General features: G+C 41.5%; 6 protein-coding genes and 1 long non-coding RNA gene across 9 annotated transcripts in view; 1 reads left to right on the top strand and 6 right to left on the bottom strand.

Moving 5' to 3' along the window:
* Window positions 1–18,343, bottom strand: part of gabbr1a (gamma-aminobutyric acid (GABA) B receptor, 1a) — a 64,852-nt gene extending 46,509 nt beyond the window's left edge. The window contains exons 1-6 of one of the 2 annotated variants that reach the window (XM_044034180.1): window positions 18,014–18,343; window positions 11,174–11,260; window positions 10,903–10,967; window positions 8,094–8,232; window positions 3,203–3,388; window positions 1,386–1,403 (exon numbers count right to left, since the gene is read on the bottom strand). In XM_044034180.1, coding sequence (XP_043890115.1) covers window positions 1,386–1,403; window positions 3,203–3,388; window positions 8,094–8,232; window positions 10,903–10,967; window positions 11,174–11,260; window positions 18,014–18,170 — 652 coding nt within the window. In that variant the 5' untranslated portion in view covers window positions 18,171–18,343. Of the gene's footprint in view, window positions 1–1,385; window positions 1,404–3,202; window positions 3,389–8,093; window positions 8,233–10,902; window positions 10,968–11,173; window positions 11,261–11,645; window positions 12,082–18,013 lie in introns of those variants that run through there. The other variant, XM_044034181.1, reaches the window with a different exon arrangement.
* Window positions 18,344–21,168: 2,825 nt separating this feature from the next.
* sh3bp5la (SH3-binding domain protein 5-like, a) lies at window positions 21,169–30,861 on the bottom strand. The gene is made up of 6 exons (XM_044034682.1): window positions 30,130–30,861; window positions 29,951–30,013; window positions 28,784–28,912; window positions 24,588–24,752; window positions 23,414–23,587; window positions 21,169–22,783 (listed from the first exon to the last, which is right to left on the bottom strand). The coding sequence occupies exons 1-6, from the start codon at window positions 30,367–30,369 to the stop codon at window positions 22,277–22,279; spliced, it is 1,278 nt and encodes a 425-aa protein (XP_043890617.1). The 5' UTR covers window positions 30,370–30,861; the 3' UTR covers window positions 21,169–22,276.
* A 1,458-nt stretch (window positions 30,862–32,319) lies between these two features.
* Window positions 32,320–36,699, bottom strand: mgat1a (alpha-1,3-mannosyl-glycoprotein 2-beta-N-acetylglucosaminyltransferase a). The gene is made up of 3 exons (XM_044033161.1): window positions 36,376–36,699; window positions 33,973–34,866; window positions 32,320–33,554 (listed from the first exon to the last, which is right to left on the bottom strand). Exons 2-3 carry the CDS (start codon window positions 34,603–34,605, stop codon window positions 32,856–32,858), a joined length of 1,332 nt encoding a protein of 443 aa, XP_043889096.1. The 5' UTR covers window positions 34,606–34,866; window positions 36,376–36,699; the 3' UTR covers window positions 32,320–32,855.
* Window positions 36,700–38,142: 1,443 nt separating this feature from the next.
* Window positions 38,143–45,024, bottom strand: rnf183 (ring finger protein 183). Its single transcript, XM_044034000.1, has 3 exons — window positions 44,960–45,024; window positions 41,103–41,371; window positions 38,143–39,742 (listed from the first exon to the last, which is right to left on the bottom strand). The coding sequence occupies exon 3, from the start codon at window positions 39,670–39,672 to the stop codon at window positions 38,725–38,727; it is 948 nt and encodes a 315-aa protein (XP_043889935.1). The 5' UTR covers window positions 39,673–39,742; window positions 41,103–41,371; window positions 44,960–45,024; the 3' UTR covers window positions 38,143–38,724.
* Window positions 44,945–60,844, bottom strand: dhx16 (DEAH (Asp-Glu-Ala-His) box polypeptide 16). Of its 2 annotated transcripts, XM_044033998.1 has the most exons (21): window positions 60,590–60,843; window positions 59,298–59,500; window positions 58,828–59,060; window positions 56,287–56,455; window positions 56,143–56,199; window positions 55,496–55,750; window positions 55,003–55,233; window positions 54,641–54,832; window positions 53,954–54,064; window positions 52,962–53,077; window positions 52,290–52,500; window positions 51,704–51,802; window positions 51,078–51,230; window positions 50,655–50,795; window positions 49,639–49,801; window positions 49,425–49,543; window positions 48,876–48,943; window positions 48,339–48,501; window positions 47,337–47,498; window positions 46,460–46,633; window positions 44,945–45,215 (listed from the first exon to the last, which is right to left on the bottom strand). In XM_044033998.1, the coding sequence occupies exons 2-21, from the start codon at window positions 59,493–59,495 to the stop codon at window positions 45,087–45,089; spliced, it is 3,144 nt and encodes a 1,047-aa protein (XP_043889933.1). In that variant the 5' UTR covers window positions 59,496–59,500; window positions 60,590–60,843; the 3' UTR covers window positions 44,945–45,086. The 2 variants fall into 2 exon arrangements, with proteins under 2 accessions (XP_043889933.1, XP_043889934.1); XM_044033999.1 differs by lacking the exons at window positions 44,945–45,215; window positions 46,460–46,633; window positions 47,337–47,498 and adding an exon at window positions 47,531–48,177 and having other exon boundaries at window positions 60,590–60,844.
* Window positions 60,845–61,925: 1,081 nt separating this feature from the next.
* LOC122774490 (lysosomal thioesterase PPT2-like) lies at window positions 61,926–66,956 on the top strand. Its single transcript, XM_044033830.1, has 8 exons — window positions 61,926–62,643; window positions 63,173–63,326; window positions 64,278–64,373; window positions 64,462–64,569; window positions 64,647–64,730; window positions 64,799–64,883; window positions 66,196–66,250; window positions 66,373–66,956. Exons 1-8 carry the CDS (start codon window positions 62,485–62,487, stop codon window positions 66,514–66,516), a joined length of 885 nt encoding a protein of 294 aa, XP_043889765.1. The 5' UTR covers window positions 61,926–62,484; the 3' UTR covers window positions 66,517–66,956.
* Window positions 63,320–66,404, bottom strand: LOC122774492. The gene is made up of 3 exons (XR_006360994.1): window positions 66,342–66,404; window positions 64,632–64,669; window positions 63,320–63,513 (listed from the first exon to the last, which is right to left on the bottom strand). It is a non-coding gene; the product is annotated as an uncharacterized LOC122774492 (long non-coding RNA).
* Window positions 66,957–71,450: the final 4,494 nt, after the last annotated feature.

Below are 71,450 nucleotides of genomic sequence, written 5' to 3'. Positions count from 1 at the left end.
AAATTACAGAGTACTTTAAAAGCAGTTTCGATATATTGTACTTGTTGTAATGTATCCTACTGTGTGTGTACACACACACACACACACACACACACACAGAGGAGCAGAGTATTAACCTTTCTCCCGCTGAGGAACAGTAAGTAGGAGTGACGGAGAGCGCAGAGCCTGAAGCAGGTCAGTGTTGTTTATTCTTCACATCAGTGTCATGTGGAAACTTTTGTCCTGAATTAAAGACTGTGTGTGTGTCAGTGTATGACAGTGGCATCTGTGTGTGTGTGTGTGTGTGTGTGTGTGTGTGTGTGAGCAACAGCTGCCACAACAACAACTGCATTCATCAAGGATCAGATCTAGTGACTGCACTCCATGTTTCACCCAGTTTTCTCAGGAAGAGCTGATAAAACACATCAGTTCATTTCCTTTTAGAAACAGCAGCAGCAAACAGCAGCAGCAAACAGTAGCAGCAGGAATGCACTGCTCCTGTGCTGCATGTGTGCAAACAGAGGATTATTCACACGTGCACGCTCAGTGTTTAAGGGCACAGACGTGTATATGAGGCTTGAAATGATGATGAATGATGATCTAGGTTTGAAATTGATTTTATATTAGTAATATTAATAGTTGATTTCGCTGCTTGGATTCAAACAGTAAAAACTGATGATAATGTTTCTGCTATAATGACCTGGGAAATGCTTTACTCTCCCTCAGTTACAGTTTAACCACTTGTCACAGCTTCAGGTTACATGTGGAGACACATGCTGCCCTCACTGCTGCCCTCCTGTGGTGGCAACACATATTACAGCTAGAGCACAGCTTTGTGAAATGACTCTTGTGAGAGATCTGAACCTTTTGTTTGGCACATAATGACAGCGGTGTGTGTGTGTGTGTGTGTGTGTGTGTGTGTGTTGCTATTCAGCAGATAAAGAGAACCAGAGTGGCTGTGGCTTCATGATCATGAGCACGACGTCCGACACTGTAGGTCAGATAAAAAGGATTGGACAGAAGATTCTGGTGTTTTTAGCAAACGGTGATCAGAACATCACATGTCAGATGGAGTCTGTGCTCATGCAGGAAGTACTCAACCATCTGTGAAGTCCAATGATTCCGTTACACCGAGAACAGCTGCTTTACAAGGCACTCGTTTATGTGTGTGTCGCGCTGTGGTGACTCCGCCCACATTGAGGAGGTACTATAGTAATGGAAAAAAATGATAACAAACCGAGAAGGGTGGAGCCATGCAGTAGAGTTTATAGTGGAACAGAGAGAAGTGAGGAAAGTGTATCTGACATACAACCACAGACACTACAGCGCCGTGCATGAAGGAAAAAACAAATCTATAATCTATTAATCTATGTCAACATAATAAGAAGAAGAATGAAAAATCCTACCTGTGTAGTTTCTGTCGTCTTTGTCATGTAAATATAAAAAAGAAGGAAAACACGGTTACTTTCTCAACTTGAAACAATTCAGAGATCAATTCAGCATTTGAAAGTAACTTTACTTAAAATAAATAAATACAAATATCAGAAATGTTCTTAGGTTTTGGATAATGCTGTTGCATTGATAATCATCACATTTATTACATTTATGAAATATTACAGTATTGGATAAAAATGACATGGATTTGACAAAAGTATATTTAAAATAATCACTTAATGACAATTATGACCATTTGACCCTAATTATAGGCAATGTTATTCTTTCTAACACGTCAATATTCTTCAATTCCCATTAGAAAGCCAAAGAAATAAATGTGTGTTTACAGTGTATTGTCTCTCTATGAGAAACACAAACAAAAGAAAACATTTGTGTGTGCAGCTTTATATCCAAATATCTCAACTATCAGGATGTAGAGTTATGTACAAGCCACATGGCCCAGGCTTAATTAAACAGTGCAGTGACATGTTCCCTCCACATGAGGGCAGTAACCCATCATGGTAAGTATGTAACGCCTGGCAGGAGAGGCTCCTCACTGTAGTTATTATGTAACCCAATGATATACTGCAGGGAAATGACAAGAATAGACAGAAAAATCTGCCTTTATGAAACATTATTTAACATAGAGCTGCTTAAACACTACTTGACTACAGTCTCTGTATATAGATTTATAAAATATCTGTAATATTTTTAGAATTATAATTATTATAATACAGTAACCTGTAACCTGCTGATGATTCCATCATTCATCCTAATATTAGTCACAGCAGCATCACTGGTTGCCATGACAATTTCTCTGATAACCAGCTCTCATTTCTGTCCTTTGTTTTTTTAAAAATAAAATCTAAATCATCATTTATTGTTGTTCATTCAGACCAACTGTTGTGACTGAACTGTGTCATCACATACGTACATAGTGTAGATTAGAATGTGTGGGATTACATTCACTCTCTTCACCTGTTTGTGTCACTGATAGATTCCTGTGTGGACCTTTCATCGCCTAGCAACAGGTGTTTTATCTGTCATCTTTAAAGTATTACAGGCCATTATTACTTCACCACGGACTGGGAGTGAAGTATTGTTTTCAGTGGCTCAGTGTGTGTGTGTGTGTGTGTGTGCGTGTGTGTGTGTGTGTGTGTGTGTGTGTGTGCGCGTGCGTGTGCGCGTGCGTGCTGAAGAATCTTGACCCTGACGTGGATTTGAACACGGATCTGGAGTCAGACGCTGTTACGACGCTGACAGAGGCTTGTTGTGTGAATGGGGCGGAGTCTGCCGTCTCTTCTGACTCACACGCGCCCCCCTCCGTTGCCGAGTGTAATTGCACTGTCGTAAATAGCGCTCAGTCAGCGTGACACGCCTCCACAGCTCCTCAGCACAACGATGTCATCTGACAAGTTCCATGTTTCCAGGAATATGACTTCATTATTACTTAAGTCACACAGTTGTCACATAAAATAAAGTTAGAACGAGTCAAGTCTGTACGTTTGTGTCGCCCTCACGCCGTAGCTACGGGAAGTTTCCCACTAGTGCGTCATTTAGCAGAAGCAACAGTCACAAGCTCGCTCATGGTGTTGTCCTTGTTTACATGCTGTGTACTGTAAAGCAGAAGGTATGCACATGTGCACTGGGACATGTGACGCGTCCCAGAAAAGCAGAGAAAATGCTGACGTTGTGAAAATGACTCAATCCTCAGTCCATGAATACAACAACAATAATAACTATTATAACAATAACAATAATAATAATAATAATAATACTACATCCTTACAGAGGCAGGTGGGTTTGGGGGCGTCCCACTTGCCCAGCTTGGTGCAGTGGCTGAGGTTTCTGCCCTCCAGGATGAAGCCAGCATTGCAGCTGTAATGCAGCACCGTTCCTTCCACTGGCGGTCCAGGAGGCTTCGCAGTCACCCGGCCGTTCTCCAGTGACGTCCACACTCTGGGACACAGCAGCACTGGAAAATAAGAGGACGAGACACAGAGAGAGAGTTACACACAGACACGTTGTGGAGAATGGACTTTCAAAAGTTCATAGGCGGATGAAGGAGGAGTAATGCCAGAGCAACAAACTCAGCATGCAATAAAGTCAACTGTTCCCGATACCAACTACATTGTTTCCTTCCAGATGAACTTTGACTTTAACATCATCGTAGAGACATTTAATGACGATGGACAAAACGTGTCACCGTGGTGTTACAAACATCTGCAGAGAAACGACATGTTGATGCTCCAGGTTTATGTGCAACTGTGGGCAGGGGAATTCAAGAGGGTTAGGGAGAACCTTGATGATGAGCCGTGGTCTGCATGTCCTGCATGTCCTGCATGTCCTGTATGTCCTGCATGTCCTGCATGTCCCTGCCTGTATGTCCTGCATGTCCCATCCTGTATGTATGTCATGCATGTCCTGCATGTCCTGTATGTCCCCCCATGTCCCATGTCCTACATGTCCTCCTACATGTCCTGCATGTCCTGCATGTCCTGCATGTCCTGTATGTCCTGCATGTCCTGCATGTCCTGCATGCATGTCCTGCATGTCCTGCATGCATGTCCTACATGTCCTGCATGTCCACATGTCCTGCATGTCCTGCATGTCCTACATGTCCTGTATGTCCTGCATGTCCTGCATGTGCATGTATCCTGCATGTCCCTGCATGTCCTGCATGTCCTGCATGTCCTACATGTCCTGCATGTCCCATGTATGTCCTGCATGTCCTACATGACCTGTATGTCCTGCATGTCCTGCATGTCCTGTCCTGTATGTCCTACATGTCCTGTATGTCCTGCATGTCCTGTATGTCCCATGTCCTGCATGTCCTGTATGTCCTGCATGTCCTACATGTCCTGCATGTCCTGCATGTCCTGTATGTCCTGCATGTCCTACATGTCCTACATGTCCTGTATGTCCTGCATGTCCTGCATGTCCTGCATGTCCTGCATGTCCTGCATGTCCTGCCATAGCTACCACGACAGACGTTTGACTGTGAATCAGATAGCCAGTGCTGGAAGCATCTCCCATGATGGAGTACAGAACATTCTGCACAATGGCATGTTGAAGGTGGGCGATCAAAAGCCCACCAGGCAGATCCAGCTGGTTTTCTTGAACAAGAAACCCAGGATGAGCGTTGCGTCCACCACTTCGAGACAGAGACAAAAAGACAGCCGTCCATGCAGTGAGAATATCTGCTATTGAGGACTTTTCTGACTTTGAAAACTTCTATACCAAGGGCATACATGCACTGGAACACTCATGGAAGAAGTATGGAGAGGCAGGGGAGACAATGATGGAATAAGATTAAAGAAGTGGCAGCAGTGGTGCAGAAGGTAGAGCACAAGGTCAGCAGTTAGATACATGAAAACATGTCACTTGTATGTGAACAGTAAAACAAGTGTCACATACTTTTAAGTCGTCATGTAGAGAATAAATATTTACAATGTCAGCAAATAACAGACTCTTTTCAAATCCAGCAGCCATGGAGCTTCTATTTGAATCCAATTCTATTATTAACCACTCAAACTCCACCTGGAGACAATTTATTTATATAGATATAGATATAGATATATATATCCCACTTATAGAATTTGTGAGCAGTGCAACTGATTTTGATGTTGAATATGAGCCAGGGAGGAAGTTTTGGTGATTTAAATGATCCAAAAACTAAGTGGCCGTTGCAGAATTGGCGAGTGTTTTATATAGTTTATTCATTCAATATTACTGTTGTAGAGCACCAGCTCACAACATACAGTAAGACAAAAACAGGGGGAGTGTTCTCTGATGAACACGGCTGCTCTGAAAACACCCCCATCAGCACTTGGTACTTTCCTCCTGATGAAATGAACCATAGACTGTATGAAATGAACACATGAGCAAAAAATCCAATATTCTTATGTTGAAGGTTGAAATGGATGTAACCATTGGTTAATAATAAATGTAAGTAATATCAGAATATTATAGAAAACTAATATCACTTAATCAAGACTATTAATAATAAATACAGTAGAACAAATAATACTGCTGCTAGTGATAATAATAAGGATCCTGCAGCCTGCAAGATGATTTATGATTTATTTAAATCTACACATCATCAGGTAACAGGTTTATTGTACTGACTTTGACACATAATCAAATCAGAGCAGGGAGGTCACTATTCCACTCACAGAATGTCTGAACACGTTCGTTAGAGTTTCTGAAAACTCAAATTGATGAATGTCTTATTTTGTCCACAAACTCAAAATAATACATTTTAACAATTTCTTTGTTGCAGCAAAAGCCCGAAAATATTCACATTTTAGAAAATGACAATTGAGAAAAAACACACACAGATCTAATCAATCATCAAAATATGAATTTAGTATTTAGCAATTATTATGTTAAACTAAGCAGACACACAGGGAGGGAATGCTACAAGGAAAAACAGGACACAAGTCAAACAACGGCCCAGTCCTAACGTCCCCCAGTGTTGAAGACTTTAAGTCTCACACACTTTGATTAATGACATCATCGTATCACTGTCTGAGTGCAATGGTTCAAAATGTCATCATTCTGTCATAAACACTTTACTTTGGTGACGATAAAATATGTTGCCTGATTGTTTGATTTCTTTTTTCACTTTTTTAATTAGTTTTATGTTAAATTAGCGTTGACTTAAAGCTGCAGTATGTAATTGTTGTTGATATTATTAGTACCAGCAGCAATTCTTATGCAGTTACAGACTTTGACTCATGAAAACACTCACGATACTGTCCACCTTGCACCGTGAGGCGGCCCGTGGCCTTTTTTAAAGGATCTGTGCTAGAACAACGTAACACACACAGACAAGTCAAATATGAAGACAGACCAGACAAGTCGCACAAGGACAGACGACCTACAAATGAGTTTCTTATACTATCATTTCTTACCCTACATTGAAGATATTAATGTTGCAAAATGTGCTTCTTCTATTTTGTTCCTGGTAAACGGCAGAGCCCTTGAATATAATTGTGTTAAGCTGGCGAGCTTGTTGAATCTTCGTGCCACCGTAGGAGCAAAGATAACTCCAATCTGCAGCTTTCACTCTTATATAAGACAGAGAAAACAAAAATCCCTGCTTGCAGAAACGTCAGGGAAATCTAAATTCCACCGCTGTTAAATAGGAACTGAGAGAACCGAGATATACGAGGGATTTCATTCGATCATTGGCCTTATTCTCAGTATTTGCAGAGGCAGTGCAGACGTGAGTCCAATAAGAACATTTAGGTTTAAAAATATACGCAGTTTAACCACAAACACATCATACACATCATTTCTTAAATGCTAAAAATAATAGTCGTACATATTAAACTGAGATAACATCCAGTTAGTGAACCCAAAGCAAACACACTCTCTATTACTTGATGCCTAGTGTTTGCTCACTGTGTGAACGGCTGGGTTTCTCTTCTCTCTCCATAATATTGTAAAGGGTTTTTTTGACTAAATGAATTGAATTGAATTGAAAATCACTTGTCGATGAATACTTTTCAAATGCATCTAAAACAGAAGAGACTCCTCCTCTCCTCCTCGCTCAGCATGGTATAGTTGCACATAACCACTCAGTTATACTAGTAAAATGAAAGATAACATAAAATGAAGACATGATTCTATTTAAAATCCCTGTAAACAGTATCAATAGGATGTAGTTATATTTTCATATGCACAGAGGTCTGAAGCAAAGATTCATTTTTCATGCGTCGAGTTATAAATAGTTCCACATCAACACTTTTGTTTTGAGATTCTGTAAAACACCATCAACAATATTGTTATGGTAATATCACAATATAGTGATATCATTTTCATATCACCCACCTACAGAACAGTAGGTGGGTGATATGAGTTTCTCCTCAGTCTGATTTAACAACAGCCTACAGATCATAATCACCAGCTTTAACTTAACCCCAGTTGTCTGTGGACCATGATAAGATGCACCAGTGGAATTAGGAATAAAACAATAAACTTCCAGCACTAACCATCACAGCTTTACTTTTCACCCTCTCCACTCTCATAGCGTCGTAGAGACTTCCATTCAATGACAATGAGCATAAAAGATAAAATGTGGTTAGAGAGCAGCTGGTGAATATAGCAGAGCATTTAGCAGCCAGAGATTTCCCTCAGGATTCGGCAGGAAAACCAGAAATAGAATAAAACGGCAGATTATTCACTCAGTGTCCAGAAAGAGTCCAACTGAGTAATAATATTCCTGCAGCTTTATTGCTACATATGTAAATATGATGCTGCCCTAAAATATCTGCTGGTGCAGGGTTTAACACGATGGAAACGTTTGGAGTGAATGATCTGCATATTTGATTGTGACTTTGATCCAGGTTTGGGACTAGCACTAGGGAGGAGTCAATTTAAACTGGGTTTCCATCACGATTGGGTCTGGAATGGTGAAGCCTTTGGTCTGGCTGCGTTTCGACTTTACTTGGTAGGCGGGGTGTGGGCGGGGCCTGATATATGTATGGCGTGATGACATCGAAACTTAAGGTTGCGTCACGTTCCTTTAGTGTAGAACTGCACAGAATAAAAATGACTATGAAAAAGTGAGAGTATTTCACAGTTAGCGCTCCGTGGAAGGCTGGAGCAGATCTGTCTGGGAAGATTTTACTGACAGGAAGAGAGAGAAACAGGATGAAAGTGGGAGGACTTACAGCATCTGCTGTGATGCGTTATGTTCGTCCATGTGCCGTTGGGTAAGCACTTCCTGACCTTGGGCCCGACGATCACGCGGTTTCCTCTGCAAATGTACTCAATCTCATAATCCACAGGAAGGATCTGCACACTGCGGATCTATAAGAGAAACATGGAAGAGGAGACGATAATTAAAGAGTGACCGACGCCGTCTCATAGCACTTGATATCATTCACACGAGGAGCCTCTTCATTCTTTCTCCATATGACAGTAAGACTGAATTGATGGAAAGTCACTGTCACATTGTAAATGACACCTTCTCTCTGCTTGGGAGGTAGATAATAAATATGATGAATGTTTCCCTTGTCTCTTTTACAGCATGTGATACATTTAGAGGCTCAGTAGCAAAGGTTTGGGCAGTTTGTTCCTCCTTGAATCAGACAGACAGACAGACAGACAGACAGACGACTTTATTGATCCCTTTGGGAGGTTCCCTCGGGGAAATGAACAGTATCAGCAGTGGTTTCTCTTCTAATCTGAGCATTGCTATGGTGTCCACCTTGTTGCTGGAGGACAACCTTTGGAGCAGAAGCAGCAGTAAACCAGTTGTTTCCAGTGGTGAAACAAAGCTCTGTTTCATGACTCCAGTGCGTTTGAAAATCACCTGATGTTGAAACTGAAACCTTTGGCTTGGTGATGTGAGAATACGCCTCTAACTTGGTTCTTTGTCGGCTGTTAAATAAAAAAACAATGACCTTATTGTTGTGTAAATGTTGATACACCTCACAAATGTTCAGACTCATCACAGCTTCACCATCGGCAAATACTAATTTCATTCTTTTTTTACTTTTATTTTATTGTTGTGTTCACATTAATTGAATTAAATTTAACACAAATCCTGATTGAATCTTGTCCAAACCAGAATTGCTGTTAGTTTGACTGTAGTAGTGTACTAGGTACTTTAACACTTACTGTGGAGAAAGCAGAGGAACATGCAGGTTCTGCTTCAGTCACATGTCACAAAGCATCATGGGCCATATGAATAAGATGGATGTGGATGAGTAGAATGAATCATCTTACTTCTAGTAAGGATGGTAAGATGATGGTTGAGACATGTCAGCTGTGCCAGGTGAAGAGGAAAAATAGGTGAATGGTAAAGATGTTGTGCATCAATTCCCAAACTTCTGAATCTTATAAGCCATTGTAAACTGTGACAGTCCATTGTATTTAATAAACAGGTGGAACATCAGAGGATTAGGGGCGGAATTTTGGAATAAATGATTTAATTTAACCAGAATTTTGATTTCATTGTTTCATGGTCCATTTACAAATGAGAGGAAAAGAGGGGGATATCTGTGATTGATCCTCCATTCACTGAGAACAATGAGGATTTACATCATAGAGCAAGTTTACTTTTACTTTACTAGTTTTGCTACTCACTCATTCAAACTCGTTCCTTTATACATCAAATAGCCATCAGGAGCAGTTTGGAGTTCAGTGTCTTCCCTTTTATATCCTTCTGGTCTACCTCGTGAACCACACCCAGCCAGCAATCCCACTGACCTGCCACTTCATCAGCCTGCACGGGGCAGATGTTACTCAAACCTGCCACTTCATCAGTCTGCACGGGGCAGATGTTAGTCATCATCTAACCACTTTATCCTCCACCAGAGGGTCGCGGGGGGTGCTGTGCCAATCTCAGCTACATCGGGCGATAGGCGGGGTACACCCTGGACAGTTGGCCAGTCCATCGCAGGGCCACACACACACACAGATAGAGACAAACAACCATTCACTCTCACACTCACTCCTACGGTCAATTTAGAGTGTCCAATTTACCTAATCCCCACATTGTGGGAGGAAGCCGGAGTACCCGGAGAGAACCCACACACACACGGGGAGAACATGCAAACTCCATGCAGAAAGGCCCTTGTTCCAACCGGGGCTCGAACCCGGGTCTTCTCGCTGCAAGGCGAGAGTGCTAACCACTACACCACCGTGTGGCCCTGCACGGGGCAGATGTTACTCAAACCAGCTGAATTTATTTAACTGCAGATCCACAACTTTTCATCTCTGACCGAAAATCTGTGTAAAATGATGCAGAAGACATCTGGATAAATAAGATTGTATTTATCAACAGATGCAAGAAAAATAAAGACTTAAAAAAAAAAACATTTCCACTGTCAAGAATAAACATTTGTGCAAAATCTATATTAAGCAGCCAACAAATATGGCATCATATTTATCCTATGACCTCATTAGGAGAAACATCCTTCTCTGCAGCTTTGATTGGTAACACGTCCAGATGTTGTTTCCCACAAATGAAAACAAATCAAGTCTGAAAAGACAAGATGAGATAAAGTTGAAGATACCATCGACTTCAGTGTAATCCTTGTGTCCTCAGTCAGAACCACATTTTCACTGAGAGTGAGCGTATGTGTCTCAGACTGGATCTCAGCACAGGTGCTGAGCCGGGACTACACACAAGACTACTGATTATGATTATCAGTCTGTACTGATTATGATTATCAGTCTGTACTGATTATGATTATCAGTCTGTACTGATTATGATTATCAGTCTGTACTGATTATGATTATCAGTCTGTACTGATTATGATTATCAGTCTGTACTGATTAAGATTATGATTATCAGTCTGTACTGATTATGATTATCAGTCTGTATTGATTAAGATTATCCGGACATGATACAAACACACTGATCTATCACTGGAATGTATTTTTATAGATGAATAGAGTTTGCAGCAGCAACAACAACAACAACAACAACAACAACAACAACAACAACAACAACAACAGTGTTCTCTGTACCTGTTCTTGTGTCAGCCCTCTGTAACGGATCCCGCCTTCCCTGGGAGGCCGGATGATGGCACAGCCTAAAAACAATAAAAGAGGAGGAGGAGGATGAAGAGCAGATAAAGAAAGCTGTGTGTACAGATCAGGTACACTAACGAGATATATTTCAATTTAACCAACATTTTCCATACTACACAAGTTACATCACTTCATTTAGCGATCTCTGCAGTCTTACTTCACTCCATTATCATTATCATGAACACACACACACACACACACACATTACCTCCAGCTGATGAATTATGTATGGTGACGACGAGAGACGGAAGAGCACAGAGGATCATCAGAAACAAGAGCTGTGCCATCTCTGGATCTGGAAGAGACGGAAGTGAGTGAACGTGTGACAGAGAAAATATCTTTACAGTATTAATACTTCACTGTCAGTCCTCAGTTACTGACGTCAACTTCAAGTGTCCAACTACTTTTTGTCAAAAAACACACACATTTGTCAACCAGTGTAAGACACAGAAAGGAAGTGTCCACAGTTTGTCCACACTCTTCTTCTCTTTGTATTTCCACGTCACACCACAACAGTGTGTTTGTGTTTCAGAGACGTCACATCATGACGTCATCAGTGCAGCACTCACATCAACTGAGACCAAACACGTGATTTTTGCTCTTTTAAACACAAAAGTACAAACAAGTGAGAGATTGAAAAACTCAGAAGCATTAAATGAATTAAAGGTCACTTTTTTAACCTCATGTTTCTGGTCCTATAACGCAGTGTCGTCACAGACATCAGGAGCAACGTGGGCTTCATTTCCCTTCACCAAGCGCGAGCTAGCCGTTAGCACCATGCTAGCTCATCCTGCTAAAGCTAAAACTGCTAAAACAACATTAGTTCATAAACCAGCGCCACCTGTCGACGTTCAACAGCCTGCGTTTGTTAATTCTACCCCAAAAAGCAGCCATGACAGAAGCTGTGTGTGTTTAAATGAGTCCGTCTGCGGCGCCGGTCCTCGGTCCCCGGTCCCCGGTCCTCTGTCCCCGGGCTCCGTGTTTACCTGCGGGACGATTCACTCACCCCGTGTGGGTTGGGCGAATCCAAAACAGTGAAAACTAGGGGGGTGTTCTGTGATGAACACGGCTGCTTTGAAAACACCCCCATGAGCACTTGGTACTTTCCTCCTGATGAAACGAACCATAGACTGTATGAAATGAATACAGGTTAAAATGGATGTAACCATTGGTTAATAATAAAAGGGTCAGTTTATCTCATACTATTGTTCTCTGTTTAAGTAATATCACTTAATCAAGACTATTCTAACATGCCACACTACAAAATAAGTCATTAAAGTGTGTATGAGTCGTGCTGATATCGTAACCGATCAATATCGGTATCGTATCGGAAGTGAAAAAGTTGTATCGGGACATCCCTACACATTTGGGCATATCATGTTTGATTCGGGGAAGTGCAGATTCTCTCCAGGTAGAGCTGATCCTGGTTTTATATTTTGGGCTGATGGAGGCACTAGATAGAAGTTGAACCGGTGACCCTCCAGTTACAAGCCAAGTTCCCTTTCCACTTGGCCACGGGCTGTCAATAACGGGCTGACCTACTTCACAAAAAGTACAAATTTGTGCATAATGTCGTGACTAATCTACAGTCACATCTGTAGGAGCTAATATCATTTTCAGTTGTTTTACATCAATGTACAGTAAATGAATTCATGTTATTACAGTGTACAGTAATCTTATACATGTTATTATATCTCTCGTCTTTGTCTGATGTACTGTACATGACCACATGAATAGTATTCCAACATCACACTTTCATAAGCATCTTCAAACCAGGAGCTCCATTCTTGCATTAGCATCTCATTACAGACCCAGACTGTCTTTTAAATGTCCTCGAGCCACATTAGAGGTCAAACATCTCACTTACTCATCCTCTGCTCCACACAAGGGACGGGCTGGCGCCAATCAGGACGCCAGTCCATCACAGGGTCATAAAGAGACCCACGCTCAGACTCTATGGTCAATTTAGAGTGTCCAATATACCTGATCCTCATATTGCATGTAACCAGAGAGAACACGCACACGGAGAACAATCAAGGCCTTGATTGTGAACCAGTGCACCCACCGCGTGGCCCGCCAAACATCTCCTATACAAAATAATTATGAATAATTCAAATACAATAAAAATAAACGTGGTCTCATTATTTAGAGAACATTTCTGGAACCATGTTTGTAAAGACGCTCAAATCCACATGTTGGAGAACCAAGAATGTATGAGTTAGGTTCACACACACACACACACACACACACACACACAGCTGCATGAAATCTGGTTGTGTTTTACTGGACTTCACAGTTAAAAATATTTGATTCACAAAGTCATTTTCCTTCAGTATAATCAATAAAACATCAAAGCAACACTAGCTTGGTTTTTTTTTCAACAATGCACATTCTTGATGGTCAACGCTGAACTACTTCCTGTGTTTACTTACTATCAGTGTCAGTTCTAGTTACCTTGACCTGTTTATAGTTAGTTAATTAGTTTTGTAATTATTATTTTTGATGGATTTATTTTTGTGTAATACTGTGAGAGTAAATGTAGATGTTGCTGGTGTGTGATGGATCTCAGACAATGTCCCTTAAATGTTACTAATATGATTTATAAATAGAACTTGTCTCCTCACAGAACAGCAGATAGAATTTGTATAGAAATAAAACATTATTTCTACAAAAAATATACATGCAGTCAACTCTATAATTATAAAGATCATTTTGGAACAAACACTGGTTTGACCAGGTCAAATAAACCTGGTTAAGCTTCTTAACTCTTCTCACTGGAGTCAATGTAAAACCTAGGCTTTTTCTCTGACTCTTAGCACACTTGGAAACTCACCAGACCAGGTACCTGGTACTGTGCTAGTGGAAACACAACTTAACTGAGCCATGCCGAGGCGAGGCGAGGCGAGGCGAGTAGAGCCGGTGGAAACACGTGATAATGTCACGTGTTTCCACGCCACTCCCTCTGCAGCTGTTCTTCATCTGTAACAGTTGTAGCTTTAAATGATGCTAATTTAACTCCAATCCATGTGAACAGACTTCATCTGACGGTGTGTCTCTGGCAGGATTCATGAGAAAGAGACGGGTTGTCCCAACTAGTCACAAGTCAGAAGCTCCTTCACACACACACACACAGGTTTGAGCAGCTATTCTTATAAGGACTCGAGTCTTGAGTTCCATTGTCTTGTCCAGCATAAACAAAATGTTACCCCCAACCATAACTCATTAACTAATTAACTAACCTTAACCACAATTCAACTCATATCCCTAACCTTAATCAGTTCCTCTGAAATTAGGTTCTGCCTCATTAGGACCAGGTTTTGGTCTCAGAGAAAACTACTGGTGTTTGCCAGAAATGGACCTAAAGAGGTAACAAATACAAGAAGACATTCACACTGAGCGCATCAACGATACACACACTACAAAAATACAACAATAAATACACGCTCACACATAACAAAGCAGTAAGGTGTGTGTGTGTGTGTGGTTATATTTATTACCTTTTCAGACCTTTACTGGCAAAAACATTGACCTTGTCAGGACCAGTAATCCTCATGGAGACCAAAACCTGGTTCAATGAAACAGAACCCTATTTCTGAGGGACAGATTATTTTCATTGTGGTTACAATAACTGGTCATGGTTAAGAACAAAGTTCTGTTTAGTTTGTCCAAATGAACGGAAGTCAATGCATCGTCCTCAGAAGAATAGCTGCACAAACCTGAGTGTGTGTGTGTGTGTGTGTGTGTGTGTGGATGGGGGAGGGAACAGATGGCAGCAAGGTTTGCTTGTGGAGTCCAGACAAACTCTGCTGGAGACTTCATTATCCAGAGTATTTTTACAGTTCATGGACACAGTGTGTGTGTGTGTGTGTGTGTGTGTGTGTGTGTGTGTGTGTGTGTGTGTGAGGAAATGTTCATGAATCCTCTCAAACTGCACATTAGCTCGTGCATTTACTTCAGATGTTCCAGAGAAACAGTTTTGATTTTCAACTCACAAGCGCCCCTACAGTTTCCTAGAGTCATTACCGTGACACGTGATGTGAGGAGTCATTCACTCCTCACATCAAATCTAAATCTAAATCTACAATAAATCTAAAAAATCTAAATGAATCAACACAACGTTACAGAAAACAATGATGTCATCCAAAAGGTGGAGTCATTTTTCAGGAATATTCCTTATCTCACGCAGTTGGATTCATTTTGTCACATAAAATAAACAATGACAACAAGTCAAAACATGCCATTTCACCACAGACACAGTGGTCAGGGTTCCAGAAGTGATGGCTCATCAGGTCCATGCTATAATGTACACATATATATCTATATATACAGTATATATATATCTATATCTATATATATGTATATATATATATATATCTATATATATATATCTATATATAGATATGTATATATATACAGTATATACACACATATGTGTGTATATACTGTATATATATATACATATCTATATATAGATATATATATGTACATAATATATATATATTATGTACATATGTGTATATACTGTATATATATATATATATATATACATATATTGTTGACCATACACAATTTTAATTAAAAAAAAATTGAATTATGGTATCTCAGTGGTAACGTATGGTATATAATAACGTATAGTATATAACGTATAGTATATAATAACGTAATGATCACTTATTGTGATAGTGACAGTGAACTCTTAAAGCTTGAAACCGGCATTGGTGCCATTAATTTTTGTTATGAGCTTTGCCAGTCCACATTTTGTGTGTGTGTGTGTGTGTGTGTGTGTGTGTGCGTATGCGTGTGTGCACATGTACGCGTGTGTGTGTGCGTGCGTGTGTGTGTGGCAGACAGCAGGAGTCATTAATATTAGTGACCACACAGTGAGCTGGATAAAAGCAAACTCTCAGTGAGTGAATACAGCATGCATGAGAGGCAGAACAACCAGCTCACTCACTCACTCACTCACTCACTCACTCACTCACTCACTCACTCACTCACTCAGTGGCCCATCAGTGGTGTGGAGCACACACAGAGACAGAGAGGGCCAGAGCTGATTAAAGTGTCAGTGCTGCACACAGTGATATCTGTTAGCCCACAGGACAGAAACTACTGTAATTGTTTGAACAGTGGTTCTCAATAACAGGTCTAGGGACCCTGAGGGTTCTATGAAGAGGTCCCAGGGGGTCCCCAGAGAAAAAAAAACAAAACAAAAGCTGTTACAGTTTATAATACGATCATGTGATGGAACACGAGTTTCGATGTGCGTATCATTCGCATTATAAAACAACAACACTGAGCGAGCTAATAACAATGTAGCCACATAACGTTCTGGATTATTAAAAGACCGCGTCCAGCATGAAAATGAGGAGGATTTTTAAACCCTGCATGTGACTTCAAATGAACACTAACGTAACGTAGATTAAAGTGTCCATGTCCACTCTCATGTCCACTGGCCACTCTCTCTCCGCTGCTAAAGAATCCACGCGTATGTTGTGTAGAAACTCTGGAGAAAATGTGTGCGTTCACGCTGCGTCTTCTTCTTCCGTAGAGATTTAGTTCTTCTGCGATGTGTTTTTGTTTGTCCATCTTCAGCCAACATTGAAAACAGGGGAGCAGTAACAGTGAGGAGTCGCCCCATGTGTTTCCTCTGTGAGCAGCTGATTGGCCTAAAATTGGTATCACCACGCCCAAACTAGGAATGGATTCACAGCGATCAAATACAACTTTTATGGTTTTAAGACCCACAACACTGTGATTTGAAACACTGAGTGGCTTCTTTGAAATTTCAACTTGCAGTAAACTACTCTGTAAATATCTAGCTGGTTTGATCACGGTCACTTGCATTCATCTCGACAACCTACCCAAGGCCTTATCGTAACCTTAACAATTACCGGTTCATGTCTAACCATAACCTGAACTTAACCTTGACCATTACCAGTTCATGTCTAACCATAACCTGAACCTAACCTTGACCATTACCAGTTCATGTCTAACCATAACCTGAACCTAACCTTGACCATTACCAGTTCATGTCTAACCATAACCTGAACCTAAACTTAACCATTACCAGTTCATGTCTAACCATAACCTGAACCAAACCTTAACAATTACCATTTAATGTCTAACATAACCTGAACCTAAACTTAACCATTACCAGTTCATGTCTAACCATAACCTGAACCAAACCTTAACCATTACCAGTTCATGTCTAACCATAACTTCAACCTAAACTTAACCATTACCGGTTCATGTCTAACCATAACCTGAACCTAACCATAATTCACATCTTAGTCCTAAACTAAACCAGTTCCTTGGAAATGAGGTTCTGCCTCATTAGGACAAGGATTTGGTCTCCATGAGGACTACTGGTCCTGACAAGGCCAGAAAAGGTCCTAACAAATACAAGAACACACACACATTTTTGTACAGCTATCTCATGGAGGATTTATCATGTAATCTTAACTTGTAATCTTAACATGTAATCCTAATTTAACCACAGTGCAAATCTTATTTCTAACTGCACCAGTTCCTAAGAAACGAGGTACTGCCTCACTGGTCCTGGTCTTAGTCTCCATGAGGACTACTGGTCCTGGCAAGGTCAATGTTTATGTCAGTACAGGTCCTAAAGAGGAAACAAATACAGGACACGCACACGCGCGCCACCTAGCGACTTTATGATGCCGGAAACGGCAAAGAAAAGGGCGCTGATTTGCGTCCATTTCACAATCACAAGCAGCGCACATTAGAGATGAAACGGACGCTGGAGACATAGTTACTGTTGTGATGTGATGGCGCGAGGAAGGCCGAGCTCAGCCGGGACACACACACACACACAGTAACAAAATGTCACCTGCACCGTGTTAATGACATAACATGTATATTGTATGTAAAGCAGCAGACACAGGGATTGTGGCCCGTGCACAGAACAGAATACACGGCCTGCGCGTGCAGACTGTGACATATGGCTGTAAATGATGTACAAGGAAAATGGAGGCATTTGTGAACAGATATAGGTGATAATCTGTGATAATCTGTGATAACTACTTACTCTTAGTTTCGTGTTGTGTCACGAGATGACAGCTGTTCCTCAGGGCTGGAGCTTCCAGGGAAAAACCCTCCGTGGGATTATTTGGTCCAAATGAATATCTTATGTGCAACGATTCTTTTTTATATATGGCTACAAATGTGCACGCTGCTCCGCGCATGTTAGAGAAGGCGAGACATGATTCTTCTTAATCCTCCTTGTGTTAAAGGTAACAAATGACACAACATCCATAGATGAAAACAGAAATATCCATGCACTATATACAAACGCGTCCTCCACAAGCGACAGAACAGCGATGCACCGCACTCCCCTCCGTTTCTCTCCTCCCCCCTCTCTCTACAATCCTCAGCTAATTCACGACGTCACGATGGAGACGTGCCGTGCGTAACAGCCCCGCCCTCTTCCTCTCCAACATGAAACACGCTCGGAGTAAACACAAGGAGTAAAGATCTGATGTTCTGAATATTTGTTATCAATAAAGTTTGTTTAAAAAAACAAAAACACGCTCGGGTCTAAACCCACAGCAAAAAGATCATGAATCTGAAGTGGATTCACGCACTGGTGACACGTGGGTGCTGAGACAGGAAGAGGAGGAGACACGCGAGCGCAGGTGCACATATGGCGCTGCTGCTGCTGATGCTGCTGCTGCTGTTGCTGCTGCTATTAGCAGGACATTGTCAAGCCCCTTTGTAAAGCTCTTGGAGCTTAAGTCACACCCCCACAGATGAAGTGATGCAGCCATCATGCCTGTACTTACTGTACAAGCCTGTGGGGGGCAGTGCAACGATCTCAGGTTGCTGCAGTTGGTCAGGTCTAGGTTCAGCAACGTTATGATGTCAGCTGAATATACTGAATGACCACATTATTCCATCAACGGATTTGTATTGCCCTGATGGCACGAGCGAGAGGCGGTCCAACCAAATATTAGAGTGCGAGAGGCGGTCCAACCAAATATAGAGTGGTCCAACCAAATATTAGAGTGCGAGAGGCGGTCCGCAAATATTAGGCGAGTGTCCAACCAAATATTAGAGTCAAATAGTGGTCCAACCAAATATTAGAGTGCGAGGCGGTCCAACCAAATATTAGCGTAGAGGCGGTCCAACCAAATATTAGCGTGCGAGAGGCGGTCCAACCAAATATTAGAGTGCGTGACCCTTTTTTTCTTGGCCAGACAGTGTATATATTACATGTTGTTTAAAATACACATGGACTTGACAAAATTGTATTTAAAAAGACACTTAGAAGTGAATTTGACCACATTTATAAGAAGATAAGAATCGTTTTGAACACGCGTAAATATCCTCCATTTAACATGAGAAAGCCAGATAAACCAGGTATCATCTGAAATGAAAGGTAATAACTGTATTTGAAGCGTGTAATACAGATCATAAACATAAAAAGATTTCTTTATTTTAGACTGTATTTACAGTCAACACCTGAAAAGAGTCCAGAGAAACGACCTGTGTGCACCTTTACGTCATGTTATCTCAGTGGAAAGTCTCTTGTATATTAGGATATAGCCCAACATTGCATACTGATTTGATTTATATCATAATGTATGTCAATTCGATAACTTCTTGGTAATAATATTTCATTCAAACAATGGAATAAAGGCTGCTGAGATGATGGTTTTATTGATATAATGTATGAAAAATGAGTGACAATCTAACTCAGAAATGCTTTTATCAGACCGGAGATCAGTGAGGGTGGAAGTGTTTAAGAGAAGGTTCAAGTTCAGTTTTGAAGCATGGTTGTATGAGGCACTGTGACCCCACACACACACACACACACACAGTCCATAATAGAAGTCTCAAACTTGTATCCTCCCCAATTTAATATGAACTTAAGTGTTTTCATATTTATATTCATTTTACATCATCCATGTTTCTCATGCAAACGACAGTATATATTGTTCCATATAAAAACACCTTCATTTTTAAACTCTGCCAAACACTGTCATGAATATTGTTACTGCAATAATTCATGAGTGAATCATTGCAATCATTGAATCACGCCCCCCCCCCGTGCCTCACACAGCCACACCTCAAAAAACAAGTCAACCTGTCCCTTTAAAATGTTTTAAAACAACTTCAGAACATCTGTACAACAAACCAGTGAAATATTACAATCAGCAACATGTAGAACTGTACACTTCAATATCTTCAAGCTTTGTAGTAATTACATACATAATATAATACAGTTCATTTGTTTGTCAGGGTTAGTGCAGCATCGTGACAGAGATCACAGCTCTTCAAGTGTCATCCACAAACAGTGCTCGCGTGACTGAGATCATTTTTAAAAGCACACATTTGCCCTTTCATTGGTTACATGGTTTAAATGGGTAACTTTCTCACTTCAACTTACAGAAGAGAAGACAAACCAGCACATGGACTAACAGCCAAATGATTCTACTTATACAAATGTAAACAATATGCAAATCATACAAATCTCACATCAAAACACTTACGACATAAACATCATTAAACATCGGCCGAGTGTCATCATCTTTGTGTCGCTGTCACACATGTCAGTTAAATACATCACTACTGGAACTGGAACTGTGGAAACAGTCAGACTTCAGTCTTCAGAGTCAGACTTCAGTCTTCAGAGTCAGACTTGTCAGACTTCAGTCTTCAGAGTCAGACTTGTCAGACTTCAGTCTTCAGAGTCAGACTTCAGTCTTCAGAGTCAGACTTGTCAGACTTCAGTCTTCAGAGTCAGACTTGTCAGACTTCAGTCTTTAGAGTCAGACTTCAGTCTTTAAAGTCAGACTTCAGTCTTCAGAGTCAGACTTCAGTCTTCAGAGTCAGACTTCTTCAGAGTCAGACTTCAGTCTTCAGAGTCAGACTTCAGTCTTCAGGAGTCAGAGACTTCAGTCTTTAGGAGTCTTCAGAGTCAGACTTTAGTCTTTAGAGTCAGACTTTAGTCTTCAGAGTCAGACTTAGTCTTTAGAGTTTAGAGTCAGACTTAGTCTTCAGTCAGACTTCAGCTTTAGGAGTCAGACTTCAGTCTTCAGTCTTTAGAGTCAGACTTTAGTCTTAGAGTCAGACTTAGTCTTCAGAGTCTCTTTTTAGTCTTCAGAGTAGACTTGTCAGACTTAGTCTTCAGAGTCAGACTTAGTCAAGTCAGACTTAGTCTTCAGAGCAGACTCCAGACTTAGTCTTCAGAGTCAGACTTTAGTCTTCAGAGTCAGACTTCAGTCTTCAGAGTCAGACTTGTCAGACTTCAGTCTTCAGAGTCAGACTTTAGTCTTCAGAGTCAGACTTGTCAGACTTCAGTCTTCAGAGTCAGACTTCAGTCTTCATATTCAGACTTTAGTCTTTAAAGTCAGACTTTGTTCTCTGTTTCCGGACACATTCCCTCATGCTAGAAATAAAACTGCTAAAAGATAAATATATGAAATGTGGCTTCAAACATGCGTTCATGTTTCTGTACGTACTGAGTGAGTGAGTGAGTGAGTGAGTGAGTGAGGCTGGAGAAGAGCATGTATGAAGACTGTAGCTGCATCCATTTGTAGTTGGAATTTCAGAGGTCATAGGTCACTCCATACACACGGCTGTCAGAGCAAACCTCACCTTGACATGACCCGAGACACATTAGCAAAGCGGGCTTCTCAGCGCGACCGTGGTGACGTCACTCCGACTTCCAGGTTTGTAAATGGAATGCAGCGTGTTGAGCGTGTGCTGTGACCGTCTCACCAGCGTAACTGGGTCATGGCTCATACGTGATGTTTTCATCTTTCTGTGTTCCTTCATGCTCCAGGAACACATTTACCCAGAATCCCTTGGTGGGAGTGGATATGCATTGGGCCCAGTTTATTTTCAGAAGAACCATCATCATATGACACTCTGCCAGCATAATGACATCAAACCAACACCTCTCACTGTAGTTTTACAGTCGAGGTTGAATATGAAAAACAAAACTCTTATATTTTAGACAATTTAACAGCTGTCTGTCTGTCTGTCTGTCGCTCTCTTACTTCTATCAGAGATGAAGTGAAAGTCATTGGTGGAGTGGGAAGACGAATGAGATGCAGCATGCGTGAAGCATAGACAAGCAGCCTGTGTACAGACAGACAGACAGACAGTGTGAACCAGGCCTTAAACACACCCTGGACAGATGTAATGACTGTAGTTTGTAACACTGTTCTAACGAGGCAGCGTCAGTCGTTATAAGTGTGCTTATTTACAGGGTTAGGGTTAACTGACTGTACTGTGGTTAACTGTTCTGTACCCGTGTGTTAGAGCAGTGACGTGTGCGTCCACCTCACAAGCTGAAGCTCCGGTGGTGCTGCTTGTAGAAGTGCTGCTGCCGCTCTCTGGCGCTCAGCTCCATCAGCTTCTCTCGTCTCTCCATCACGACACCGCTCTCTCGCTCCCCCTCATCGCCCGTCACGCTCCCTACATCGCTGAGGTCCCCGAGGTGCTCAACGGAGTCATATTTTTCCAAGTCGGAGGCGATGGTCTGCAGGCTGATGACTGACAGGGAATCTGAGCCCGCTCGCTCCCGTTCCTTGTATTTCTCCAGGTCAATGGCTGCGTTCATCCCACCACCGCAGGCGCCATCTGCTTCATGGACATTCATGTCGGACTCGGCCCCTACGGGTGGACTCCGCCCACCGCACACAGTGAGGCGCCCTCCGTCGACGTGGTCCCGCCCCCTCTGAGCGTGGATCTGCTCACTGATCTGCTCCAGGTTCCTCAGTGCGATGGAGTAACGCGTCTTGACTTTGGCGACGTGCTGCTCCAGCAGCAGCACTTTGGTCTTGTGCTCCTGTCACACAGAGGGCACAGTAACTCTCACCGTCCATTTTCTACATTGATTTTATGTCTGAAGAGAAACAAATGAACTCAGTGACCTCTGCTAAATCTCCACCACTCACAATCTAGCACAGCTGTTTTGCAGACTCAGTGCATTTATGACGATCACACATAAGTGCAGAATACATGAGCATCCTTGAGCGTCGACAGTCCTGTTATCTGTCACAGTAAACTGAAGCATTTGTCATTTTAACGGGATTCATGACGATCACGTCCTTGGAAGAGATGCGCGAAGAAAAGTCATATTTTCTACAACCAGGAGAAAAACAGACAACGTGCATGTGACATGGGCGTGTGACTAACTTCAATGTTCATACATTGATCATTAAAATGCTAATTATTTAGCATTAATTATAATAAATAGGGGAGTTTCTGTATAGCCACACGAGCAGAAGGAAGAGGAAGAGGAAATTAGCCTGGTTTCACATTCACCTGTAAACAAGACAAGCCCGTTTTGTTTACTTGCAGTCAATGAAAAGTGTTGACTGCAGAGTCTTCTGACCTGCAGTGACTGCTGATTACAAAAGCTGATGATGAAAACTGATGAAAGCAAGTGTTAGGAATGAGCTTAAATGTGTAATACCTCCAGTATGTGGTTGAACTGGGCCTTGAGCTCAAAGTAAGGCTTGGATTTCACAATGACTCTTTTGAGGGACTTTTGCAGCGTCTGAACCCGAGCCTCGGCCTCCTGACAGGCATGTGTGACACGCATGTGCTCCCTCTCACTGCGGAGCCGCTCCTCCTCGGCTTCGTTCACCTGTGAGAACAAACAAAACCACAGTTTATTCATAACAAACAGTAGACGCCAACATTGTCCACTTACAGAGCTGATCACGTCACAGCAGCTGACGTAGGTTTAAAGATTCCCATAAATGATATACGTAATCTACTTAATACTTATATACACACACACACTATACAGTACTAGGCTCTAAATCCTTCTCTCCACTACTGTAATCAAACACCAGAGTGGTACAAGAGTATGCAGCTTTCTTATTCAAAAATAGTTTTATTCATGTATTTAACTTTTATTTAACCAGGAGAAAACTCATTGAGATTAAAAATCTCTTTTTCAAAGGTGACCTGGCCAAGACAGGCAGCAGCACAATGAACGCACAGTTACAGACAAACACACAAAGTTCATCGCACTAAAATAAAGTCAATTCACAAAGATTTCATTTCTGTAACCGGGAAAACAACTATTTAAAACACTGACATCTTAAAGGGTCTCGCTCAATTTTCTTTATATTCAACTTAAAACAATTGAACAAAATTAAATTTTTTTCCTTTCTGCAGTTCTGTATTCCACACACACACGAGGGGACAGCGTTTAAAAAGCCTTTTACCCTGTTCTGTCCACACACACACACGAGGGGACAGCGTTTAAAAAGCCTTTTACCCTGTTCTGTCCACACACACACACACGAGGGACAGCGTTTAAAAGCCTTTTACCCTGTTCTGTCCACACACACACCAAAGCCTTTACCCTGTTCTGTCCACACACACACACGAGGGGACAGCGTTTAAAAAGCCTTTTACCCTGTTCTGTCCACACACACACACGAGGGGACAGCGTTTAAAAAGCCTTTTACCCTGTTCTGTCCACACACACACGAGGGGACAGCGTTTCTTTATGTTTCTAGGTGATTAACATGTTTCATGTTTCAAAGAGTAACATGTTTTTTGTTTGTTTGTGACCCTATGCAACAAATATAACTCCTCGTTATGTTGCCACTGACGGTGTGTCTAATATTTACCTTGCAGGTCGCATGGTTGAGCATCTCCTGCCAGGTGGGATCCAGTGTGTTCTTGCCATCAGCCATCAGGCCCTGCTCTGCTACATAAACCATTTCCCTGGCAGCTGTGTGCATAGAAACGGCTCTCTCGTAGCTCAGAGCTGCCTTCTGTGTCTCCTGCTGTGCCTACAGGGAGGAGACAAAGGTTTAATAGCATACAGAAGCAGAAAGAGACGATTGATAATCTAATATGTGAAACTGTAATTTGAATATCAAGTAGGCACAGAAGGCCACTACAGTAGCGCTGCTCGATTATGGGAAAAATCACAATCACGATTATTTCAAACGATTGTCATGTTCAGTTGATGGATTCACAGCTAACCAAGTGTTGTTGATGACGTAGAGTCAAACGCTGTTGACCAGATGACAAGCCAGACAGGAAGTCAGACACTATTACAACATTAAAAGTCTTATTTTCAGAATAAAAATAATTGAAACACAAGTTTCGATTTATTTGTAAAGGGAAGTGCTGTACAGAAGAATAAATAAAACACACAACAACAAAAAGGCATAACAGGCCACAAGTGGCAATAAGATGCATTTAAAACAACTAAAATAAATTAAAAGACATAAAAACCATAATAGAAACACAACGACACACATAGTTAATATGGACGAGGTCCCCCTCACGTTTGACTTCACAAACAAAAATGTGACTTCCTCTTGATGACGTATTTTTTGACAGATGCGACAAGATTGGTGGAGGTTAAAGCGGTTAGATGATGACTGACGACTGACTGACGACTGACTGACTACTGACGATGATGATGATGATGATGATGATGATAACGATGACTGATGATGACTGACTGATGATGACCTGACTACTGGCGATGATGATGATGATGATGGCGGATGATGATGATAACGATGACTGATGATGACTGACTGATGATGACTGACTACTGATGATGATGATGATGATGATGATGATGATGATGATGATGATGATGATGATGACTGACTGATGATGACTGACTACTGGCGATGATGATGATGATGATGATGATGATAACGATGACTGATGATGACGATGATGACGTGACTACTGATGATGATGATGATGATGATGATGATGATATGATGACTGATGATGACTGACTACTGACGATGATGATGATGATGGCGGATGATGATGATAACGATGACTGATGATGACTGACTGATGACTGACTGATGACTGACTGACTCGATGATGATGATGATGATGACGACGACTGACGACTGATGATGACTGATGATGATGACTGATGATGATGATAGCGATGACTGCGATGACTGATGATGATGATGATGATAACGATGACTGGTGATGACTGATGATGATGATGATGTTGATGACTGATGATGACTGACTGACGACTGACTGACTGATGATGACTGACTACTGACGATGACTGATGATGATGATGACTGATGATGATGAACGATGACTGATGATGACTGATGATGACTGACTGAATGACTGACTGACTGACTGATGATGACTGACTGATGATGACTGACTGATGATGATGACTGACTTGGACTGACTGGCGATGATGATGATGATGATGACGACTGATGATGACTGACTGACTGACTGGATGACTGATGATGACTGACTACTGATGACTGATGATGATGACTGGTGATGATGATAACAATGACTGATGACTGACTGATGACTGACTGATGATGACTGATGATGATGATCATGACTGATGATGATGATGATGATGATGATGATGATGATACTTGATGACTGATGATGACTGATGAGTGATGACTATAACTGATGATGACTGATGATGATGATGATAACGATGATGATGATGATGACTGATGACTGACTGACGATGACTGACTGATGACTGACTGATGTCTGACTGATGATGATGACTGACGATGACTGATGATGATGACTGACGATGACTGATGATGATGACTGACGATGACTGATGATGACTGAAGTCACCGCAGTTTCATGCAGCTGTGCAGTGATGACTCTGCCCACGTTGAGTAGGTACTTTTTTTGTTGTAGAAAACTATAAAGTGGAAAAGGGCCAATTAAGTGCATTACAGTAATCCAGTCGAGAGGTGACAAAGGTGTGGATTACTGTTTTATTTTAGCCGACTGGCTCAAATGAAAAAAGCTTGATTTCACGACAGCCGTGATCCAACTGTCAAATTTAAGATTGGATTCCATTTTAACTCCCAGGTTTGTGATGGACCAAAAAACCAAAAACCATCACTTTATGTCATCAAGACACCTCAGAAAAGGATGGATGGAGTTAGTGAACTTTCTTCTGAGAGGCATGTATAGCTGACCATCATCTGCATAACAGTGGAATGCAGGGGGAGCAGATAGAGAGAGAAGAGGGCCTGTATTTCCACAGCCCTACATTAAATGATGATTAAGAAAAACAAAAACCTACTTTCAAATACCATTTATGTACAATTGTGTTGTCAAATTCCTATGAGACTAATCTCACACAGTTGATGCTCCTACAGAAACCTGGTATCCAGACTGTGTGTAGGCTGATATCCAGGTAACATGGATTACAGTTTACACCTGGCGTTAAAATGAATGTCGCACATGCATACTGAATGTCCTACTGTGATCGGATGCCTCATCACTGCTCAGACTTAGATTAACACTAATGAAAACACAGCGAGGTGGCACTCAAAGACAAGAGTTCAGTTTCTTTACACCAGAAAAACAGTTCACTACATTTTGACTTCTGTAAATGAAGACACTTCATATCAAATCTAGTCAACACAACAAGGAGGACACAGCAGCTTTTCACACTGAACAGATACATTATTATATGACATGGACGATTCCATCTCTTTTCTTTGTGCTGGGTTAGGGTTAGAAAATGTGCTACAAAACCTATGGAGTCATTGTAAAGTTAGATTTGTATTCACCTTTAAACCTGTAGTGTTGTGCTGTAGAGTCAGGAGGAGGATTTCATACAGGTCGAAGCAAAACAACCCATGGACTAGTGGAAGGGTAATGGGATTGTAATGGGAGGGTTGCCAGGGTGTCGCGGTGAAAGGTACCCAAGCCTCATTGCTCCAAATGGTGTGTGTGTGTCACTACTGGTATGTAAAAAGGGTGAAATGCAGAGGTCACCATCATGACTCGTGTTTCAGCCGTTACCTGGTTCATGATGAATGACACAGACAAGGAATAATGGTAGAACAACTCCCAGTGAGTCAGATGTGCTGTATAACATAAGACCATAAGTGCAGCCTTTACAAATGACCTTGTTTCAAAATGAAATTGTGATATTAGAAAATGTATACAAATTATTAACACTCCAATGCGTGAGAGTATTATTAGCAGAGTCAAACAAAATGATATAAAATAAACACTATTTTTTAAACTGTATACATTTCTTCTATAACATGAGAGTAGCATATGAAAAACTGAGCAGCAAAACACTTCAAGAATATCAACAACAGGGATTCACTGAAATGAAACTGAAAATCACAAAACACTTGGCCGATTATACAATTCTGTACCATTGGGTTTTTTTTATCTAATGTTGTTGTTATGGCAGGGACTGTGTGTATTTACCTCACTAAAGTCATTGCACTTATATAGATTATATTCATGCTTCAAAGAATAAATGAATTAAGAATTAAGACAAAAACATTTAGCAGCACTTCTGTTTCCTCCACTCTCCATATCCAACACAGCCTGGACCTTTCATTGTTTTCACTCCGTGGTCCATCTCGGCCTCTTTAGTGCTGCAATTAAGGGAATATGAATGTCGCGGGGAGTTCATAATCTGCACTGTACGCAGCCAAAGAGACTTTCCAGCATTTAATAGACCCTGTTCCACCGTGTGCTCACATACACACAAGGGTGTATAAGGTTGATGGAAATGATAGTACTAGTTAAGTAATAATAATCATGTTTAACTCAAGTATATTGTGTAAATATATCCACAAATCAAATTACAATATATGTTATTACATATTTTTCCAAATGATTCAGCCCTATTGTGGAAAGATAACTGATCTTAAACACAAAACTTTGGAACTCACACACAGTTCAGGCGAACAGAAAACAGGTTTGATGTGATGGCTGATGGCAGACACAACAGACCACGTCACTATTTTCAGGCACTGTGTGTGTGTGTGTGTGTGTGTGTGTGTGTGTTTACCTCTTTTGCAAGACGCCGAGCTTCATAATATGGTCTTGCTTTCTCAATGCAGCTACCGAGCTGGGAGCTGTGAGTATTCAGCTTCCTGGCAGACTCTGTTAGTATCTTCCGGTAGCCTGATCTGGCATCCTGGAGGATTTATGCATAGAAATTACAATGTTAGATTTACCTGCAATTGAATGACTGATAAGACTTTACACAGAGTATTGTTTGAATCTATCAGCACCAATACATTTTTTCCTCTTATCCAAATGTTGTACCCACAATATACTGGAAAAATTTATTGTTATATAGATTAGCCTAATTAATGATTTCTAAGTAATAGAAACTCAACCAATTCATTGATAGTGAAACATATTTTATCATATTCTTGACACTCATCAGTTTTGTTTTGGCAAAATCATAGATTTTTTTTAGTGCCTGGGCTCGGGCTAAAATTGCAATACGGCCGACTGCAATTTTTAAATCACAGGAGGTGCAATACCTCTGAAAGTCAAAGTATGTGTCAAATGACCATTTTACATGAAATATTGTCCTGACCTGTAAACATCTGAAGAAAATGTCTTTGTTTCTCACAGATCACATTCCAATCGCAATTTCGGTCAAAATAATCACAATAAGATATTTATACAAAATTGATTACGCAATTATAGTGAAAAACACATTTTGTGTTCACACTAGCCAGGCAGCAGGCTCTTACATTACATTACATGTCATTTAGCAGAAGCTTTTATCCAAAGCTACTTGCAATGGAATTGAGTACAAACAGCCAGGGGCGGAGTCGAACTTGCGACCATGATGTCTTTTGCACACAGGATACCGGTCTTAACCACTGAACCACTCCACCCCTACTTCCGCCCATATGGACACAACCATACCCTTGATCTGTGTGTGGGTTACCATAGCAACCATGGAAGTGGCCAAAATTATGCTTGCAAGACTAGCACGCAGCAGGCTTCTGCTACTGCTAACAGGAAGTACGCCTCCAGTAACAACCATTGTTTAATTTACAGGAGGCTTTCAGGGTGTGGTCTAAATCTGCTATACTCCAGTCTCTGGCTGATATTTGTTCATTTCTTGACATTTTAAAGATCCAACCACAAACTACAGTGCAATAACAATATATAACGGGATCGAAGTCTCACTAACGCTCTGGGTTTTACTTACATCCAGCTGCAGTTCCAGCTTGTTGATTTCTGCACTGGCTTCATTGAGGTGTTCCAACTCCTCCTGGGAAAAACACATAAAAACAACCGTTTCATGGATATTTTATCAGTAGTGCGTGTGCTTATATACACATTACATAAGCAGTACGTCAAGGTGTTAATAAGTGTATCTTCTCTTACCTGGATGCGGGGGTCCAGTTCCTCCTCGTACGGACTGTGCTGTTGCTCTCCCACGCTTCTTTGCTTTTCACCCTCTCCTTCCCCGCAGATGTCTCTGAGTGCCGGGTCCACTCTTGGCCCATTGCTTTCAGCGGCTTTAACCTTCTCGTCGCTATCCCCATCGGGCATAACCTCTCTCCAATCGCCGGCATCTGACTCCCCGGAGCCCGCGGGGCTCTCACGCAGGTCGCCGAGCTCCATTCCAGGCCGGGCAAGTATCGCTAGCTACAGCGTTGACTAATGCGCCACCACGTAAACACAATAAAACGCTCGCACCTATTGATAACGGTTGGTTGTGACGACGACAACACCACCAGCAACAGCAGCAACAACAACAACAACAACAACAACAACAACAACAATTCGACACTAACAAACCCTGCGATAGCGAGTGTTGAGAAGTTTCCAGTGTGCCATATCAAATCACACCGACACGCGAAACCCACTGACGATAGCCTTGCATGCTAACAGGCTAACACTATCAGCGAGAACGTCGTGGGCGGTTGAATACAAACGCGTGAAAACAGAGACGCAAAGTCAAAGGAGGTCCATCGCGATGTCCGTGTTGTCCCATGTCTCACTGGTCCTTCTTTACTTTAGCTAGACCGCCTAGCTAGTAGCGGTTTCGGTCTCACGTCATCGTCGTCACAAGTGAGGTAAACACACTGAGGACGGAAGACGCGCTGCACTTCTCTGGTTCTCTACGGCTTCCGTAGACAGTGACATTACTACGAGGGATACGTAAGTGATCTTGATGAATTCGAAATACACTTAGAAACGTAATACACTTTATGTCCACGAGAGGCAGGAAGAAGACCTGGTTGTTGTTATACAATACAACATATTATTTAGCATTACTTACAAGTACGAAACAAAACCGTACTTCCTAAATTATAGACGTTAACAATAAATGTAGCTTGTAGCAGTGATTCTGAACAACAATAATAATAATAATATTAAAATAAAATAAAAACTCAAAATATCTATTTTACAGCTGGATATACAACATTATTTTATAATTAAATTACAGGTTAAAAAATGATCTAAAAAGTAAAAGTTAAAGAAGCACAAACTCTATATGAACCTTTTCAAAGAGGAATGTTTTATTTTTTCATGAATGATTATTTTCTATTTATACATATACATATATATATACATATGTCTATTTGGTTCATTATCTTTTTATGATTGCTGTTGGTCTCATGGCAGAGTAGTAACTAGCACTGTTACCTCACAGCATGAAGGTCTGCTTTCTGTGTAGGATTGCAAAATTCCAGTCATTTTCAAAGTTGTAAATTAAAAATTAAAAATAAAATGTTGGAGGTTTGGAACATAAATATAGTTGATAAAAACCTATTGTTGTGTGGTGAGCCACAATCCCACCAGCTAACAGATCCCTGACACTCCAAACCTGCAGGGGGCAACCACATCAGTGGTGGAGCCCCAGGTAACAGGAAGGAAGTGCCTGAGGAATACAGGAAGCATGGTGTGAAATGTTGAGATGTTTGGAGCTGGTTCAGTCATCATGCTTTCTCCTGGAGACACTTCACTGATCAACAACTGAAGACACCACATATAGTATAGTAGTGTAGAACTTTAAGTTTGGAGATTGTGTGTTTATGGATGCATTTGGAAACTTCCTTATATGATTTAGGATGATAGAAATATGAGGATTTGAAGTACTTTGTTACTGGTACATTAATCATAACCTTTGGTACTTTAATGATGAACCTTTTTGAAGGGATTTGAGTTAATTAATCTGAACAAGTCTTCATTTCTCAAATAACATTAACATTATTATTATCATTTATTCTTTATATTAAGAAGTGTGAGCTGAAATGATCTGCTATTAATGGCTTTGTTTTTCTGTTTATCCTAGGTTATTAACCGATTCTGTTACATCCTGTTCATCCTATTCTGCCTGAAATAAAAAACTGAAGATTGAACAGAACTGAGTTGTCCATTGTCGTCCTTCAACAGCTGATCAGCCGTTTCTCAAGTTTGGGCAGAGCTGTGGTCACAAATACACAGTAAAACAGCACATGACACATATTGTAGCATAATCTTGGCTAAAACAATCAGACTTGATGTGAATGCAGTTGAGTATAATATACCTTAGATTATATGAGCTCAGTTACAAATAACACACCATCAGGTTAAACTCTTTTTTTATTCCAAAAATATAGCAACACCAAAATGCTGAAGTTTCCAAAAGCTTCATATAAGAAAACAATGAAGAGTCATTTAAAAAAAATAAAATCAAAAGATTATACAATCAATGATACTGCAGCTGTGACCAGTCAACCACACCACACATGATTTCATCTTTATAACGGATCGTACCAAGACGTTCACATAGGCGATCACAAATTGTAAATAACTTAGTGGCAACAAGTGGGTAACTGCAGTGAATGCATTAATGAATGTCATGTGCACACTTTGCATAATATAAGAATAGACATCTGGTGAATTACAGCAGTTTTGTTAAACAATGTGTTTAGGTGTTTATGTGTCCTACACTGTAAGAAATGTTTGTAAAAATGAAAAAGACCTGAGAAGCATTGGCAGCGATCCCTTCACCAGAAGAGGAAAAAAAGGATCCACCTGAGTATTTGAAGACGTCGCTCTTTGGTCTGAAATGCTCCAGAAATGACTGAAAGGCGAGTGCACAGAGGCGTTGTCCTGGGTTAGCTCCAGGTGATATCATACTGGGTCCATCCTGGAGGAGGAGCCAAGTGGATTCTCCTCCCTTTTGAGATGAAACTGACGACTCCTCTGTATCCCGTTCTTGGGACTCCAGACTTCAAGTCATCCATGATTCCCAGGTTTTTAGCCAGGATTTTGAAACTGTCCTTACTTGAGTATTGAAGTCGAAAGGGTCCAGGTCCTTTGAGCTGACCCTGCTTCACAGCTTCATATGAAACCACAGGTGCACTATAAACTTCCTTTTCAAAGTTTTCTCTGTACGTCTCCTCTTTCAAGTAACTCAGGTCCAGCTTGGTGAAAGGCACATATTCAGCATTCAGTTTAATGTAACGCAGGTACTTGTCATAAAACTGACCCAGACTTACACCCTGGCGACCAAATGTTAAAGTCCGAGAGACTTCCGGGCGAATACAGGCACGGTCGCGGCGCTGCTCTGGATGACGCATCCAGTCATCCCAGAAAGACGGCGGCCATTTTGGCTCAAGCTCCTCCCACAACTCCCTGAGGAGCATCCACCCGAGGCCAGGGAAGAAATCTGTCCGGTAGAGCAGATCTGCCTTCCCTGGATCTACATAGCCGTCTCTGCCATTATCATTCCAAGCTGACACACACCACAGGTTGGGATCAGATTTCAGGAGTGGCAGTAAAGCACTGAAGTACTCAAAGAAGTCTGTCGACACCTACAGGAAGAGATTTCAATTAGTGCCATACAGCAAAAGATTCATATTTTACCAGCAAAATGTTCCCGATAAATAATACAAATAAATAAATAAATGTAGGCAACACAAAATTGCATGATTTTATAATTTGCTTTAACCCTTAGATGCACCTTCAAAAAAGCTACATTAACACACCGAGAGCACCAAAGGTGTCTAAAGTGCAACGTGTGTGCCGTGTCACCTGACTGTTTGTCTCAGACTGCTTAGACATTGTTGGTCCCACATGCATAATGTCCCCCCTGAAATATTGTCTCTGCAAAAAAACTCAATTCCAGTCAAATCTGCAAGACTTTGCATTTAACAGTCACTCGTTTCCCACACGAAGGAAACCATAGGTCCCTTATTAACAGTAATTGGCTGCTATTGCCAGTTTTATTACCTCCAAGTCGTCCTCTACAACCACAACAGAGGAATGAGATAGGGTGTTGAAAACCTGGCTGAGAGCCCAGCGGTAATGCCTGGAGATTTTGTAATAACCCTGAAACTTCTTGTGCTCTGGCTGCACAGCAATGTCCGACAGCTCCGGCTGTTTCAGGTGAATGATTTGATTTCCATAGGAACGAATGACCTCAGCTGTCTCAGCATGTCCACAGTCCTGACTCACAATGATTGGATGACGTTCTGCTGAAGGACGGTACTGCAGGAGTTTGTCTAAGCAGCGCCTCACAGTGACCCTGTTACAGGCAATGACCAGGACAGGGATGACATGCTCGGGGGGGGCTCTGACCTGTGGATGGTTTCTGTTTAATGGCTCCCACAGTGAGTGATGTCTCTGGATCTGGATCAGAATTTGTTTCTGCAGTTCCAGCTCTGCTTCAAATGAGCCTGCCATTCGCAGCACATCTCCCACCACATCATTTGTCGGCTCTGACGCCACTTCCTCGTGCTGTTGGCCAGGAACGTCAGACTGCCCGGGTGGGGGTCTGCCCCACAGCAGAAGTACCAGTATGGCATTCCACGTGACAAACAGGAGCATTCCACACAGAATTAGGGAGCCTTTCCTTCGGATCATGGTCCAGACACTTCAAGAGCACAAAGGGGATCAGGAGGGACGGCTGTGAATAAACACACCTGGCTTTGTCACGGACAAAAGGAACGGGATATGGGAAGAGCAGCCGGAGATTCATCACAAGAACATGATCATAGTGATGGAGTTGCACCTTGTTGGCTCATGGCGCTGTAACTTCAGCAGGAAATATAACAAGGGGAAGGATTCATCCTGGAGATCAGCTGCAATTCTTCAAGATCCTCAGCTTTCAATATCATCTTCCATCTGAAATAATAAAGACAACTGTAGATCATTTTGACAATTAAACTTCTCACTGTGAAAATGTAATGACTTTCTTTCTTTAACGAGGGTTGTGTGGTAGGTAGTGACACATGACATGGGCTGCAACAATGAATCCATTACTAAATTCATTGTCAAATATTGATATTTATTATTCACATTGAGTATTTTTTTATTCATTAAAACATTTAATAATTGGTTTCTTTGCTTCTTATAACAAATAAATCATTAAAACATAATGATTTTGGTTTGTGGACAAAAAAACTCACATATGAACACAGATGAATCGATTATTGACATTGTCACCAGTGAGTTTAAATGCTGTTTGAAATCCTTCGTACAAATGACACAAACGTGACACAAACGTGACACAAACGTGACACAAACGGAAGTTTCCAGTCAGAAAAACAAGTTAAAGTGATGACCATATTCTTAAGCTATCAGAGACTTCATCAGGTGAAGATCTGATTATTGATTATTGGGAGTAGATGTGTCACACAGCCACACTGCTGCTGTGACATCACTCATGGCTCATGAAAAACACAAGAGTGTTTCTTCTTCTTCTTCTTTTTATGATCAACGTCTGTGACGCGCTCATGAAGCAATACTGCCACCTAGTGATGCCCCAACGAGGCTTCATGAAAATGGGCTCACGACTCAAAGCTTCATTCATGAGCGCGTGGGTGACATCTGCTGGCACAGTGGTGCTTGTGCACTGACATGTTTAACACATGTGCACAAAACTACACAATATCACACACACATAGAGCTGCTTTTCTTCCTTCCTTTCATTTATTAAAATATTAAACAAATATTATACACAATATGTCACTCAATATCTCCGGTGACCCATCGCCTAATGTTACTGACATGTCTGAATCAATCAAGTGTGAGAAACAATGTCAGCGTCAACCCCTTTATCTAATATGTGTTTATTATTGTTGTCAGGAATAATGTACTTTAATAAACATTACTGTAAAAGTGTAAACAGAGTAAAACGGGCAGAGCCCAATAAATTATACAGTTATTCAACAGAAATTGAAGTATACTGTCTTCTAATTCTATTTAGATTATTTGTCCAATTCAAAATGATGGTCCAGAGTAATCCTTTCCCAGGGTGCACTGCATGATGTTCACCTGTTGTGTGAGTCTACAGTTTCTATTATTATTATTATTGTTGTTATTATTAATAATAATAATAATAATAATAATAATAATAATAATAACAATAACAAACAAGAGCACTGTCTCTCTGAAGTGTTTACATTTGTTTAATTCATAAAAGTTTTCACTCATTTTAGTTCTATTTAATGACTTCTTGACACATTAGTGCATCATCACAGGACACTGTGTGTGGTTAAAGTTTTAATCACAGTTACAGTTACAGTTACTGTAACTGTAACTGTAACAGTAACAGTAACTGTAAACAAACAACACATTCTACACATGAAACTGATGAATCATCACTCTTCATCATCCATTCACGACACTCACCTGTGGCTGTGCACGAACAGAAACACACGGAGAGTGAAGCTGAGTCTCCACCTCTCACCGTGACAGCGTCACTTCTTCTTCTCCTCCTTCTTCTCCTTCTTCTTCTTCTTCTTCTTCCTCTTCTTCCTCTTCTTCTTCTTCTTCTTCTTCCTCTTCTTCCTCTTCTTCTTCTTCTTCTTCTTCTCCTCTGGACTTTTCTTCCTCGCGTTCCGACAACCGGCGAAATGAAGCGAGACAAACAGAGGAGCAGAGACACGGAGCTGCTCAGAGACTTCCTGCTTCTGAAGTTAACAAAAACCTTTGAGGACACAGCGACGAGAAGAAGAAGAAGAGGAGGAAACTAACACGACGACTTCCTGTGTAGAGGCGGGAAGTCCCGCCCCTAACTGTCACCTTGAGGAATTACGCAACACTCAGCGGTGACGTGTGCGTGTGTGCGTGTGTGTGTGTGTGTGTGTGTGTGTGTGTGTGCGCGTGTGCGCGCGTGTAATATATAATAACATTACATTACATCACATGTCATTTAGCAGACGCTTTTATCCAAAGCGACTTACAGTAAGTGCATTTAAACATTTGGGTACAAATAAGAGCTAGAAGTAAGTAAGAGCTTCAAGTAGAACAAACTATGAAGTGCGATGTACACGTTATTGTTTTTTGTTATTTTGTTTTTGTCGGAAGAAATGTGTTTTTAGTCTGCGGCGGAAGATATGGAGGCTTTCAGCTTATAATATATAATACATAATATATAATATAATACATAATATATAATATAATACATAATATATAATATAATACATAATATATAATATATAATATATAATACATAATATATAATACATAATATATAATATAATACATAATATATAATACATAATATATAATATAATACATAATATATAATATATAATATAATACATAATACATAATATATAATATAATACATAATATATAATACATAATATATAATATATAATATATAATACATAATTCATAATATATAATATAATATATAATACATAATATATAATATATAATATATAATACATAATTCATAATATATAATACATAATACATAATACATAATATATAATATAATACATAATATATAATATATAATACATAATTCATAATATATAATATATAATATAATACATAATATATAATATATAATACATAATATATAATATATAATATATAATACATAATATATAATATATAATATAATACATAATATATAATACATAATATATAATATATAATATATAATATATAATACATAATATATAATACATAATACATAATATATAATATATAATATATAATATAATATATAATATATAATATATAATACATAATATATAATACATAATATATAATATATAATATATAATATAATACATAATACATAATATATAATATAATATATAATATATAATATATAATATATAATACATAATACATAATATATAATACATAATATATAATACTTATAATATATAATACATCTCTCTCTCGCTCTCTCTCTGTCTCTCTCTGTAGAGAGGAGGTGTAGATTTTAGGAGGAGCAGAGTCTTGTCTTTCAACTGTAAGGTCAAGGGTTTGATTCCCAGCCCTGCTCCTCTGAATACCAACACGTACAAGACACTTAAGCCCACGTTTCCCTCGTGTGTGAATGGGTCGTTAAAAGCGCTGCAGGTGGAAGTTTTAAATGTTGTTGACAGTGACGATGAAGGAGTGAGTGCTGGTGAAGCCATGCTGACAAACAGGTTTCTCAGAGAGTCGGCGTAAGAAGACTCTGTGCCGTCTTTTATTTCGTTAAAAGAATACATCATATTTCCAAATAACATGTTTTAAAACGTAGATTACCTCACAAACAACTGCTATGTGTTTTAAAAATACTGAACAAAGGGGGCGGAGTATTTGAGGGTATGATCTTATTTCAAGTGAATTCTTGCACAGAGAGAAAAAAATAAAATACAAATATATAAATCATGTCTGATTATGTACAATGAGCAGGTGAATAAACATAAAGATGACGCCTCAAGCTTCTGAAGCTCTGCTTGGTGCGATCACAAGATAACAAAGACTTAGTGCATTTGAACATTTACAGCTTCTTCTTCGTCATGTATTCACAGTCAGAACAGACATTTTCACAAAAGAACACGACGGTAAATAAAGAAAAGTGGGTTTGTCCTTTGTTTCTTCTTTCATGGGTAACTTCTGTGTGAAGAACAGGTTCCTGTTCTTGTTTTCCTTCATTTCTCCTCGTCACCATCATCAAACATGTGCAGTGCTACAGTTTCTCCCTTCACTTCACTCTTCACCTCTTCAGGGCGGAGTCTCTCCTCTTCAGGGCGGAGTCTGTGAGGTCTGGTTCTCTGCGTGACCCGGCAGGCGGTGAATGGTGATGTTTGGCACGATGACAAAGGCCAGGATGCCGACCAGCATGAGCGCCACAGTGACGGTGATGATGGCCACCACCACAGCATAGTAACAGCGGTCTGAGCGGAACAGCCTGCGCAGGCGACCTCTGACCCTGTTTGGAGGCCGGCCCACGTCCACCACAGTGGCGGGCAGGCTCCTCTGCTCTCCCGCAGCCTGGGCCGCCGCATCAGCAGCCGCCGCCTGGTTGTCGTGAGTCTTGGCGGGCAGGCTGAGGATGTTGGTCTTGGTGGGGCTGACGGGAGGCGGGTGTTTCAGGAGCAGTTTGCCCTTGCTGCGTTTGAAGCGGATGGACAGCGCCCTCTGCATGTCAGCCGGGAGTTTGCCGATGATGTCCTCGTTGTTGCCCAGGCGGGGCAGGTCCTGGCCGTGTGGGATCTCAGTCAGCTCACGGCACACGGGGCAGGACAGGGTCTTGAGCTCGGGCGCGGTCACGTTGATGCGAGCCAGACACTCCAGGCAGAAGGTGTGGCCACACACCAGCAGCTTTGGCGTCTTGAAGACGTTATCATAAGAGCAGAAGCAGATGGCACACTCGGTGTCCTCCACGTCGTCTTCAGGACGCTTCACTCTGCTCCGCTCGCTGTCCCCCTCTCTCCTGTCTCGTGTGCGGGGCTCCTCGCTCCTCCCACGTTGTCGCCACGCTCCATGGTACCTGTCTCTCTCTCTCCTCCTGCCTCTTTCCCCCCTCTGTGAGTCGTTACTCCTCGATCGTCTCACTCTTGTAGCTCTCTCTCTCTTCCACTGCTCGTCCTTACTGCTCCTCTGCTCCAGTTTGGGTTTGACGTTGGGGGCCAGTTTGGCTCCGTGGCTGTGGCCCCCCTCAGGTCTGTGTCCCTCCCTGTTGCTGCTCATGTTGGAGGGATGATGTCAGAGGTTGTAATCCAGTACTCGCTGGAACCAGATTTACAGTTTCCTAAAAGATCTGGGAGGTCGAAAAACACACGGAATAAAAAACAACTCATCGCTCACCTGTTCAAAATGTTGCTGCACGCATTTTACCAACAACTCACCCTCCACTCCTCAACCTCCACCCTCACCCTCCATCCTCCACCCTCCACCCTCACCCTCACCCTCCATCCCTCACCCTCACCCTCACCCTCACCTCCACCCTCACCCCTCCCCTCACCCTCCACCCTCACCCTCCATCCTCCACCCCTCACCCTCACCCTCACCCTCCATCCTCACCCTCCACCCTCACCCTCACCCCTCACCCTCCCACCCTCACCCTCACCCTCCCACCCTCACCTCCACCCTCACCCCTCACCCTCCACCTCCACCCTCAGCCTCCACCTCCACCTTCACCTCCACCCTCACCTCCACCCCTCACCCTCCAGCCTCCAGCCTCCACCCTCTACCCTCACCCCTCACCCCACCCTCCTCACCCTCCATCCCTCACCCCTCACCCTCCACCCCTCCATCCTCCTCCACCCTCACCCTCACCCTCCACCTCTCACCCTCCAGCCTCCACCCTCCACCCTAAAACCACTCGTCTCCAGTAAACTTGCCCTGTGGCTCACAAGGTTAAAGCCACGCCTCCTGAAGTTGCCACTCTCCTTTTTTTTAACCCTTTCATGGTGACACTTTATAAACACATTAAAGCCGTGGATGAGTCACCTGATGCTTTTTGTCTGTGTGTGTGTTGTTTTGATTGTTAGGGTCCATGAGTGTACGTTCGTACCTCGCGGACGCTCCCTGAGACGAGCTGATCAGCATGAGGCTGAAGGTCAGGGTGCACACACTTGCCTTCATGTTCTTTTTAAATCTTTAAAACACGTCTTTTCTTCTTGACGTTCCACTCGGCGTGAGCGGTGCATCGTGTGTGTTTGTGTTTATCCACTGGTATGTGCCTCTGTTTGGACGGGTTAGTGGAGGAAAAACAACCTGCAGTGTTTAATGATGATGAAGCAATATGTCTAATCTCTCTCGCTATCACATAACATCTCTATTATGTGTGTGTGTGTGTGTGTGTGTGTGTGTGTGTGTGTGTGTGTGTGTGTGTGTGGCGATGGCTTCAGGGGTCTTTTGTGTTGAAAGTTCATGGCAAACATTCCATCACACTCTGACTCTGACATCAGAGTCAGTACATGTGTGTACATGTACTGACTCTGACATCAGAGTCAGTACATGTACACACATGTACACACATGTACACACATGTACACACACGTACATACAGCACCGTAAACTCACAGCTGTTACACTTGTGATGACTGAAAACAACTGTTGTTAAGAGAAAAACACGAGCAACACGAGGCTGAAATAAGACAAGGAAACACAGTTACCTGCTGAGGAAGATGAACGTTGGATCACATTGGAGAAGATGAACATGTACGTCTGTGTATCAGAGCAGTAAACACTCATTACTACAACTTCATTTAGGACGTGTCAGAGAGCAGCTTATCCTCTGCTGTGGTGTCTGAATGCAGCAGTGCCTCCTCCTCCGTGAAGCCCTCCTCTTTCTCCTCGCCGCCTCCTGCTCTCCCTCCTCTTCCTCTCGTCGGACCTGTTGGACCAGCTGGACCACATGTCAAGAGCCAGCGTTTGTCACAGTCTGTGAAGGATATCAGGCCGTTTACTTAAAGCAAATACTGCTCATTCAGCCTGTGCTATTACACCCACATGACATTAGTAGGTGCGCTGCTTTCTGTGTTAGTTGTGCGTATCAGCTGTTATCAGATCTAGTGTCAGTCTTGTGACGTTATCGCTGCTATGAACACGGAGATCACCAGTGTGCCAGGAAAATTCCACAGTTCCTGCATGAAAAGGCATGAGTTCAAGTCAACACTGTCTCACACCTGCCTCACACCTGCCTCATACCTGCCTCATACCTGCCTCATACCTGCCTCATACCTGCCTCATACCTGCCATACCTGCCCCACGTCACAACAACAACAAGAACAACTACAGTGAACTTGCCCTCACTGACTGAGCACACATTCATTAACATTCATTAACAAGGTCCTCAGGTCTTCTGTTCCGGCCTCTCAATCCTCCCCACAGTAAGAAGCTTTGATTCAATTAGTTTTTATTCATAACACTATTTATTGATTTATTTTTCCTTTACTCATCCGTCTTTTTAATAATATAATATGATAATAATGATAATAATATAATATATATTATATAATAAATATTTACATGTATATATACTGTACACACATATATATGTAGATACAGTATATATATACACACACATATATGTGTGTGCTGCAACAAAGTATTAGTTTAACAGTGTGCATATTTATGCAACCAGGTTACTTTTAAGTTTTTTATTTTTCCCCTTTAAAGGTTTCAGTTTGTGTGTGTATATATATGTGTGTGTGTCTATGTGTGTATATATACACACATAGACACACACACACCCCTGTTCAAATGCCAGGTTTTCGACAAATCATTTCACAACTTCTTCCACCTTTAATGTGACCTATAACCTGTACAATGCAATTGAAAAACAAACTGAAACCTTTAAAGGGGAAAAATATAAAATAAAACACTTAAAATAACCTGGTTGCATAAATATGCACACTAATACTAAACTAATACTTCGGCTTTTATTACAGCACTCAGTCTTTTTGGGCAGCGTGGCAAATCTTGATGTGGCAATATGAAGTTCCTCTTCATCTTCATCTTTCTAACTGAAGGCCAACACTGACTGGTATTTGGAACTGTTCATAATTCCCTCCACCCTGACTAAGGCCCCAGTTCCAGCTGAAGAATAACAGCTGCCACCACCATGCTTCACTGTAGGTATGGTGTTGTTTTGGTGATGAGCAGTGTTGTTTTTGCACCAAATACACTTTATATAAAGTTCAGTCTTGGTTTCATCAGACCATAACACATTTTCCCACATACATTTGGGAGATTTCAGATGTCTTTTTGCTAAATTAAGCCGGGCTTGGATGTTTTTCTTTGTAAGATAAGGCTTCCGTCTTGCCACCCTAACCCCAGAGCCCAGACATATGAAGACGACGAGAGACTGTTGTCACATGTACAACACAGCCAGTACTTGACAGAAATTCTAGGACTAGTTTTCTTCTCGCCTTGTTGTCAATTTTGTTCTTGGTAATGTCACCGTTGTGCCATATTTTCTCCACTTGATGATGACGGTCTTCACTGTGTTCCATGGTATATTTAATTCTTTGCAAATTCTTTTGTAGCCTTCACCTGACTGATATCTTTGAATAATGAGATCCGTCTGATGCGTTAGAAGCTCTCTGCAGACCACGACTTGTGCTGCAAGATCTGTTAGGAAAAGCCTGAACAGCTGAACTTTATTTGGGGTTGATCAGAGGCACTTTCATTGGTGCCCTAACCACATTATCTCAGTGGTTTATTTTTACTTCACCTCCCTGAAAGATTTCTGTTTGTTTTTCAATTGCATTGTACAGGTTATAGGTCACATTAAAGGTGGAAGAAGTTTGATTTTTTTACATGACAAAAACCTGGCATTTGAGCAGGGGTGTGTAGACTTTTTATATCCACTGTATTTGTATGTATATATGCATATATATATATATATATGCATATATATATATATACACATTATTACATTACATTATATGTATATATATATAAGTGACTTACAATGGAATTGAGTACAATCAGCCATCTACATATATTTATATACACATATATATATATATATATATATATATACATACAGTGGGTACGGAAAGTATTCAAACCTCTTTAAATGTTTCACTCTTTGTTTCATTGCAGCCATTTTCTAAAATCAAAGAAGTTCCTTTTATTTCTCATTAATGTTCACTCAGCACCACATCTTGGCTGAAAAAAGAACAGAAATGTAGAAATGTTTGCAAATCTATTAAAAAAGAAAAGAACCCAAAGATCACTGTGATGCAGTAGTGAGATGGGAGAAAGTTCCACAAAGTCCACTATCACTGCAGACCTCCACCAGTCGGGGCTTTATGGCAGAGTGGCCCCACAGAAGCCTCTCCTCAGTGCAAGACATATGAAAGCCTGCAGAGAGTTTGCCAACAAACACATGAAGGACTCCCAGACTATGAGAAATAAGATTCTCTGGTCTGATGAGACCAAGATTGAACTAAGTGGTATGTGTGGAGAAAACCAGGCACTGCTCATCACCTGCACAATACAATCCCAACAGTGAAACATGGTGGTGGCAGCATCATGCTATGGGGGTGTGTTTCAGCTGCAGGGACAGGACGACTGGTTACAATTGAAGGAAAGATGAATGAGGCCAAGTACCTGGAGATATCCTGGAAGAAAACCTCTTCCAGAGTGCTCAGGACCTCAGACTGGGCCGAAGGTTCACCTTCCAACAAGACAATGACCCTAAGCACACAGCTAAAATAATGAAGGCGTGGCTTCAGAACAACTCTGTGAACATTCTTGACTGGCCCAGTCAGAGCCCTGACCTAAACCAATTGAGCATCTCTGGAGAGACCTGAACATGTCTGTCCACCAACGTTCACCATCCAACCTGACAGAACTGGACAAGATCTGCAAGGAAGAATGGCAGAAGATCCTCAAATCCAGGTGTGAAACACTTGTTGCATCATTCTCAAGAAGACTCATGGCTGTACTAGCTCAGAAGGAGCTTCTACTCAATACTGAGCAAAGGCTCTGAATACTTATGACCATGTGATATTTCTCTTTTTCTGTTTTCTTTCCATCAAGATGTGGTGCTGAGTGAACATTCATGAGAAATAACATGAACTTTTTTGATTTTAGAAAATGACTGCAATGAAACAAAGAGTGAAACATTTAAAGGGGTCTGAATACTTTCCACACCCACTGTAAGTGTATCTATCTATATATATACATATATATGTATATATATACATATATATGTATATACACAAACATGCATATATAGAAACCACATTCAGAGGTGGTTTGAGGATGAATGTGAACACATTCCTGAGCTGCATGAACACAATCTTTCCTCAGTATAGATCAGACTGCAGCTTTAATCTTTGTTTAGAATCGTATGACCACCCATACCTTCATGCATGTGCAGCCACACCACAGTATTAACACTCATGGTCACAGCAGCATCAGTGTTAATCGTGTGTGTGTGTGTGTGTGTGTGTGTGTGTAATCAGCTTTGATTCTCTCATGTTGACACCAGACTCATCCATACAGTCAGACTCACTTTATTCTCATCAACAGTCGTGACATCATTGCGTGTTTGTAGAAAAGGGCGTGGTTCACAACAGCAGTTGAACTGAACTCTGTCCACATGTGATCAGATCATTGGAACCCGAGTGTGGCTCCTCTCTTCAGCCCAGCTCCTCTTTGGTTTTGCCCTGCTTGCGGGGCATCTTCTTGCTGCTGCTGTCTTCAAGCTCCTTGCTTTTATAGTAGTGAGGAGCCACTTCAAGCAGCCAGCCACTCTCTATCTCGATCACCTGTAAGCATGAGAGTGAGAATCTGCAATGTGATACTGAAATGTGCATCTTTGTCATCAATGTCTGCTGCTCACAGACAGTTATTGTGTGGACACCGTCGAGCTGTGACTGTTATTTACATGTTATAATAATAATAATTATAATAATAATAATTATTAGCAAAGAAAACGGTCAAACAGTTATTCAAAATCCTCTCATCACATGAGCTGTTTCATATGTCACAGATGACTCAATCTCTATATCTCTCAAACTCCATTTGTATCTATTTAAATTTGACTGACTCTCTATTTGAATCTTTCCCCTTTTTTAAGGGTTCTTTGCAGTGTAGGAAGATGTTGCTGGTGCTGAAGCTAATAGGAACACCCACCCTCTGTGAAGTGTCACATACTCTTAAAGATGCTACCAAAGGTGAAACATGCTACAGAGAAAGAAATGGATGAAACCAGGAAATCACTGTGTTTTCTGATGGAGGAGATCAGTAAAGGTTTTCAGAGAAAGAGAAAGAGGATTGAAGAGTGGGAACAATACGTACGGCTGATGATGTGACAACAGAAGGACAGTATAGGGCTGTTTCTTTAAGCAGTTACGCTCTATTTGCCCCCGGGGCGTCGATCAACATGCACTGAGCACACGTGTGTGTGTGTGTGCTTCTTCAGCAGTGACGCACACTGACACTGCAGCGCTGCATGATGAGCTTCAGCGAGTAATTCAAGTAAAGCTGCGCTGCTGTGACTACATGGACCAGAATGCTTTGCACTCTACTGGGATGGAGAGTATTAAAGAAAATAATAAACAATACTAATGAACTGAAACTTATGGAGCCTTTGTAACAAGAACCAAAAAGGCACACACACATTCTACACAAACAAAACTATATAGTGGTATATTATATATATATATATGTTATATATTACTAAAGTGATGATGGCGAGAGAATAAAAAGACAAATACGAATACTCGTACTCCAAATAATAACCAACGACGACCAACGCGTTACTATGGGAAATAGATATAGTTGTAATTGGAGAGTGTTTGGTCTGTGTGGCGCATGAACCACAGTAGTTTTGTGTGGATGAAGACATTTCTTGAAACAATGTTGTATTTAAGGAAAACCTTTGTAGAAGTTCTGTTTCTGTGTGAATAAATCCTTGAGAAGGAGCAGACCACTGGATGTACGTCGTGTTGAATCACTGATTAATAAGCGCACATTTATACTTGGAACTGATAGGAACTGGAGAGCAGACCTGTCTCATGAACTCTTTGGTGGTGAAGACCAGCTCGTGGTAGATGAGCCAGCGAGGCTGCTCCTCAAACAGAGAGCTGTTGGGGTGAACGTAGACCGTCTGCTGGTGCTTCACTGTCTTGTAGCCGCCTTTGCTGAGTCGAGCTGTGTGATAGAAATATCCTGCCGTCACCGCCTGCACACACACACACGCACGCACACGCACACGCACACGCACACACGGTGATACTTCAGTGAAGATCGAATGACATCAGTCACTGATGAACCTGAAGTGAGTGTCATCACAATCACTGCAACTAACAATTCATTTCATAATCGATGAATCGTTTGACTCATAAAATATCAGAAAACCTAAAAACAAGTTGACCTGGAAATGACGATGATTTCTTTGTTATCCAGAGCAAAGAAATGAAGAAAATATTCACATTTAAGAAGCTTAAACAATCTCAAATCTTGTTTTCATCGTGAAAAAAGCTTCCCACCGATGAATCGATTTTCAAACATAGTCATCGATGAATCATTTCAGCTCTAAACAAAAGTATTTCAAATAAGCCGGAGCTTCAGCCAACACCTTTGTGCTGAATGCTGTTACTTCATTTATAAGCATGGCGGGTCATTGAGCGGCAACACAAATGTATCTGCAATGATTTGTGAAATAAACTTACTAGAACATATGGAAAATGTGTTCCAGGCTAAAGGTCATAGTAAATAATGACGTTTGCCTATAGAAGCCATTTTGTGCTTCTGAACATTATTTATTTATTTTAGTGTGCATAATTCATAATGTCCTGTATTATTAAAAGTTTGCTGGTGGTGGTCTAACATAAGAAATACCAGGACGTTGAATCTCTGGACGACCTCCTCACTTCCTCACTGACCTTGCGAATAGGCACACCGTCTCCCTGGGAGCTGACCACCTCCACCTCAATGCGGCTCATCAGGCCCTCCAGCTGGTCCCGGACATCCCGCGCCCTTTTCATGGAGCGAAACTGGATGAAGTTTTCGTAGCACCACTGAGTAGAGAAGTTGCTCTCCACCCACTGAGGAAAAACAGACGTTGTACAAACATAAACAAATCACAGACTTTGAGAATAAAGTCACACATTTACAAGAATAAAGTGTTAATATTCTAGCCTGTTGTTTTCAGGCTATATGCAGGAATCCTGAAGTTCATTTCAATACCTTTCTAAGACTTTTTCAAGACCTTTTCAAAGTATTTTAAAACCTTATCTCCATTTCAAGCTGTAATCAGCAACACAACACAAACAGTTTAGTTTTTACTTTGCAATTAAATCTATAGAGCACAAGCACCGTGCATATGTGACAGCGTTGATGCCCATGGAGGCTACACTTATCTTCTTTCTGCAATAAAAACAAAAGGCCCCCGGCTGTTCTCAGCAACAGGCTTCAGTCATTGCTGAAATTCAGGGATCTCCAACCAGGAGTCTGCTTTTGAGGAGGGGGAAATAGCTGGATTATCGGCGGATGCATCAGCAGCCATTCAGAGGGGGTTTGTGGTTTCTCAGAAACAATCCGACAGATAATTAAGATTTTGGATCCAGAAGGAGTCGAGATCCGGCGAGCATGTGGTTTATGGATTCATCTGATAAACTAGAGAAACCACAAACCCCTCTGAATGGCCGCTGATGCATCCACCGATGATCCTGCAGTCGACCAGTTGCAGCCATTTCCTCCATGTCCGTCTGGTTCTTTCCTCTTCTAAAACAACAGGACACAATATTACCACTTTATTCTTAATTTACACAAAAATACAAGGGTGAAGTTAGATTTTTCAGATGATGATGTGTTTTTGGTGTGGACGCCACCTGAAGCAGTTCATAAACCAGAGGATAATTCTATCACCACTGACATTACAATACCTGTGTGTAGACATTGAGCAGCACCAGGTGGTCTCCCCCCGGCACCACAAAGTTCATCCTGGCATTGTCGGCGTGTACAACCTTGTCTTTGGGTCGGTAGAAAATAGAGTTGTTGACAGACAGCATGGCTGCTATTGTCAACACCTCCTCTGAGCATTTGTACCTGAGAGAAACAAACAAGAGAGAAGAACAACACCCAGGTCACATCTGTGTGTCTGTGCTCGACTGCTCTTGACTGCTCTTCTCTACTAGAGGAGGAGACCCCGTGTGTCTGTGCTCCTGATATATCTTGTATATCGGCTACAAAATATTGAGATATTATTTATAAGCCATCGCTCCCCCCACACAAATATTGATTTATTTCATGACGGGTATTGAAATCAAATTATATCAAAAAAGTATATCATAAAAAGTTGTGTTCCCACATTGGCCAGGCCTAGTCCCAACTGTTGTCGAAATATGATGTGTATTAATTCAATTGTACACAGTATTGATGCACGTTATTAAATAAATGCCCACATTACAAGGACGACTTACTGCTCAGAGGCCAGGATCATCTTGCTCAGCATGGGGTCCACAGGTAACTCAGCCATCCTTCGACCAAGCTGATAAAACAGTACAAATGATGATTGACGTGATTATCATCAGTGACACACTCAGACAAACAATCCTTTTTTAATAAAGTTAGAAAAGGCTTGTAAACACAGTGTCTTCCTCCATTTATCGATGCTCTGTGATCTGTAAGTTGCTCGCTCACTTGTGCAGACTTGAAGACAACAACGTCCAACACAGAAACAGCAAATGCAAGCACATGAGACAGATGGGATTAGGACATTGTTTCCTCAAAGTGGCGTATTGGTCGTTTACACGGAAATGCAAGGGTGGCATTTTGGGATTTTCCCACTGTGGGACACAGTTTAAAAAAACAAAAGCATTACAGGGCTCCAGAAACGCAGTCTCTATGTGTGGTTAAAACGTTTTTTCTGGCCTTAAATAAAGCCTTACCTACGTACTTAGTTGTCACATGTGGTGCAATGATGTACATACTGATCAACACGTTCATCAACACAAGCCATAATCCTGTACCTTGGTGAGCTCCCCCAGATGATTGAGGGCTCCCAAGGCGTAAAGCTGCTCCAGTGCCAACACCAGTGTTTCATGAGGTGGAGGGTCCATGAAGTCAAAGTGGATGAGGTCATTGATGCCTGCAAAGAAGAAGGTACTGGTTAAGTGCATGGCCACTGAATGAAAGCTGTTTTTATCTTCCCTCTAATCACGACAGAGCACACCATCCTCTCACCAAGACTCTTCAGCAGCAGGACGACATTTCCGAGGTTGGTCCTCTGAATCTCAGGTACAGTCGTTTCTTCCATTTCATGTTTAAAGGCCCAGGCGGTGTAAAGCCTGAAACATTTCCCAGCAGCCACCCTGCCTGCACGCCCTGCTCTCTGGTTGGCCGAAGCCTGCCAATGAAACAGAAATACACAGCATGAAAAAACAAACACTACAGAGATAACAATGCACACAGTGTTTCCCTCTCTACTGCACCATCAACCACATAACAATCCCAACTGTTCTGGAAGATGTGTGACTGTGGTGCACTCTGGCCCATCTGGTCAACTTAAATTTGCTTTCACTACTACACTGTAAACAAATGTACCGTTTAATTCTTATTTATAGGAGCAGATTTTTTTAATAGCTGTTAAAACTAGATGGTCAACACATCAGCACAAATGTCTTGGTTGAAAAAGATATTAAATCCACCGGTAGATTCCCTGTTGCATGAAATGTGGTGTACTAATACTATGGTACAGTTTTCCCACAGTTCGGTACGCATCACGGTGTTTGGGCCACAGTTTCAATATCTTAATATAACACTACTCAGACTAGCAAAGGCCATATTGCACTGTAAAAATAATTACAGATATAATCAAAGCACAAACTTTATTTAAACAATAGGAAATTCAGCGACACGCCACTGAGCCTGCACAGTGCAGCGCTGCTCTCACGTCTCTGCTGTACAGTTTTGATTAAGTTTTGTGACGGCCGAAAACGTACCGAAATACCGCTGTTTGCCGTTGTGTATTGAACCCAAGAGGTTTGGTAAAATACCAAATATTGTACCTCCCTATTATATTGTACATTTGTCAAAACAAAACTACTGATACTGACTGTTTATATTCTGTGAGAAAGGACTGCGACATCTTACTTCTATTTACTCACATGCAGATAATAATATGCAGAAAATGAATCGGGTCAATACAATATTGTTTAATTTGCACCTTTAGTGAATGAGTAGAAACAGTGAGTAGTTACCCGTGAGCAGGGTGTAACGATGAGCGACTCCATGCCAGTGCGGGCATTGTAACTTTTCTGCTTGCAGAACCCTGGATCAATGACATAGATGATCCCATCTATGGTCAGTGAGGTTTCTGCTATGTTGGTCGCCACCACCACCTTGAATTGATGGGAAAACAAACACAGGAACATGTTTTGGTGAGTTAATTAAACTCAGTTGTGTTGAAGAGGAACAAACATATGAGTGCAAACTACAAAATAAATAATAATAATAATACTAATAACCACAATCTGTTGGTCAATACCAGTATAATAACCCAAAAATGAAGGAGAGAAGATAGTGACGTGTCTTCATTTACATTAATCTTTCAGTGATTAGATTAGGAGACAGTAAACACTTCCCAAGGACTCTGCAGAAAGAAAGGTAAGACATGTGCTCACTTTACGGGCTCCAGGAGGAGTGGGTTCAAAGATCTTTGTCTGCATTTCTGACGGCAGGTTGGCATATATAGGAAGAATCAGCAGCTCAGCGATCTTCGATCCTAGTCGTCTGCATCTTTCCTGCAGCGACTCGCAACACGCTTCGATCTCCTCCTGCCGGACACATGTGGGCAGAGGTTAAAAGAAGACTTCAGGTTATGTTGGTAAATATGAGGCCAGTGCTCACTGCTTGTCCCTGGTCTGGGAACCAGCCTGAGACACAGAGGCTTTCTTCAAATTGTGTGGCTTTAGATTAGATTACATGACATTACATTAGATTAGATTAGATTAGATTAGATTAGATAGACACTTTTTCATCCCCAAGGGAAATTGACAAAATCTTCCAGTAGCCAAGGGTTCGTACCAATGCCAATCGCAGGAGAAAGGCCACATTCCCAATGGTCTGAAAACCATTTCAACCAGGGATTAAATGTTTATTTAACCAGTATAAATGTATACTGGGGTGTAAATGTCAGCACCTCATACAACCACACTTCAAAATATGTGGAATTTCCCTTAAAGTGTCAACCAAAGCACAGAGAATAACGGCTGAAAAACATATTGAAGAATCATGACATAAACAACACCTGTCCAGTGAGAAAGACCAGAATGTCTCCAGGAGCCTGGGTGACGTGGATCTGTAGAACTGAAACCACACACGCTTCCAGATAATCTGCCTCTGGAGCCTGAGCAACGCAACAAGCCAACAGTTAGGGTCTGTGTTTACAGTCATTTTAAATCATTAGAAATGGACATAATTAGACATCTTACTACAGGTGGGTCCAGCCTTGTTTAAAAGCATAACACTCTCCAGTAAATCTATTACTTCTTTCAAAAAAGGATCTCATTGTGAAATATTTACAGAACCAGCTGAGGTTTTAATAATAAGAAACCAGAAAAGATTCACATTTAAGAAGCTGTAAAATCAGAGCGCTTATTTTTAATTATTAAGAGAAAAACACTCAAATTGATCATTCAATTATCAAAATAGTTCAAGGTAGTTCATGAATTAATTGACTTACACTTGATTCATTGTTTCAGCCCAAAAGAGGATTTGTCTTTTTCACATTCTACATTTTTAAATGCAGATTTTTAATGTGTCGCTTTCATTCAAGCAACAAACCATAACTCAACAATGTTCTATTAATATTTAAACAACATGCTTGTTCCTACTTTAGTGTAGAAGATGTCGACAGGGAACCTCCTGCCAGGAATCCTAAAGACAGGTGCATCGTCGAAAAAGCAGGAGAAGCGTTCAGTGTCGAGGGTGGCGCTGGCCACCAGCACCTTCAAGTCTGGTCTGAACCTGGCGATGTCCTTTATCAAACCAAACAGGATGTCTGTGTGAAGCGTCCGCTCGTGGGCCTCATCGATGATGACCACGCTGCAGAGAGAGAGAGAGACAGAGCTGTCTTCCGGGAAGAGATGAGAGAGTTCACGCTGAGACTATTTTTGAGTTTTGCCGTCTTGCCTTTTTTTCTAGAAATGACAAGAGCATGGAAACCTTTCATGGTCTTCAGTATGAATTGTTGTGATGGCCAGTGAGTCCATATAGTGATCATAGAATGCAATAATAAGGCTCTTATTTCTATGCTGTCGCCCAATGACTGTGGCTGTGGAACTAAATATTTTCTACACACTGGAGATATTGTTTCAAATGGAAATCAAGTGGAAAAACGACATGAAGCCAGAGATGGGCAGATGATGCACAAAAAGAATGTGACATGTCAGCAAAGTTCATATCAAAGGCGAGAGTTTCTGACAACAATGTGAAACTGCACACTGCAAATATCTCCCCCACAGCACCAAAATATGACTCTCTGTCTGTCTGTCTGTCTGTCTCACCTGTAGCTGGCCAGGTCAGGCTCAGTAAGAAACTCTCGCAGCAGCATGCCATCTGTCATGTACTTTAGGATCGTTTTTTCTGACGTGCAGTCCTCAAAGCGAATGCTGTATCCAACCTGATGAAGGAAATTAAGATTGCATCACAGAAAACGTTTTTTGATGAAAGTTTTACATTACATTTACATTACATGTCATTTAGCAGACGCTTTTATCCAAAGCGATTTGGGTACAAATAAGAGCTAGAAGTAAGTAAGAGCTTCAAGTAGATCACACTATGAAGCGCTAGTCATAAGTGCGATGTAAAAGTTTTTTTTTTGTTTTTTTTGTTTTCGTCTAGTCGAGTTAGAGTCGGAAGAAATGTGTTTTTAGTCGGCGGCGGAAGATGTGGAGGCTTTCAGCTGTCCGGATGTCGATGGGAAGATCGTTCCACCATTTGGGAGCGAGGACAGTGAAGAGTCTGGAGTTCTGCGAGTGCCTCTGCGATCCTCTCAGTGAGGGGGCAGCGAGCCGGTTTGTCGATGCAGAGCGGAGTGGGCGGGCTGGGGTGTAGGTTTTGATCATGTCCTGGATGTAGACTGGACCGGATCCGTTTGTAGCATGGAACGCAAGCACTAGAGTCTTGAAGCGGATGCGCGCAGCTACAGGAAGCCAGTGAAGGGAGCGGAGGAGCGGTGTAGTGTGGGAGAACTTTGGTAAGTTGAAGTGAAAGAAATGAGAGAAATTCTGATTGACTCCATACAAATACAATCTGGTGGAGTTGTAAACAAACTCAGTCGACAAGTGTGTACACAGAGACATTTGTGTTATTGGCCGGTCATGACATCACATCTTTGACACGTAATTCAGATATGAAATATTTCTACTACCGAGAGACTGTGAAAGGGAAAGTGGAAAATGTGATCAACGTGTTTTCATGTGTTAATGTGTTAACGTGTTAATGTGTTAATGTGTTAACGTGTTAACGTGTTAATGTGTTAACGTGTTAACCTCACCTCATTGCCAAGCTTGACACTCATTTCTTGTGCCACTCTGGCTGCAACAGACATGGCTGCCACTCTGCGCGGCTGTGTGCATCCGATCTTCATGCCACCTTCAGTGAAGCCCTGTGACACAAACAGCAGGTCAGTAGCTGTGCACAATGGTTAGTGTGGTACTACTATAATGTGCAAGAAAAACAGCTCGACACCGACTTTAACCACCTAACAGAAGGCTCACCTGATAGAATCTTAAAGCAGATACATGTGAGAAATGTATTCTGTAAGTCACAAAATGACCATGACATGTCATCAGAGAGTAAATTGATAATAATTGTACAGCCATGTTATTCACAATTCACAACATTTAAATAGTGGACCACAAACTGTTTGTTCTGGCTTCACCAAAGTCCACAGAAAGAAATCAACATTACATCACTGCAAACACGCGTTGTTGATTCACTGATGCTGCTGTTAGTCAATTCAAATGTATTATTTTGTCTTTGTGGTGTTTGATTGACACAAAGTTCCCAAATGAGCAGCTCCTGCTTTTCTCTATGGCTCTGACATGAAGCAGCACACGTATCCTTCACAGACTTTAGCTGGAGTAGACTTCATTAGGTCACTTCAAAAACCTGCACTATCACTTTAAAACAACATTTTTACACATAAACTTAATGATGCTGCAATTAATTCTGCACTCACGTCTTCAAGGAGGTACTGTGGGATCTGGGTGGTTTTTCCAGAACCCGTCTCCCCTTCAATGACCAGGATCTGGTGCTGGTGAATAGCAGCAAGCAGGTCTTCTCTGTAAGGAAAGATGGGAAGGCTGCGTCTGACCTCCTGCAGGGACTGTTTCCGCAGCTCCATCTGAGACAGAGCCGGTTCCTCTTGATCCTGAACTCAACAGGGTTAGAACAATTTGGGATGTCACTAGAAAACTGTTATTTAAATTTGATAAATAATTAAACAAAGACAAAAGACTGAAAACTGTCGCAAGAATAAACAGTGTACTTAACAAATACAAAAGTACAATGAAGAATTAGCAACTACCAGATGAAGCCCACCTTTTCTGTCGTTCCCTTCATAGTCATGGCAGTGCTGACAAAGTTGATCATCTCATCCTCCTCCAGGACCAGCTGGTACTTCTCCTGCTCCCGCCTCATCCTTTGCTCTCGTTCTTTCTTTGCCCCAAAGCTGAGGGAGGCCGTCTTCAGCCTCTCTTCCTCCCAACGACCTTGTTCCCCTCCTAACTCCATGGGAATTTCCTCCAGCTCCAGGTCTCTCTGAGGCACCTCCTTGTCAGCGAGTAAAAGGAGAATATAAACGATTTAATCTGGGCAACCTTTAGTGGGTGACTGTTTCTTTGCATCGTGTCATTATACGCTACTGGCGCTTTTCCACTACACAGTAGCCGAGTAGAAGTCTGGACTCGGCATGGCACGCGGCATAATATGAAGTCAGGGCAGTTTCATGCAGCTGTGGTGACGCCGCTCTTGTAAGGGAGTCCAGCCGTGTCGGTACCATGTAGTGGAAAAGCTCCATATCTCTTGTTCCTACCTTTCCTCTCTTCTCCTCCGGCATGTAGTATCTGTTCTTCCTCTCCTCCTGTTCCTTGGCTCCAGCCTTCTTGTAATCTTTAGCCAGGTCTCGAAGGGTGCGTTTGTAATCCAAGTCTCTTCTCTCCCGCTCATTCAGCTCGTCTGTATTGAAGAGGTACTCCTCATCAATGATTTCGGCCTCCAGGTCCTCAAGCTTCTCTGCTTCTCTCTTTTTCAGATAATCCCAGCGAGAACGCTTCCTCAACTCTGGCAGCTTTGGGAAAGAGAAGAGATAATGATCAGAATACAAACATGTGCAACAATACAACCATTTAAGATAAGCTCAATCTCTTGATTCCCGCATGATATGGTAATAAACTCATTTACTTAATCAATTTCAAGTATTAAGTTATAATTTCCACATTTTTCCTGAATTTTTCTTCTTTCATTCATTTTTCTTTTTTAAACGGGATTATTGTTTTGTTTCTTTGTTCCATTTGACATCAGTCAAACTAAATCATTTTGGTTTGTGGACAAAAGACATTTCAGAACATCATCATATGGAAGGTTTTGAGGGATCAATTATGAAAATAGTTGCAGCCCTAGTAAAAAATCACTCATTCAAGAATACAAGATAGTACTTGACTTTTAGCTCAAAGCACCAACCATTTTATTCTGATCTTCTTCAGCCATCTTCAGCCTCTTCTGAGCCTCCTCGTAGGCCTGGAGGAAAACAAACCAATGTGAAGCTCCATTTCTGTGCGATGTAGTTCTGTTTGGAAGATGTCTTGTAATTGTGTCGTCTCTAACCTTTTTGTCAGTCCTCTCTGCTATGTTGCGTGTCTTTTCTTTGTCTTTCTGCCTCACGCGCTCAGCAAAAGCATCTCTTTCTTCGATGTCCTGCAATCGCTCGCGCTCTTCCTTCTCCCATTCTTCCTCCTCCTCTTCCTCTTTCTTCATGGACTGGGATGAACTGCCTCTGATGATAGAAGAAAAAAAATGCTTCTGAACATTTTTTGGTACTAAAATGTTTGAACTGCTGGTTTAAACATTTTATTAGCAGTTTTAAAGCCTTCGAATGATATAAGAAATGATCTCAGAATATTCAACTGTATTTGTTTATATATTGTATTTTAACACAAAAGAAAAGAATAATACTTTCATCTTAATTTATGTCTTTCAGTTATCATATCATTTTCCGTTAATAATGTGCTTCTATAATGATATTTTCATAAATCCCATTTGACAAAACAAGCCTCTTATAATGTCTTACCCCGTGAACCATTCACTAACCTCGCAGGTGACAGTGACTACCCACATAAGCTGTGGCTACTCACTATTTGTTATTAGTTAGTACTATTAGTTTGGCATTACTTACGATGACACTGTATAAAACCTTTTTTGCCCCTCAACTTCTGATTGTGTGAACTTTCTGTGGTGGCCTCTGCCATCCACTATGCGGTGGTTTGCTGGGGAGCGAGCAGCACGGACCGGGACAGAAAGAAACTGAACAGGCTGGTCAGGAGGGCCGGCTCTGTCCTGGGCTGCTCGCTAGAATCGGTGGAGGTGGTGGGACAGAGGAGGACGTTAGCCAGACTGTCCTCCATCATGGAAAACACACTCCATCCACTGCACCTGACTGTGGAGGGGCTTGGCAGCTCCTTCAGCGGCAGGCTCCGGCACCCACAGTGTAGGACAGAGCGCTACCGAAAGTCCTTCATCCCCACTGCTGTTAGGAAATTTAACTCCTCTTAAATGTCCATTCACTGCTGTACTTAACCCGGATAACTACTCTATATTAGAGTGTAATTCCTTATCTAGTAACTTTTTATTTTTCTCACTATTGCACTGTATTGCTCTTTTTTAATCTTATTGTATTATATATTTTTTATTTCTTTTTTATTCTTATTTCTTATTTTTTTCTATTCACTTTGTTTTTTTCACAACTGAGCTGTGGTGAATGTGTGTTTCCCCCCCGGGGGAGGAATAAAGTCAATTCAATTCAATTCAATTCAATTTCTCTTGTTCTCACTGCATTTGCCACCATTTTCCAGCCACTCCCACTCAGGTGTTACCTGGAGCTCGCAAAAGCTGCGCTGAATTGCGAGTTGATTGTATTTTATGAAGGGAACCTGGCGTGGGACGTGCGTGCGCATGATTTATAAATCTGAATATTTTTGTGCAAAAGCACTTTCTGTATTTCATACGTATGCCAACTTTTCAGGTGAACCTACAGTTTTATAAATGAGGCCCCAGAACATGAGTGTGGGCAGCACGTGTCTGACAGGCGGGTGGTAAATGAATCGGGACACATTTGAGACAGCTGAGTTGTTTTGGATCTGTACCAGTAGACACTCAATGTTGTGATATCCGTATTGAACATGAAAAAATTATAAGGAGCGCTTTGTTATTCTTGTGTATGTTATTTCAAATCAGCTTCTCCACTGATTGATCACATGCAATTGTTTTACTGCTGAAAAGGATGAGTGCAATTTCCCACTTTTTAATTTCACCTCTAAGCAACAGAAAAAGCTGAAAAAAACAAGCCATGACGCAAAGTCCCAAAGAATTAGATTATCAGGTAAGCCCGCTATCAATTACCGTAATCTCTGGACTATAAGCCGCTACTTTTCTCCCACGCTTTGAACCTCGCGGCTTAAACAACGATGCGTCTAATTTATGGATTTTTCACAAGCTTCATGCCACGAAAAAAATGAGCACCGTCAAATTAGACAAATTAAATTGACGAATAGATTAAGACGCAGCCACTTGACATCAGTGTAAATCGTGAGGGAGGCTTGGATGACAAGTGGGCAGAAATCTTAAAACGCGCCGCATGCAAAGAGCAAATTATAGTCAAGGCTGTCAGTGGAACCTGACAGTGTGGAGCATTGTCAAAAAATCCACTATCATCAACAGGTTTGGAGAGGCTGGACTGCTGCGTGTTGAAGAGCTGCCCTCATGAGCTCAGCGGGGAATTTGCCTCCAGATGAAAGTGACGAGAGCGACGATGAAAACGATCCTGAGAAAACATCGGATGAAGCAATTCTGAGGCTGTTTAACTCCGACACCGAAGGTTTCAGATGCTTCAGTGCGCAGGAGGAGGAAGATGGTGACCAATGACTTTCATGGTAGGCTACTGTTTACCGGTAATTGTTTGGTTAAAGCCTGTGTAAAGTTCATTTGTTTGAATGTAGGCACCTGCGGCTTATAGACACATGCGGCATATTTATGTTCAAAATAAGTATTTTTTGTACATTCAGTGGGTGCGGCTTATATTTCGGTGCGCTTAATAGTCCGGTCTGCACATTAATGTGTTACAATATATCACAAAAAAATATAGAAACTAACCTTTTAGGTACTTCATCCTCACTAGACGACTCATTATTCTTCTTCTTTCTGATGTGCTTCCTCCTGTCTCCTCTGTCCTTACTTTTCCGTTTCCCTTTCTGTTTGTCCTGCACAGTGTCCCCATCACTGTCGCTGTCTTCCAGTAACGTGTATGTCCGATTCTTCCTGTCCATTTCAATGGCTTCACGTTCAATCGCCCGGGACGCTTTCTCAACAACCGGCTTGCCCGGAATCTGTTAACACAGTCATGAAGGGACCAAAACTTTAAAAGCAGAAAAGTACTTACTGTTACATTTAAGCATTCAATCCTTTGATTTTGGGTGGGTGCAATGGCAAAACAATTATCATGATAAAAAGGTCAGTAAACATGAGGAATTATAACAATAAAATGCCAGAACCTTATTGCCTGGTTCGGGTTTGAGTTCAAGTAAAAATACATACAACACAATAATATAATCCGACCACTTTACCTTGTCAAAAAGCTCTTGTGCAAAGGCAATCACACTCTGGTCAACATCAATTGTGCCCGTCTGCTCGAGGCGAGCCACAAAATCTTGAGCTGTCTGTGCTTTCCGTGCAGTGCCAATCATGAACTGAGACACATATCTGTCACTCAAGCCCAAGATGTCATGGAGACGGTCATTCACCCACTGCTCTAGATTAGCCATGGAGCCTGTTGTCATGGACAGTCACAACAAAATAACAAGGTTGGTCATCAGACATCCAAACATGTGTTGACATGTAGTTACAGAAAGCTGAAACACCTTTGTAGTAAGATCAAGACAAATAAACTAATAATACACAATAGGAATTAATCCTAATTAATACATCAAATACAACACAACATTAACAGCATTTTATGACAAATTACAAACCAACCAGGTTGTAAAGAAATGAATTCAAACCAAGCAATCATTATCAAAATGTTTCTTTTGAAAAAAAGGTCTGAAGGATTTATACTGTATTGAGAAGTGACCGCAACCTAAATACAACTCCTTCAGGACCAATTACAAAATCCATTCCAGGTGAAGCTGATGGAGAGAATGCCAAGAGTGTGCAAGGAAGTGATGTCACAGCAGATGGAGATATAACTTTTATTCAATGTGCAAAATAAATAATGATAAATAATCTATAATATACATAATCACGTGTGATGGCCGATATTCAATAACACATTATAACCACTGTCAGCCGATACTGTAATGGTGGCGCTAATATCGTGCATCACATAAACTATATACACTACACTCACACGAACCAAAAACACTGAATATTTTCTTTGTTTACTTTGGTGTATGACAGTAAGTCTACAGTAGGAAAAGGTTCTAATGGCGTAATAAAGCGCCAATCATATTCTTAACCAAGCATATGGTTAATTAGGCATGTTTTTGACTTTTTTTCTCACGTCTTGCAGCCATGTTTTCACACACACACACACACACACACACCGAGACATGTGTATATGTGAATCCCAACTATGAGGCGACCCTCCTGTGGAGATAAAGCGGTAGAAGATGGATGGATGGATGCTATATACTTCTGTAGTACTACTTCTACATAGTACACAGACTATACCTCGTGTTGTGGCTGGAATAACATCCAAACCAGCCCGTACTTTTAGCTGCTAACTTTAGCTTGTGGACTGTTTTTAGGTGTATCTGTAAAAGTATAATTAGACAGTCAAGTTAAATAACACATTAATGAGTTACGCTGATTACCTGAGCTAAAAACGCTGCTAAACTTTTAACAAGAGAAAACTTACCGTCTTTCAATTCGCTCCACTTACGTTGTTGTTGTTGTAGTTGTTGTGGTTGTGACTTAACTAATTCAGCTGCAGCTATAAACGAACAGGTGCTTTACACTTAGAGTAATAATTATTATAAACGTTAATCCCTCCACGGCCATGTAAACATATTTATATATCAAAACACACATAAAACATCAAAATGTTCCGCTAGCTTTGCATGAGCACACTTTACACTGAGCGGAAACACGTGATGTAAGAATGACCGAGGAAGAGCAGAGTCACAGCAGAGCCCCGTGTCCAGCGCTTACTGCCCCCTGTGGCCACCTGGGAAATCACAGCAATGTAACAATCTGTAACTTACACAAAACAATAAAACAACAAATATACAAAACACTAAGTGTGGTTAGGATGAGCCATGAGCCATTTTACTTCTTTATTCTATATTTGATGGTGTTTCTCTTTCTGCTCTCCTGTAAAGTGTGACTCTAATTATCACAGAGCTGTGTGTGGATGTTGGGGGATTAATAAAGTCGTCTGTCTGTCTGTCTGTCTGTGTGTCTGTCTGTCTGTCTGTCTGTGTGTCTGTCTGTCTAACTTGTCCTATCCAAACAAACTAGTCTCACAGATGGCATTGCAGGGCATGCTAACCTGCCCTCTACTCTAGCCCCACCTCTTATTTTGTGCTTATTCTGACTACAAACCTACTGCTTCCTTGATAAAGTACATTTATCTCGTTTGACTCCACACACTATCAGACATTGTTTTAAAACACTGAAGGTCATGAATTTGTGAAATACTGTAAACATCCCAGTGTTTACATTCAAAAGACCTTGATTTTCAGAGGGAAGCACAACAAAAGCATCATCTATAATGTATCTGTGGCTGGTGTTTTAGCTCTTAATTAAATGTAGAATTTCTCTCTCTCTCTAATAATCATTGTATTGAAGTGGTTTTGATCTGAAAATCATCTTTTTTAATCAGATCAATCAAACTTAATTTAATCAGTTGGCCCTGATGCATCTGCTATTGTATCTCAATACAATACATTAAGAAAAGTGAGAAATGATTCACTATTATGAGCAACAAAAAGATATCCACAAAAATGTACTAAGAGCAAGAATGATGTCGAGCCTTCAGTCCATCCGCCCTGTATCAAACCTCCTTCATGCATACTGATGCACTTCATGGTTCAGGTGTGGATCGTGGAAAGAGTCACAGAAATAGTAAGGAGGTCTTTCATTAGTTTTGATTGATTTTACAACAATAACATCCATTAATAAAAGTATCAATTGATTGTCAGTCTATAAATATAGTATTCATATTTTATTTATTATTATTTATTTTTAACATTGAATGGAAACACACTTGGATGATCCCCTCACAAACTGCAGGCATCTCCCACACTTTCAGTTCAGGGAACAAAGAGGTAGATTTTAGTCTAAGTCTAATTCAAGGAATCCATTGTTTATTATAAAATAGAGTGAATTATTTCCCCCCATGCCACTGCAACGAGGACCAGTCAAAAAACAAACTGTGTCAGATTGTCCATTTATAAAGTTTCTAACACATTAAAAGTTGCTGACAGAAGGACAAACAGTGGAGGCAATTCTAAAGTTAAAATAATGATAATAACATATTATAGTATAGTAACTGGAAGTACTCAACTCAGGAGTATTTCTTGTGAAGATGCTGAGTAAATCAATGTCATGACAGCATCACGCAGGCTGTGGGCGGAAAAACAAAACACGGGAAGTAGAAAGTGAGAGACGCTCTGAAACCCACCAGCATTTAAAGAGATTAATCAGCGCCTCTAATCCCTCCAGTGTCCTCACATTCTCTCTCCCGGACCATTACATCCAAACATCCGACCTCTGCTGCCCTTGAGCCGCAGTTTAGTCTCACCTGAGGAGATGAGGAGTCCGCAGAAGCTCCGAGGATCCCCGCTGCTGATGCGGCTGTTGCTGCTGTTGGTTGCACTTTGCGCTGAAGGCTACAGGCCCGTGGTCATCGTGCACGGGCTTTTTGATGGACCCAAGCAGTTTGAAACTCTGTCTGTCTACATCAACAAGGTAAGACAATTATTATTATAATAAAAACTTCTGCGTTGGGTTTTCATATATATGCACCAATTAAGTTTACTGTTGCTCATTTAATATGTAAGGGGGTGAAAGTAGGAATGTTTTAATTGTATTCAGAATGGTTCATCTCAAGGTAATCACCAGAAGTTTGCAAAAACAGGAAGTAGGAATATAAGAATGTATTGTTTTGTGTGCAGGTGGTTGGTCTCAGCATTTCAACATTCAAATCAAACTTCTCACCCTCTGCCGTTGACGTTCAGAAAGCATTGTAATGAATACATGTGTCAACATGTGTACACTTACAGGTTTAAATGTTGAGATTGATCTGCAGTAGTTTCAATGACTAAGTGTTCTAAAATCACATTTGAAATCAAATGAAAATCTGGGAGTGGTTTCCAGTTACTGTCTCAGGGAGTTTGATTACATCAGTCATCAGGTCACTCATGTGCACTTGATTGAATCACTGATGTTTCCTTGTTTGGTGAAAAGTTGTATTTCTCTGTTCTCTTCTCATGTCCAGGTGCACCCAGGTACCGAGGTGCGAGTGATTGACTTGTACAACAACATGTCCAGTCTGAAGCCCATGTGGAGGCAGGTCACAGACTTCAGGAAAGCCATCGACTCCATCATGACGAACGCTCCAGATGGCATCCATCTTATCTGCTTTTCACAAGGTCCGTACACACGCCGCGACCAAACACGCTCATCCCAGCTGATGTTGACACGGTTCAGGGACATTTCAAGTGAAATGGGATTTGAAAATGTCACCTCCGGCACATCCAGTGTACTCTCAGTGGTCACCAATGGTCAGGAAGGGCCTTCATCAAAGAAACTCATGGACCAAATCGAATATGCAGATTACTGAAAGCAGACGCTCGATTGTGGTGAAGCCGAAAGAAACAAAATGCCATGTTTGTGGAGACAGACAATTTAAGATAAATATAAACTAAATCTCCACTGATTAGTTTCAATAAAAGTAAGATGCTTTCACAGTCATGGATGGAGAGCAGAGAGAGCTGCAGTCAGTTGAAATACATATTTGGTGCACCAGAGTGTGCCATTTAGACAGAATGGGGGAATTCATAGTACACAGTAGGAATTAGGGCCATTAAATGGAGAGTCTCACGCCCTGCCTTTCTCAAGTGTGTCATGGAACCACAGTGGCATTAAACATATACACCAGTATGAATATACTGTTTGCATAATAAGCTTCCACTTGAAAACATGAAGCGCATGTTTCAGAAGTCGTGGTGAAACAGACAGACCCTGATTATCATTTTAAAACAAGCCTTTAGTCCTTTTGTGATGCTCTGCACAGCTGTGATGCAGGGAGCGACACACGTCACGGAGTATTGTTTTGGTGGCTCTGTGTGTGTGTGTGTGCGTCTGTTTGTTTGTTTGTTTGTTTGTGTTTCCGCACTTGCCAATTTGACCAGCAGAGGCCACCAGAGGCTTGTTGCGTGAATGGGGTGAAGTCTGATTGCTGACAGCGGCTACTATTTTTAGTACCCGCTGTCAGCTGCTGTGGTGAGTCGGTGCTATGCAATGATTGGTGTAATCAGGGATTAAATTGGATTCTCTGGTTTGTGACACCTATTTGTCCTCTGTTATTTTCCTTTTCAAAGGCGGTCTGATTTGCAGAGCACTTCTCTCCACAACCCCGAGCCACAATGTGCATGCCTTCATTTCACTGTCCTCACCACAGGCTGGACAATATGGAGGTTAGGGATCTACGTCTCCATTAATTCACCTGAACTCAACAGTGTGAATTTATATCACACCCTCAGTTTTCACTGTCTTCCTCCGCAGACACAGACTATCTGAAGTGGGTGTTTCCTAAACATTTAAAGAAGACAGTGTTTACATTTTGCTACAGGCGATTTGGACAGAAAGTGTCTGTTTGTGAATACTGGAACGGTAAGAATAAAATATTCAGCATCACATTACCACTTGTAAACGTTGATACAGCCTATACTTACGTGCTTTGCCTACAGACCCTCACCATAGGTTCCAGTACCTGCAGAACAACAATTTTCTGTCAATGCTTAATGGAGACATACATCATAGTAACATTAAAGGTAATGGAGTGAATTAATGACATGTCATTGGCTGTGGATCCGTAGTAAAATGATTTTTATGTCCTCAGCATGGAGGGAAAACTTCCTTCGCATCAGAAAGCTTGTCCTGATTGGTGGACCAGATGACGGTGTCATCACTCCTTGGCAGTCCAGGTTTGACTGTTTTATAATTCAGTAACACACCTTATTGATTAAGTGAGCACCGTAATCAATCAGAAAATCAACAGCCATTTTCTTTTTAACAAAATTTGTACCTAAAGCAGGCTATGAATTATAAATGTTAACTTCTTTAAAATAGATGGAACTAAAACTGGGAAATGAGATTCATGTAGAGATTGAAACTAAGATTTCTGAATCAACAACTCTGAAGTATGAGAAAACCAAAAACCAAAAACCAACCTTTTTAGATATACAGTATACTGTGTCTTGTGAGGGTTTCATGTTATCTTTCTATGGACAGTGGATTTTAGTTATTTCAGTTTCAATCCTTTCAATCCTTGATAGTTACTCAGGTGCAAAATTAGTAGAGTGGCTGACAGGGGCAAATGCACTGAAACAACCCAATACACTGCAGATTCAAAGGCGGGAAATGTGAGAAACGTGCTGCAAAAGAAAAATGATCTGCAGAAAGAAACAAAACACATGCATCAACAGAAACACACGGCCAAATCGAAACAATGCAAAACCACACAAAAAAACACCAGCAGGACAGAAAACACCAGCAGGAGAATAAACACCAACTGGGACCAAGAGATGCCTGTGGCGGACGAGAAACGCAGCAGGAGAATAAACTTTGGCGGGACAGAAACACCAGCAGGAGATAATAAACACCAGCAGGACCAACCACCAGCAGGACTGAAAACACCAGCTGGCAGACGGCGCAGCGGGGCCAAAGCCACCACCTGGGACAGAAAACGCCTGTAGAGCCGGCCAGCGGGACAGAAACGGCAGGAGAATAAACACCGGGGAGGAATAAACGCCACCGGGGCGAAGCACCAGCAGGACAGAAACACCAGCAGGAGAATAGAGCACCAGCCCGGACGAAAACACCGGCAGGACGGGAAAACACCTACAAGGACGAAAACGCCAGCAGGAATAAGCACCAGCGGGACAGAAACACCAGCAGGAGAAACACCTGCGGATGAAAAACACAGGACGAAAACACCAGCGGGAACGAAAGCACCAGCAGCAGGAGGAATAAACACCTTGGACAGAAGAAAACACCAGCAGGACAGAAAACACCAGCAGGAGAATAAACACCAGCATATTCAATAACAGAAGTTCTCTGGGTCTGTCGTGCAGCTCTATGACCAGCCATTATGATACTCAGAGACTACTTAGTGTAATTCTTATTTTTGGGTCGTTGCAGTGTGTTTTTCAGCCACCGCACTGAACAAAAAATAAATAAAAGAAGATGTTTTTAAACATCTTTACCTGAACTGACTGTTTCCTCTTTTCTTCACAGCCACTTTGGATTTTATGACAGCAATGAAAATGTAATCGAAATGAGGGATCAGGAGGTAGAACATAAAGATTTCCCAGTATTTGATATCATTAAAATAATACATTCTTGAAAACCTATGTGTAACGTTTATAATAGTGTTGACTAACCCAAGCACTTTCCCTTATCTCCCTTTGGAAGTTTTATAGGAAAGACACGTTTGGGCTGAAGACGCTGGACGCTCGTGGGGACGTGTGGACGTGCACTCAGCCTGAAGTCAAGCATGTTCAATGGCACTCCAACTACACAGTGTTCATGAGATGCATCGAGAAGTGGCTCACATGAAAAGACATCACCGACAGAGAGTCAGAGAGGTTAAACAGAATTATTGTTACGTCCTGTTGTAAATTGGGCAGCATACAAACACAATAAAGAAAATGAACATGAATTTTATCATCAGGTATAGTCAGGTGACTTTCTGTTTACTGGCTAAAATCTGACTCACTGTCAGTACCTCATACAACCACAGTTCAAAAAAGAAGAAGAATGTGCTTTTATGTTCAACACAAACAGAGTGTGTGAGTGTCTCAGGCTCTTCAGGAGCTCCATTATAAAACTGAAGCACAAACAGTATAACAGTGCTAGAGACTCTAACCGGCTGTTTCTATTGATATGATCATCATAACAAGACATTGTCTCATGCATGATTCTGCATGTCTAGTTGCAGCAACTATGTTTTTCTATGTATTTGTTGATGTGCATCCATTAAAGTACATTACTCTAATTTAAACAATTACATGTATCGATTATTAATGTAAGTACTGAGAGCATTAACTCCTCCCTCCATTAGGTTTCATGTTAAAATAAGACAAATGAGCTAATAAATAAAAAGCCACTAGCGACAAATCTAGTGACTTTCTGTCATAAACCTCAACACTTTACGAGAATGTGCGATTCTGTGTCCTGTGTCTAAACTGTAATACTGTTACACACACAGAATCACAGACACACACACACACAGTCACCGACACACACAGAACCACAGACACACACACTGAATCACAGACACACACACACAGTCACTAGAGCCACACACAGAATCACAGACACACACACACACACAGTCCACCCGGCTTACCCCTGGGAACCACAGACACACACACTGAATCACAGACACACACACACACACAGGGGAGTCACACGCAGTCTCACACACACACACAGTCACACACACACAGAGTCACAGTCTCACACGCACACAGTCACACACACACTGGGAACACAGACACACACACAGTCTGAACAACACAAACAGAATCACAGACACACACACACACGATCCACAGACACACACAGAATCCCACAGACACACACACACAGACAGACACACACACACAGAATCACAGACACACACACACAGTCACCGACACACACACACAGAATCACAGACCCACACACACACACACACAGGAATCACAGACACACACACAGAATCATAGACACACAGAATCCACAGACACACACAGAATCATAGGCCACACCTGATCACAGACAGACCACCACTGCAGAATCCTGAACTACACACACACTGAAGTCACAGACACACACAGTCACAGTCACACACATCCTGGGGAATCACAGACACAGACAAGAGGAATCACAGACACAAGACACACAGTCACAGACACACACACACACACACACAGTCACACACACACACACATAAAGTAGTGACTTTACACCAGACTCCTGTAGTTGTTGAAGATGAGCCCACGTTTTTAGGATTGTTCAGTAGTTTTCAGTGATCTACAGTTCGGTGTTGTTCGGCGTTGTTCGGCGTTGTTCGGCTTGATTAGTGTGTGCGACGTCACTTCCTGTGACGACAGTCTGACCAATCATCACACAGTTACCTACTCCGCACGCTTTTGAGACCTCACAGGACCAGGTACCAGGTTACTATGCTAGTGGAAACGCTACTTAAACGCTGCTTAAACGCTACTTAAACCGTAGTTACCAACTACCAAACACAAGAGAATGAATGATAAAACCAGAGAGAGAGCTGGGAATATGACGTCATCGTGTTCCTTGACCAGAGAACTGATTTTATAGTTAAACAACTTTACACTAAACTGTGAATCATAGACTGTGGTTTAGTTCAGTTTAACCACATATGCGGATACGTTTTAAACATGATGAGTGATTACACACCGACCTCCCACTCCCTCCCACTCCCTCCCACGCGGCTCTGAACCAACAGGTATGAGCGATGACGTCACAAGGTGACTCCCTCTTCCTCGTGCGGCTCCTGTGCTCTCAGCGTCAGCTCCCGCTGGGAGAAAGAACTCTCACTTTCATGTCGTCTCCTTCCTCGTGACGATGACGATTTGTTCCTGACGCGTGGACGGTGCAACATTTGAAACGTAAGACCCAGAGTGTGTGTGTGTGTGTGTGTTTGACTGACTGACTGCGTGGAAGTGAAGTGTGTGTGTGTGTGTGAGAGCGAGCGAGCGAGAGAGAGAGAGAGAGAACAGTGTCGCGGCGGAGCTTCTGTCCGTGAATCGCTGCACATCACTTCCTGTGGACAGATCGACGGTGTTGGACTGTCTCACTGTCTCTGCTGTAAAGACAGAGGTCGTGGACACTGAGGTCCGTGATTCTGCTTTTTATTGAAATGATAAAGTTACATTACATTATGTTGGAGTGAAGCCTCATATTTAATTACATTTGCGAAAAGAGACTGTTTCAAAGTTTTCATTCATCCACACTGAGTGAATGAGTGGATGAGTGAATGAGTGAATGAGTCTCACTGTCAGTCAAGGTCGACGTGTCCTGTGCTGAGCCTCAGTAAACACAGTGTCCACACAGAGGAGGGACAGCCCAAAAAAGCCAACATTTAAAGCAACAGGGACAGAGAGACAACAGAGTCTGTCTCGCGTTTAAAGGAGAAGGAGGTCTGCAGTACAGCGCCACCTGTTGAACACGGATGATAATCCTCAGTTCTTGCCGTTCCAGTAGTTTACAGCAGATGGTCAATGTTGTAGTGTTAAATCAACACTTAAAGAGTCTTCATCAGAATCGCTGTTACGTGAACTCTTTCTGAGGGACAATTCTACTCGTAGTTCCACATTTAAATCTCTAAAGACGTATCACTCTGAATGTGAAATTAATTTGAGTTTTTGACGTTAAAACACTTATGAATGCTTGAATTACACGTGAAAGTTTGTTAGCTATTCTCGTTGTTAAGTAGGATAATGTTTAAATTCATATTTGTATACATACAGTATATATTCATCAACTAACTAGCTGTCTATGACGAGAGTCTGGGATTTATAATAGTGAGTCATTGAGAACTGTTGTGTTGGCTTGAATGTCAGATAATGTCATGTAGTGTGAAGCCTCGTGAAAAGATTCATCCAGAGCCTTCGTTGGAATAATTAACCTCCACCGTTCATTTAGTGCATATTTATCTTAAATCTATGGACGGATTGAATGCAACTGGTCTTTAATGACATTAAATATAATGTAAAATGACAGTCAAGGTTTGTGGTGAAGAGTTCAACAATCAAGGAACAGCTGGATTGTTGTGTTTAAATGACTAACATCTCCTCCTCAACACTCTAGACTAGAAACACAAGAATTCTCTCTTTACCTTTCTCTGTGTTCACGCCTGTGTTCACGCCTGTGTTCACGCCTGTGTTCACGCTTCCAGCATCACTCCCAGTGTTTAAGGAAGTTTGTTTGTTTCCGTTCTGTTCACTTTTATTATTTTGTGTGACTGAAAATAAAAGATAAAGCCAGAGAGTTCGGATTGTTAGAGTCATTATTATAAATATAATATATATAAATAACATCATCTACATTTGACCTGATAATGAGCTCATTGTTACATGTATACTCTTATGTTTATTATTAGTGTTTGGCTGGAATGAACCCTTACAACTAAGTCGTTAGCTAAAGGTGATAATTAGGTGAAATAACCCTTTACTGAATGATGATTTTTTTTTTAAGAATTTGGTTTATTTTTTTATTTTATTTGTTTCTCAATATTTTTAGTTTATCTAACAGTTGGTATGTTAAAAAGTTACTTTTAGACCTTTAGTGGTATTGTACTGAATGTAAGAATGTTAAATTAAAAAGTCATCCGAGTCATTAGGTGGCGCTGTTGAGGAAACATGTGGCCGTCTCCGGTACTGCAGACACATGCTATTGGTTTAAAGCTGCAGTATGCAAACTCATACGTCTTATCACATGATCAGATCGATTCACTCAAACACTCAAAGTGGGTTTATCTGTAACTTTGTCCTTCTTTTTCTATAAATGCTGATGTGATTGTCCACATCATAGACCAGTCTCTGCATATCTTACAGATATAAACACTGTATATCACCAAGTATATCTTAATTCATATGGTAATTGCAATACTCGGCAACATTATATCATATCGTGTAGTTTCCTAATACAATAAGAAAATTGCATGTTGGGTTTTTGCTCTTTCTTGAACGTCCACTAGAGCAGAGACACAGCAGTGAGTGGTGTTTTTTCTGCTTTCATTCACAGAGAACAAACGACATCAGACATCTGTTCATGATGTCGTACAGAGGTAAAAACGACTTGTGCCGCATATGTGGAGGTGCTCTCCAAGGCAACCAAAGGCGCTGGCTGTTTGGAGGCCACAACAAGAAGCCTGGTCAGCCTGGTCAGCCTGGTCAGCCTGGTCAGCCTGGTCAGCCTCAGACCCCGACAGAGTCTCTAAGAGGAGGAAGCGTGTTCCGCTCCTCCTGCAGCAGCCCCTGGGGTGAGTCTGGAGTTGTTGCTCGTGTGTTTGTTGGTCGATGATCCTGAAGTAAACATCATGTCTCTTCACAGGCAGCACATTATCTCTTGGTTCTTCTGGGTCTCTCTCCAAGTCCCATTCATCCCTGAGCTCCCCGTCCAAAGCGGTGGATCTGCTCTCCGTGTTGACCCATATCCTCGGCCAGTCCGTGCCGCGGAGCACTGACCACGGGGAGTTCGTATGTGGCAAGTGTGTCTGCGTCCTGGAGCGCGTGTTCAAGTTTGACTCTGTGATAGCCCGGGTCAGGGTGCTTTCATCAGAGCGGCTCCAGAAGCTGATCCAGGAGAGGGACAAGATCAGACAGTGGGTGCGCCATAACTACTGCCAGAGACACCCGCGGGACTTCCAGAGCCGAGGCAGCACCAGCGAGGAAGAGGGAGACGCAGAGAAGGAAGGCTACAGGGAAATGCTGAGAGAGAATATGGCTCTGTCAGAGTACGAGTGC

The sequence above is a fragment of the Solea senegalensis genome, linkage group LG9, assembly GCF_019176455.1.
Source record: "Solea senegalensis isolate Sse05_10M linkage group LG9, IFAPA_SoseM_1, whole genome shotgun sequence".
Classification (NCBI taxonomy): domain Eukaryota; kingdom Metazoa; phylum Chordata; class Actinopteri; order Pleuronectiformes; family Soleidae; genus Solea; species Solea senegalensis.
The sequence above is the reverse complement of the archived record's forward strand: the minus strand, read 5'-3'. Positions and strand labels throughout refer to the sequence as shown.

What these genes read in the sequence shown, in the direction of transcription:
- sh3bp5la (XM_044034682.1), bottom strand. Translation starts at nt 30,369, where the DNA reads ATGGAGCTCGGCGACCTGCGTGAGAGCCCCGCGGGCTCCGGGGAGTCA. An exon ending in AACTGGACCCCCGCATCCAG is followed by an intron (nt 30,014 to 30,129) that starts GTAAGAGAAGAT and finishes TGTTTTTCCCAG; the next exon opens with GAGGAGTTGGAACACCTCAA. An exon ending in TCAACCATGCGACCTGCAAG is followed by an intron (nt 23,588 to 24,587) that starts GTAAATATTAGA and finishes TTGTTCTCACAG; the next exon opens with GTGAACGAAGCCGAGGAGGA.
- mgat1a (XM_044033161.1), bottom strand. Translation starts at nt 34,605, where the DNA reads ATGATCCGAAGGAAAGGCTCCCTAATTCTGTGTGGAATGCTCCTGTTT. An exon ending in TTGTAGAGGACGACTTGGAG is followed by an intron (nt 33,555 to 33,972) that starts GTAATAAAACTG and finishes CTCTTCCTGTAG; the next exon opens with GTGTCGACAGACTTCTTTGA.
- rnf183 (XM_044034000.1), bottom strand. Translation starts at nt 39,672, where the DNA reads ATGAGCAGCAACAGGGAGGGACACAGACCTGAGGGGGGCCACAGCCAC.
- dhx16 (XM_044033998.1), bottom strand. Translation starts at nt 59,495, where the DNA reads ATGGCTAATCTAGAGCAGTGGGTGAATGACCGTCTCCATGACATCTTG. An exon ending in TGGTCTTTCTCACTGGACAG is followed by an intron (nt 51,231 to 51,703) that starts GTGTTGTTTATG and finishes TGTGTCCGGCAG; the next exon opens with GAGGAGATCGAAGCGTGTTG. An exon ending in CTCCTCCTGGAGCCCGTAAA is followed by an intron (nt 50,796 to 51,077) that starts GTGAGCACATGT and finishes CATCAATTCAAG; the next exon opens with GTGGTGGTGGCGACCAACAT.
- LOC122774490 (XM_044033830.1), top strand. Translation starts at nt 62,485, where the DNA reads ATGAGGAGTCCGCAGAAGCTCCGAGGATCCCCGCTGCTGATGCGGCTG. An exon ending in TCTTATCTGCTTTTCACAAG is followed by an intron (nt 63,327 to 64,277) that starts GTCCGTACACAC and finishes TCCTTTTCAAAG; the next exon opens with GCGGTCTGATTTGCAGAGCA. An exon ending in ACAGGCTGGACAATATGGAG is followed by an intron (nt 64,374 to 64,461) that starts GTTAGGGATCTA and finishes CTTCCTCCGCAG; the next exon opens with ACACAGACTATCTGAAGTGG.